The sequence below is a fragment of the Hermetia illucens genome, chromosome 1, assembly GCF_905115235.1.
Source record: "Hermetia illucens chromosome 1, iHerIll2.2.curated.20191125, whole genome shotgun sequence".
NCBI classification, from domain to species: Eukaryota; Metazoa; Arthropoda; class Insecta; order Diptera; family Stratiomyidae; genus Hermetia; species Hermetia illucens.
In genome coordinates this window covers 78,277,372-78,349,460 of record NC_051849.1, presented here as the reverse complement: position 1 = coordinate 78,349,460, position 72,089 = coordinate 78,277,372, and the positions used below count along the sequence as shown (strand labels likewise).

At 41.5% G+C, this 72,089-nt stretch overlaps 1 protein-coding gene across 1 annotated transcript; it reads left to right on the top strand.

The window, feature by feature from the left end:
• The first annotated feature begins 34,588 nt into the window (after nt 1–34,588).
• On the top strand, nt 34,589–63,048 carry LOC119646146 (nucleoporin Nup188). Its single transcript, XM_038046503.1, has 13 exons — nt 34,589–34,690; nt 34,748–34,967; nt 35,042–35,646; nt 43,947–44,181; nt 44,240–44,411; nt 44,470–44,585; nt 44,640–45,335; nt 45,401–45,657; nt 45,713–46,298; nt 50,567–52,015; nt 52,074–52,222; nt 61,774–61,990; nt 62,051–63,048. The coding sequence occupies exons 1-13, from the start codon at nt 34,665–34,667 to the stop codon at nt 62,954–62,956; spliced, it is 5,634 nt and encodes a 1,877-aa protein (XP_037902431.1). The 5' UTR covers nt 34,589–34,664; the 3' UTR covers nt 62,957–63,048.
• Nucleotides 63,049–72,089: the final 9,041 nt, after the last annotated feature.

Sequence of the window (72,089 nt, the reverse complement as noted above, 5' to 3'; positions counted from 1 at the left end):
AAATTCTCATTCAAGTTGGAGAAAGTAAACATTGTGGGGACTCGATACCGTTGTCCGTTCCAATTAAAAGACGTTGTGGATAATCAAGGGACGTAAACAAAAGTCAATTCTTAACTGGGGCGTTGTTGACGTTGTGATAGCAAGAACGCTTCGAAATTTGTAAATTGCTAGCCTATAAGGAACTATCTTTTCTAGTCCTTATACAACAAGCATTGAATACTCATCTAAATTCCCCTTTCCATTTGAAGAAACATTTGTTTATTTTTATTTTTACTTCAAATAAACTTTTGATCAAGGGTAAAATCACTATTATTTTCAGGGGCCTTTAACCATTTGGCAGACAAAAGTTTGACTTCCCTCCGAAAGTAATGAGACAACCAGTGGAAGATGTCCGCGAGTTTGTGATCAATGTTCCGATTTTTTCCTTTTTCAATACTGCGTTAATACCACCGCATAGTCAAAAAGTGGCCAGCAAAGACTACAAAAAGGAAACGGTACCGTTATTCAACCAAATTTCCTCAGAAATTACTAGTAGCACGCTATCTTTGCCGTCTGTTGTTTGACGGCGTCCAGTAGAAGAGCGATTTCTAGATATTCAAGCCGCTAATATCGGATGGTGGTGAAAGGGTAGTATAGGTCCCAGGGCGAAACGTGGATTGGTACCCACGATGGAGCATACAACCTGGAAAACGCCTGCTGAACCAACACCAACAGCTCTACTACCAAACCCTATCTCCACCTCCACGTGGTAACCGCTGGGAGCTCTTTCTTAACGAAAAGCTGCAGACGGCGAAGGATGAAGGCGAGTCTCCCGCGCCTAAAAACAGGACAAATTGTACCAACTGGTCCTCCAGGAGGGGGGTTGGTTTGGTAGGGCTGACAACCCTACACGGAAAACAATTTGTTACAAAGCCACAACAGGAGCCTCGGATTGAACGGATAACACAACGATGAACCCGGGAACGACAAAGAAATAACGATTTGCACATTTTCTCATGGAACGTATGCTCCCTGTACAGTGATGGAGCTGCCAAGCAACTAGCCGATTCCCTGTCCCAATATAGGGCTGATGTTACAGCATTGCAGGAGATGCGTTGGACAGGGACCGGTTTCCTGGAGAAGAACCGCTACACCATATATTATAGGGGCCATCCAGTAAACCATGTGCTCGGAGTAGGTTTCTTAGTCAGCCAAAAAATGAAACCTGCTGTTATCGGCTGTGAAAACATAAGCGAACGGCTATGCACTCTGCGCTTATGAGGCAAATTTAGAAATATAAGCCTCATAAACGTTCACGTCCCTACAAGGGAGACTGCAGAGTTGGAGAACAAGCATGCCTTCCACGAGGCAGTAGAACGAACCCTCGAAACCTGTCCCAGATATGATGTAAAAATCAGGATCAGGGCCTTGAAGTGTGTTAGAGCACTTCATTCAAGACCGTAACGGTACACTACAGGATAGCCTGTAGGAGGCAATGTGGTCAGCTTTGCGCTCGCCTGAGATTATTATCCTGATTTGACTCAGGTACTCATTCACAACTGTGTCGACTGATATCCGGCGTCAAGTCACGATACAATAAACTTACACCCCCGTTTTGCATGCATAAGGGTTCATAGTTCTCCACTTTCCACCAAATTTGATGTCAATCGCTATAACCGTTTCCGAGAAAAATGCATGTGGCAGGCAGACAGAGAGACTGTAAACCGATTTTAATAAAGTTTCATTTTACACAAAACCTTAAAAAGGAGGAAAAGGCGAGGATTAACCTTAATGCGATAACCATCTTGAACACGGCGAAACCTGATGCCGATCTAATGGACTTAGGTTAATGTTAGATGGATCTAGAGAAATTGAATGGTTGAGAACAAGTCTAAATCCACCCGTGATCAAATAAAATCTTTTGGGAGGGGGGAGGGAAAACACCGTTAATGCAACGAGGTCGGTTTGGGACAAAAATATGCACTGTCTTTGGGAGGCTGTTTAAACTGCAGTATTTTATTTAGGAAGCATCTATTGGGAGCCTGTGGAAGACGCGGCGATTATACGGCTATCACAATAGGGATCCTACCAGCTTCTAGCGATGGAAAAAGTCCGCGTTGGATGACTTCTGTTTATTTTAAAGGCTAAAGCTCTTTGAAAAACTATGTTAAGTGTCCCATGTGCGGGAATTTTGGGAGGCCATGAACAATTGCCATTGATCAGTCTGGGCGTTGAAGGTGTGTATGATAAGGATCACATTGATAGGGAGTGTGGCAAGGATCTAAAATCTATAACGTATAATGGTATGGTCTGATTTCAGAAATATTTTAACCATAATAGGGGTGCTAGCATTTTGCTCACGCCGACTACTTACGAATAATGTGTAGGTGCCACATTGAACAGGTGATGTAGCACCTTACGGTATGATGTGCAGACCATACAAAGATGTATGAGCCAGTCCGCAACTGACTTTTTATAGCCAGAACTATAATAAGCATATGCGGCAAAATGCTTGAAATCCCTCAATTGGAATTGAATGTGACTGTCTATATTGGACGTAGGTATAGAGAATTTTGATAAATCTCTAATTTACTTTCATTAAAATTTTAACCTTATGATAAGCATTATAGTTCCGGTTTACGCGCTAAAATAGGTGATGTGTACGTTTATAGTTGCTTCAAATCTAATATTAGCGGCGTTTGATGCAGGATAGCCTGGCCAAGGATGAAAGAGGATTAGCCTACGAATGTAAGAGTTGTTTTTGGAACCTTTCTCACAGTTGGATATCATATTGGTTAAAGAAAATTAACTAACTATCTCCAGTAAACTGATGCGCAAGGTGGGGGACAGTGAATCAATGCCTGACGACTGGGAACGAGGCATTATATATCCCATACATAAAAATTGGGATATCACGCAGTGCAGCAATTATAGAGGCATCACGTTCCTGAGTACGATCTATAGGATGTTCTTCGCTATCTTGCTAAGCCTGATAGCCTGATACGCCCAGAACATCATTGGCCCATACCAAAGAGGCTTCACTTCAGGCAAATCAGCAACAGATCAGATTTTCTCTCTGCGGCAAGCAATGGAGAAACTGTTGGAATATGGACATCAGTTGCACCATCTCTTCATCGACTTTAAAGCGACCTATGATAGCATAGCCAGAGTAAGCACCAGGCGCGGAAGTTTTACCAACAAGTCAGAAGGATGAAGCCTTATACACCTCGATGCTCATCCTGCCGAGACAAAGAGGGAAATCTGATTTCCGACAGAATGGGCATATTGAAGTGATGGGTTGAGTACTTTGATGAGCTACTGAACAACCAGAACATCAGCGAGTTGGATTTCCCGCCAACTGAAGACGACGGACAAATACTGCCACCACCAAGTTTAGGAGAAATAGTCCGTGCAATTCATCGGCTAAACCGCAGTCAACAGAGGACCTGGAGATGAAGCATCAACTGATGATCTTCACAACCGCCTGAAGAACGTTATCATGGATACGGCCACAAACATACTTGGCCCCAGCCGCAAAAGGAGTCGGAACGACTGGTTTGACGATGAATGTAAGCTAGCAACGGAACGGAAGAATGCCGCATACCGAGTAATGTTGCATTCTCAAAGAACGCGGGCACGCGCAGAGACTTATCACGAACTCCGTCGAACGGAGAAGCGACGTCACCGACGCAAAAAGGAAGCCTGGGAGAACCAACAAGTCTGTGAACTAGAAAAGTACAGGGAGCAACCGCACCAGGCGCGGAAGTTTTACCAACAAGTCAGGAGGATGAAGCCTTATACACCTCGATGCTCATCCTGCCGAGACAAAGAGGGAAATCTGATTTCCGACGGAATGGGCATATTGGAGTGATGGGTTGAGTACTTTGATGAACTACTGAACAACCAGAACATCGGTGAGTTGGAGGTCCCGCCAATTGAAGACGACGGACAAATACTGTAACCACCAAGTATAGAAGAAACAGTCCATGCAATTCATCGGCTAAAAAATCATAAGTCGCCAGGAACCGATGGAATTACAGCCGAATTGGTTAAATATGGAGGCGACCAGTTACACCAAGTGGTTCATCAACTTGTCGTCAAGGTGTGGGACAGCGAATCAACGACTGCCAAAGAGGCATTATCTGTCTCATACATAAAAAGGGATATCACACAGTGCAGCAATTATAGAGGTATCACGTTGCTGAGTACCATCTATAAGATATTCTCCGCTATCTTGTTAGTCCGGATAGCCCCATACGCCCAGAACATCATTGGCCAACACCAAAGAGGCTTCACTCCAGGCAAATCAGCAACAGATCAGATTTTCTCTCTGCGGCAAGCGATGGAAAAACTGTTGGAATATGGACAACAGTTGCACCATCTATGATAGCATAGCGTAGCCAGGGTAAAACTGTACACGGCCATAAGAGAATTCGGTATTCTGACGAAATTGATAAGACTGACTAGGCTGACCCTGACCAATGTGCGAGGCCAGATAAAAGCAGCAGGATCACTCTTAAGACCATTAAACATCAACAACGGTCTTCGACAAGGGGATGCCCTATCATGCGTTCTCTTTAACCTGGCCCTCGAGAAAGTGATCCATGATACTGAGGTAAATGCAAGAGGTACGATCCTCTTTAAGTCCACTGACTACTGGCCTATGCTGACGATATCTACATCATAGGAAGAACGACCAGAGACGTACAAACTGCCTTTATCCAGATCGAGCAGGCGGCTCGAGACCTTGAGCTGCATATCAATGAAGGCAAGACAAAGTATATGGTGGCAACGTCAGCACTAAAAACCAACCAACAACATCAAACCGCATTGGTCAAACGGGAAGAATAAAGATAGGATACTACAATTTTGAGACCATTGATCATTTCTTCTATCTGGGGTCGAAAATCCCAACCGATAACAGCGACGATGATGTAGAAGAATTTTTTGCCTCATACATGAGGATGGACGATTCCGTAGTCCACATAACGACGAAATTTATGAGCGATACCATGACCGTCCGGTTGTAGATAAAATCCGGCTCAATAGGTTACGGTGGGCGGGTCACTTAAGCCGTATGGATGAGGGTGATCCAGCCCGGAAAGTCTATAAGGGCAATATCTATGGTAGAAAAAGAAGACGAGGCAGACCCTGCCTAAGATGGAGCGATGGCGTAGGTCAGGGCGCCAGATAGCTTTTAGGGACATTGAATTAGTAAACCTCGGTGCAAAAGCGGGATGTCTGGAGTTCCTTATTAAGGCAGGCCTAGACCGGATAGCGGTTGTTGCACCCTTGATGATGATAATATCGGAAAACTTCCGTCAGCTTCTTTATGGAATGGGAATATAACATTCCTTCCGAATTCCAAAATAAAATAGAAAAAAAAATATTCAAATACTCAATGCGGAGCGCTTTTCCTTGGACATCTTGCCATGCGAACACTGTAGAAGGTTTTTAAGCGAACTCTAACATGGTTTAGTTTTATATAGTATCATTCGAAAGAACCAATAATAAAAAAACGAAAATCAAAACTACCACCTTCGTTCCATACGACACTTTATGCGAAAGAAGCATGAATTTAATGTCAATATTACATCACATCTGCAAGTCGGACCGAAGGCAGATCCTTTGATACATTCGACATTTTCGTACAAAAAAACTCTCCTTTCCTTTAAAAGCATCATGCGATCGGCAACAGCAACCGCAAGTATCATTAACAGAAATCTTGTAAATGTCCAGCATGTCAATCATTCAATCTCTGCTTGCTCGGATTCATTTAATGGAATTAGAGCAGGCAGACGAAGGAAAGATCTACCTGTTGTTTATTTCGGCTTGCCTTTGTACACCCTCTTGTCCCTCTAATGATCCGACTTTGAGATTTGCAAGTTAAGTTCATCAATTGGAGGACAGGAAGAGAAATGGAACTAGAGCAAATCGTCTAAGAATACCGAAAAGGATTTGAACATTACCTTCGATAAGGCCAACAAGGCTTTGTACATGATCCTTTCTTGAAAATTAATCTTACGGCTCTTTTCAGCTACTCTATGTATAGTCGGGAATCATACAAGCAAAAAACAAAGAAGCTACTACTGATAAAACAAGGAAAATGTCGTACACCGTAATTGCAATCCGCACTTCTATTTAAATTGAAAAGATGGCAGAAAGGGGAAGTCAAGAAGTCTTAGCAATCCTTAAATAATCAACACATGTGTATAGTATGTAAATAGAAAAGTCTAGAAAACAACAAATGACTATGAAATTGACACAGTTTTGTAAACCTAAAAGAAATAAACTTGATTATTTGCAAATACTAATTCAAACTGAATTCAAAATTTGAGGGCTTCACTCTCTTTCAGACGCAAAAAAGTAAATCCCGATTGCAACCGAACCTGCCCCCTCGAAACAGGTAAACTCGAAATATGAAAGAGCGGTCATACACTTTACGATTCGTTTCCTATTTGGGAAAATTATGATAGCCATAACGAATTTTATTATTACCGACAAACCTTCCTTTTTGAATGGCGTGTGAAATTCGGGATGATTTAAAGGATATCGCCCAGAGATTTTCACTTTCCCTTTGTAGGTGGACAGTTTTATGATGTATTCTATTGTTCAATCTGACTCTTGTGGTTTTTGTCGGTGTTCAGGTTGGCGCACATGTGCTTATGTCCTTTTCAGGTGAGTTTTATGAGTTTACAAAAAGCTGCTATTTATTAGTGAAAATATTTATGAAGGGAGAAAGTATTAATTGGTTTGCGTAGTTTATGGGTTGCGTTACGGCATGTTTGGGTCTGATGAGGAATTAATAAAGTTTATGTTCACCAGGGTAGTAATGAAAAAAATTATTACTGGTAGTACCTTATATTAGAAGTGTAAGAGAGAAAGAAATATCAAAATAAACCAGTTCAGTCTCATGTTAGATCATAAACTCAATTTATTTGAACCCTTTAGGAGAAATCCATTGCGACAAACATGCTTGTCGAACACTATTCGTCGTATAATGAGTATTGGGCATACACTTAAACTCTACCCAAGACTTGTCAAGAAGTGAATGAGAATTCAAAATGTCTGCACGAATGACTCCAGTCAATTTTTAGTGATTTCTTGAAGTACCGGTAGTTAAATCACGTATTTTTTCTACTTAACAGATAATTATTGTGGCACACTTGCCTTCACTTGACTCAAACAACAAAGATGCATCCCGAACATATCTCTGCCACAAAAATTACTTCAATGGATTCCAGTGCGCAGTGCATATGGTTAATAATGTCCCAGAAATAGAGATAGCGTGTGAATCCTACACTCCATTGTTGTCGGTCTCCGCAAATGTGATCCAGCTTTCTCCAGAATCTCCTAAAAATCCTTCGGGGAGTTTGGAGTTTCCTAGCAGAAAACGAATGCATCAATAATAGTTTTACTGCGCGGGATTAAAAAACTATACTTGGCTTATTTGGTTTAAAAATGCAGTGGGAGGCATGTGGATTTCTGCAACTTCCACCGACTCGTCATTCATGGTGCTTTGTTCGAGCACAGAGTCTAGCATTAGGTCAGTTAGGTTCCAACTGACCGACACAGAACTATCAGATTGACCATTTCACAATCAGCAGTAGGTTTAGGAACTGTCTCCTGGATGTGCGTAACAAGAGAGGCGCTAACATCAGCTACGAAAGAGATCAACATCTGATGGTCGCTTAGGTTCGCTTGCGTATTGCGTCCACCACTTCTCACAAGGTTAGGTAACTGTGACCCTCTAAATTCAACATCGACCGCTTGCATGACCCAGCTGTCACTCTACAGTGGTAGAGCATTTTTTTTTTTTTGGGGTAGGGTAGGTGAATGCATTTACGCACAATAGTGTTGAACTCCCGGTTCGGTACGTCGTCGGACTACCAACTAAACACCTCCCCATCGTCAGAGAGCTAGCCTAGAACCGTTTGTCACATTACTTCAGGCTAATCCCCGAATTCGCCCGCCTTGCGGAGCCTTCAAATCAGGGAATTCCTTTCACCAACAGGAGGAGACAGGAGGAAGGGAACTATCAGTTCAAAGAACCCCCTGCCATCTGGCACCTCCACCGGTCGAGTTCTATCTTCTTAGCAACGAGAAGAGCCTGAACGTAATGTGCAACACGGTTCCACCTGTCAACATTCCTCAGCATCTCTTGGACAATGTTGTCTGGAGAGAGATCCCCTGTGTTTAAATAGAATCCCACCTTCTACAAGAAAAAAAAGTGTGGTGGGCGTCGTCCACAACTCCATTGCAAAACACACAATCCGGAGAACGTGCCTTTCCAATCCTTTGCAGGAAATATTGAAAACTTCCATGCGCACTTAAAAATTGGGTAAGGAAATAGTCAGTTTCACCATGCTTCCGATTCAGCCACGCACCTAAGCTGCCGATGAGCCGCGCAGTCCATCTGCCTCTAGTTTGATTTTGCCACGTGAGTTGCCACTCGTCTAGAGTGCGTTGCCGTTCTTTGCGAGCAACCACTTCCCTTAGCTCATCTCCCTTGCGCTTGTATATGGCCTGACGCTCCTTAGCAAGAAGAGCAACGGGGATCACTCCCGCGATCACCATCACGACCGGTTCAGAGACAGTGCGGTACGCAGACACCACCCGTAAAGCTCCCCGTCTCTGTACTTGCGCGAGGCGTTTACGATATACCTCCTTGTTAAGAGCGCCAGCCCATATCTCTGCGCCGTAGAGCAGGACAGACTGCGTTGAACTCATCAGGAGACGTCTACTAGACGTAGAACCCCCAATGTTTGCCGTTAGCATACTTACCGCCGAAACTCCAGCTGCACCCTTGTTCGTTGCTGCTTTGATTTGCTCAGAAAAGCTCATCTTTGAGTCAAGAGTCAACCCGAGGTACTTTACCGCTGATTTTGACTCGATTATCGACTCGCCGAACGATATGGCACGCAGGGTCGGAATTCTCTTTTTAGTCGGGATGACTACTTCGGTTTTTTCCAGTGCAAGGTTGGAACCATGAGTAGTCATCAATCCGCTTACCCGTCGCATCAATATGCCTGGTTTGCTTTGCGCCTGTTCGACAGTGCGTCCAGCAACAAGCGCTGCGACATCATCTGCATAGCCGACCAGGCGCAACTTTTCTGGCATGTCGAGTTTAAGTAGACTGTCATAGGTAGCGTTCCAGAGGTCCGGCCCTAGAATGGATCCCTGTGCTACCCCCGACGTGACCTCCATCCACCTTTGACCCTTTAGTGTTTCATAGAGCAGGGAGCGGTTCCTCAGATAGTCCCTCAATATCCGTAAGAGATAGTTCGGTACGTTGAAAGTATTGTCTAGTGTGCCTAGAATGTCTTTCCATCTTACGGAATTGAAGGCGTTTCTGACGTCAAGTGTTACGAGAGGCACCATCCGTCGAGTTCGGCGGCTATGTGCCTCTGCTCGTCGAACGGCGTCCACGACTTGCATGACAGCATCAACGCGCATCGTTTCAGCGAGTCTACTTCTAATGAGCTTTTCGAGCACTTTCCTAGCAGTGTCAAGCATACATAGTGGGCGAAGGCGGCAATTCGGGGTCGCCTTTCCCTTTATGGATCAGCGCAAGCCTCGCAACCTTTCAACGAGCAGGGAAAATGCCCTCTTTCAGGCAAGCGTTGAATGCGCCGAGCAGTAGGCCTGGCCGGTATTGGAATACCAGTTTGTATACCTCTGTGTGTGCGTATGTGTGTATGGTGGGGGAGAAGCCACACCTTCCGAGCACTCAGGCCGTGTTGGCCCATTGTACTCGCCTCCCCCGTCTAACGGAATATTCCGGATTCGTTAACGTATCGCAGGATTTCCGGTAGTGGATGTGATGCTACCCGTCGCAATTGGAGGACATCGACACCAAAGGGGTTGTATACCTCTGCTGGAATACCATCGGGTCCTGGCGCCTTCTTGTTTTTCATAGAGAGGACTGCCTGTTCCAACCCTTTTATAGAGAAAAGTGGACAGTCCTCTGCGCACTCCGCGACGTCATCATCCCACACGGGGGTGCGCAGGGAAGAGTGCCCTTACAATGCGGTCCATCTGCTCGACCTTAAGTGAACAGGGTTTCCGCAGAGCCCCGATTTTTCGGATTACCAGTTTGTAACCGAGTCCCCACGGATCCCCATTCACCTCATCGACCAGATCTTGCCAGCAGCGAGCTTTGCTCTTGTTTATTACCCTGCCTGCGACGAAATTCCGGCATCGTCTCATACGGCGTAAGATAGATACTAAAAAACGTTATCCCTGAACACCGAATCCAGACAAAGCCGTCCCCTCGGCCTTGGGCAAGAACCCTAAGGAGGTTGCCGTCCCGAACCCAAATGGCAGCGGTACCTGATATGTCTGGGTGCCATGAAACTGGGCCCTTATTGTGGTACTGCTCACTGATGAGTATGAGTGGTAGAGCATTGGACCGCCATCAAAGAAGCTCTTTTCTCTGCTGCTACATGGCTCGGCGGTGACATCCCAAAGGAGCGTTATAGGGTTTGGCGGACTGCAGAATCGTGCAAGTGGATCTATGAACGGAAGGGGTTGAAGGCTCCACTGACAGCTATGAGTGATGCCGGGCGTGACGCGCTCGAACTCCAATACCGAGCGAAACTCCGAAAAGTTCAGCGTAAGATACATACTGACAAAATAGAATTTGTTATTGCGCTGATCAGGAAAGCAGAAAATGCCGCAGAATGCAATAATTTTAATTATATATAAACACAATATGCAGTTTACATGCACATATAAAAGCTAAATATACACGAGGCGAAGCAGCTACTGCGCAAACCACTCTCAACGCCCCCAAAACTAGTTCTAAGATACGGCCATAATTGTAGCTGTAACTTTTTTTATTTATGGAATTTCTTAAAACGGTTTTGGGGATGTATTTCTGTAACGTTTAAGAAGACATTTATGAAATAAAAAAATTGACTTTCTTTTCATTTAGAAAATGATTGTCCCCTTAAAGGCAAAAGTACAATGCGCACAAATTAAGAGAGAAATTAAATAGATTCGAGTAATATATAATAGTCTATTCATTTTAATCTAATAAATGCATTCGCCAAACTGTTTTCAATAAAGTATTCGCCAGAGTGAACTTGGCATGTAAACAATTAAGATACTTAGATAAGCAAATTTTTTACACTTGAAGCGTCCAGATTCTGATTTCTTACAATGATTTGATGCTGTATCGACTTATACCTGAGAGTTTTCACAAACAGGAAGAAAATTCCGTAGTCATACCTACAAGTGTCATTCTGCAATCTAAGTATCCAAACCATATTATTTATCAAAATTTTCATTCATAGTACATACTCTTACATTGCACCAACGGTTTCTACCCCCAAAATAACCATAAAAAGCGCTATTCGTTGTCAAATTCAGAGAGACATTTTTTTTCTGCCGTACTACAATATTCTGCACTTTGTGGATTTCTTCTATACTTTCTTCTATATTTCACTATTTGTTGCAAATTTTCATTTTTTCTTAACAAACAATGAACAATAGACCAGAAATGATATAAATTCAAATTTAACGGAAAAATTAGACATCAAACTAACCGAGCCCATAATTGTTAATTTTTAAAAGTTTCGGTATGATCGCGGTTTAATCGGAATAACGAATTTTCATTAATGGCAACTGAAAACGTCACTCTATAGTGGTGTCATCTTGTAGCTTCTAGCTGTACTCTTGCGGTAATGCCGATAAAGTAGATCTGAAAGGAAAGGTCGCGTCGCCGACTGGGGTTATAAATCATCATCCACCAATCAGAAAAATGTAATGGCGGTAATCGAAGCTAACAGAAAAAAAAATGGAGGATTTGTACTTGCCTTCGTTTGAGTAATTCATATATTCTGGTTTACGTGAAGTTATTTTATGCCAAGTTTTCCTGATCAAAATTATCTAATGTAGATCTAATGTATACAATGTAGTTGGGATTGCATATTGGCGCTTGATGCCTTCGTTGTAATTAGATTGAAAAGAAAGCCGAAAAAATCAAAATGTTCGTATTCGAAGTTAAAAGTCTCTTTCCGATATTTTTATAAACATATAAAAAAATAGTTACCTCGAATTTTGAAAGGAAAATGGTTTGCTATAAACTCGACATTTTCTTTTGGGTTCCAATTCCGATTTCTGAGAAATATTTGACGATTCTTGCAAGTCCCATAATATTAGATATTAACAAGTGAGCAGAAAATGACATATTTGTTTGTGTCTTAAAAAATATGGCAAAGATCTATTCCCTCAGGGGTCGTCAACGATCCTTAACGGGTCCCTTACGATACGGGGAGTAGCGTCCCCGAGGTGGCCGAGGAAGTATTATAGTTCTGACCCCCTAGCTGGCATAATACCTGCATCCTAGGTAGTAGTAGCCTCGAGATAGTTTCTCGGTGAAGAGCGAAATGCTAATGATCGATACACGCCGGGACACACTGGGAGTCCCCGGAGCCGATGGGGTGATGTAAGCCTAGCTCTGCCAAGGTGGCAGTAGTGGGGTATATCAGGTCCCAGCCCCTGCGGGACCCTGGTCAAGTAGTGTGCATTGAGCCAGTATTAGTAGACCACATTGCCCTGAGCGAGCGCTGATCCGTCCGTGAGTTCCAGGATCAGCTAATCGTAGGTCAGGCCTCAAGGAACTGAGGTGGGGGCTTTGTCCCCGAGGGTATACCCGTTACTTACTATTTATTTATTTATTTAATTTAACCGACAACAAACAGAGAAAATTCCAATTAATTATTGTCCTCAGGAGGAGGAGAAAGCAAAAAACTTATCCTACCTTTAAAACTACTTAAAGTAGGGAAGTTAAAAGGACCAAGCTGTTTTGCATTATAATTTCGGCAAAGCCTAGGAATCGGGGAATGAAAGTAGACTTCGAGCTCTGCGAAGGGCACGTTGAAAATGTCTGCGATACGTGTGTTATAAGACGCAGGACGGCAGGTGATCTCGTCAGCGGCGGAGCAATCCATCAGCCCCGAGGAAAGTTTAAAGAATGTGCATAGATGCAGATAGGATCTACGCTGTTGTAGGAAGGGAAGGTTCAGAAAGCGGAGGCGGGAGGGGTAATCCACACGAGCGAAGCTTTTCTTAAAGAAGAGGGAACGGGTGAATTTACGTTGCACATTTTCAAGGGCAAGACAATCACAGTTACAGGAGGCTGATCAGATCACGGAGCAATACTCGAATCCTCACGAGGGAATTGAAGAGAGCTAAGGAGGGTTGGATGGAGTCAAAATCAGAGGAGGAGCAAAGTATAAAGCCTGACAATTTTGCTGCTCGATTGATGACATCGAGGCAATGGGTGTCAAAGCGGAGCTTATTGTCGAAAGTGACTCCGGCAGGATAAGCAATGTCCGTTAAGAGAGTAGGAGAAAGAAGTGGGTGAGGATTTTAGGGAGTAGCACATAGAGTGACACTTTCTGACGTTTAGCGCTAAACCATTAGTCGAGCACCAACGAACCAGAGTGTCCAGGTTATATTGAAGGGAAACTCAGTCCATAGGCGAAGATATAGCGGAAAACAGCTTAAGGTCGTCTGCATAGAGCAAACAGGGACAAGTAAGGAGGGGAAGAAGGTCGCTAATAAAAAATAAAAATAACAAAGGACTCAGAATAGATCCCTGTGGGACGCCAGAAGAGGGGGAGAAAGAGCGGGAAGTACATCCGTCAAAAGAGACGCGGCAGGATCGGTTGAAAAGGTTAGAGTCAAGCCATAAAACAAGTGGTATGGGAAAGTTTAGGGAGGAGAGTTTGGATAGAAGTATATTGTGATTTACAGTGTCGAAGGCTTTCGCGAAGTCAGTGTAAATGTTATGCACTTCTTGCCGTGAATTTAGACATCTGGCGACAAAGTTGGTAAAGTCAAGCAGGTTGGAGGCAGTGGACCTACGTATAACGAAGCCGTGTTGCTCTTTCACTATGTGTTGGCCAAAGTGGGCGGACAACCAGTCGCTGACATATCTTTCTAGGATTTTGGAACAGGAGGAGAGGAGGGAAATGGGAGGTAATTCTCGGCCAACGAACGATCACCACTTTCGTGAATGGGGATAATGAGAACCTGTTGAAAATAAGAGATAGGGGAAGGGAGATGGACTTACCAGTTTTGAGCAAAACGAGGTTTGAAAGACCATCGTAGCCAGGTCCGACATTGGCATCAAGTTTGCCAATGAGGTATTCGACAAGGATAGGGGTAAGAAGGGGAATGGTAGGCGATGCCGGGCAGGCTACATCCACTATCGGGAGGGATTCGGAGGAAGGAGCGGGAACATAGACTGACGAAAATTAGCGGCAGAGTAAATCACAAGAAAGTTGGGGGGAGTTAGCTGAGAAGCCAGAAAATTTAATGGATGGAGGGGATAATTGGGCAGGGCAGCGGGAGTTGCGAATGTGGAACCAGAAAGGTTTCAGGTTTCCGCGCTTTAGTGAGTCTTCCACGCTGGACAAATATTCGTTTTTGGACTTACGTATTGCGGTCTAGTCGTACACGATGCGTTGGCAAAAAACTAAAATGGCAAACAAAAACAAAACGAACGAGAAGATAGTGGAAACAGAGAATGAGCTGGCTGCGTTTACACGCAGCATGAAAATGCGTCGCTCGCCCAGCGAAGGAAGCAGGAAGAGCTGAAATACTCGACGAGACATCGGGATGCACAGACGGACAGGAGGACTCGCAAAGTGATGCAGCACCTGCAACGGGGATGGGAACCCAGACAGTACCATGCAGTGCTATAGTTGCGAAAAGAGGCACAGTGGAAACTAACCAAATGGTTTCGAATGTAAGCCGAGTGGGAGGGCTATCGACTACTCTGGCGCAAGCTGAAGAGAAAAAGGATTGTTGTGGGATGCATGCGATCTGCGACGTTCCCCCAGAAAAACGTCAACAAAGGGGCTAATGGAATTGGAGGGGCTCCTGGACAGAATTTCATATTATAGGCGGACATGAAGAGTAAGAGAAAATCCGCGGGAAGCAAAAACAACCGCGCCTCCCGATGAGAACTCTACGAGTAACAAACGGATCGCAGACAGCCCATTGCAGAGCGAACTGGGGAAAAAAGAAAAGAGGAAAAGGCGTCTGAAGGCGATTTCACTCAGATACTCTCCATGGCTCAAAAGAAGAAGGCAAAGAGGGACAAGAGACAACAACACCTAGCGTCATCAGGAAAACATCTGTTTAATATTAAGGCGGACACGAAAGACGGAGCACCAAAAGAAAAGGAGGGGAGACGAAAGAGAACTAGACCGCCAGCTCTGCTTATTTAGCCGACGGAAGGCAAGATTTTTGCCGAAATCTTCAGTGAAATCCGTTACAAGATCAAATCCGAAGATAGCAGAGCAGAAATCTCTTTCATTCGTAAAACGAAGAGTGGTGGAGTCCTAGTCAAACTAACCCCGAGCACAGCAAATGAAGTTGCATTCTGTGAAGCAGTTAAGGAACTTCTGGTAGAGAAAGCTTTGGTTTCCTGACTGGAACGTGTTCTCTGGAAATCCGAGACCTTGTCTGCCTCACAGAAAAGAACAAGGTAGGAGAAGTTGCCGAGCAATACGCGAGGGAGCTTCTAAACAGGAAAGTAAGAATTGTTTGGGTAATGAGTAGGATATGAATCTGGACCGGCCCAACCAAATATTACAGATGTTTGGATTATGGGCACATGTCCGCAAACTGTCGGGGACGTAAAAGAAGGGCCACAAATGTGGTCAGTCAGGCCACAAAGCGGACACCTGCAATGAAAAGGAAAGCTGCGTCCTATGCGGGGACCATGGCGCGTCTGATGAAAACGTTGCGCACACTGCGGGGCGGAGTCCAGCCTTCAGAACAGAACTGGAAAGAGCCAGGGCGCGGTCAACATGGTTTCCTTCGGTTAGCTCCTTATCCTATATATAAGTAACCTGGAACCGTGACTCTCCCACGTTCGGCATCTCCTTGCCAGGGCCATACTTGCAATCCATACTTTGTCGGAAATATACTGCAGGTGTTGCTTATAACTGGGTTTCGCATCTATCATCACTCCCAAGTATTTTATACAGGCTTGAAAGTGATGATATGATTCCCAATTTGAATGCGGGCATAACTTCTTTTACGGCTCTTGTTAATGAGTAGGTTGGCTTACCTGCAGGTTTACCAGCCATAGGCACTTTTACTGACTTCTGCCGCTCCCATACGGCAGGAAATATCCGCGCAGACATGCATACTTTGAACAACTCAGCAAACATGCCCGGCATACATTTCACGGCAAGCTTAAGTGCCCTATTCGTTATGCCATCCAGACTGTGAGCTTCATTATCCCCTATTCTACCACCAGCAGGTCTCTTCTAGTGACTAGCAGTATTGGCGTTACATTCAGAGGTCGTTAGAAGTTATCAGTGTCGCCCTCTATCTGAAGCAATAACCCCTGGATAATTTTTAACAAGAGGATAGAGCAGATGAATCGCTCCATCACGATTCTACAAGCACCCACCCATGGGTTTAAAGCATTCCCGTTTGTTCCCTTGGAAGGCGAGCTTGAGAATTTTGCGGGCTTTACTCGTCTGCTCGATTGCAGTTTATTTGAATAAACTTCATTTTCTCATTGAAGTTAGTGCCTTCCTAAATTCCGGGTATTTAGCACTTCCAACAATATGCTAATTATCCCGTCCCTCCTCTCCTTTGCCAATAAGGAAGTAGGGTTTCGTCTTCGACTTTTTCTTAACTACTTTGATCCATTCACCATTTTCTTTCCCCTTAGATTTTGCTGACTCGATTGCCAGAGCTTGCACTTGAGGTTCTGCTTTCTCATTTCCGTACCTTTATTTTCGTTTTTCGAAACTATTAGTATGCCTTTTTCCTTCTTAGGCGGCTAATGATTTTCTAGTGAATCCACATCTTTTTCCCGCACTCTCTTGTTTGGTAGCAGGTTGATTGCGATATGATTCGGTGTCACTTGAGTCGCCTGTGACACTGTTAGAGCAGTTAGCTTCGACCTAGCCTTGGAATTTCGTTCTGCCTGCTGCGATTTGTTAAAAGGACTCTAATAGCTCAACAGTATTTCTTATGGTACTTTGTGCTTGTCCTTGATTAACTCGGACAGCTAAACTATTTTTGAGCCAAGCTGTGCAAAGGGCAATTCCTCTGGATCAGTACTCTGTTCTCCATGAGTCCCAACCGGATTACAGTTTTTAAATAATCCTTCAACTTTGGTGTTCATTGACCTTCCCTCCGCTTTATATTCCACGATCTTTGGCATTAGCAGAGTTTACGACCTTCTCTTGAATAGGTCCTTTTCTGGTACTTGAGGACTTCCTGCTGCCGCTCTTCTTGAACACGTGCGATGGATGTTGTTACCGTTTTTATCGCGCAGCAATCTGCTTTCAACTCATCTTTCTTCGATTTTGTCACTGCTGTTCTCGATAAAATGGTAGTTTGCTAAAACACCTCCTTCTCTAAATGTAAAACCCTTGTAGCATTATATGTAGATACCACGGTAGCCATATTACCCACTTGTCCAATTTACTGCGAGCGCCCCTTAAGTTCATCCGTACAATTATGCAATAAGAAAGGGTTGGAAACCACTATACTGAAAATTCTGGTGAACATTGTACTATTATTAATAAAGTTATAGTAGATCTAAGTTTCCTATCGTAAAATTACTACTCCTCGATAAAATATCAGTACCACGTCGAATTGAATTTTGGGTATATTGAACGTATATTTCCCACGGGCTATGCATAACCATTATCCATTATGTAACCAAATATTGTTACATCAAAAATCAACAAAACCGTTGATACCTGAGACACCGGGCATCCGGGTATAGACTTGTTTAATTCAAAAAAGGGTTGCAAAATTGACAAAAAATAATTATTCTTTTTTAAGTGTGGTCAGTGAAATAACTAAATAGTTTGTAAGCATATGGGAAAAAAAAGGTACTTCTTAGATATACAAATTAATGCCTTCGATGATCTACCAATTATTGCGCATATGAATAGAGTGTGATGACTTAGTTTTTTCTTGGAATTTATCTTCAGTCCGACTCTACTTGCCTTTGTTTCCAAATCCCAAGCCATTTACGTAAGGCCCATGACTTGGAGAGAGAGCAAGCGGATATCATCAGCATACCCAAGGTGTATGAAGAAAGCTCTCTTCGACGTTCACTGGATAAGGCAGTATGAAGAAAGTCACCGATAACAAGAATAAATAATATCGGTGACAAGAAGCAACCTTGGCGGACTCCGTTTTGGACGCAAATTCCTGTGAGATATTACCACAACGCAGCATGTGATATTTTGCATGATCGTTCTGATAATAGCTATTAGTGTCTCCGGAATGCCCTCCTTTGTCGAGCAGGCCAGATATACTCCCTGTTCACGCTGTCGAAAGCTTTCCCAAAATCAATGAAGAGCATGTGAAGCAAAGATCTAAATTCGACGCACTGTTCGAAGATGATATAGTCAATGCAGGAGAAGAGGGCGGAAACCAGCGCATAAATATCCCTCAAATTGTATCACTCAAGACGGGGAAAGCCCCGGACTCCCAGAGTCTCCGTACAAATATATGTAACCGATCTGCAGAAACTGCAGGTGCAACAATCAATAACTCTTTGGGGGACCTTCGAGTCCAGTGGCTTTACTCCGTTTAAGTGCATTGATGGCCGAGATGATTTCTTTTCTATTTCGAGGAGTCGTCCGTATCCACATATTACGATGATTAGCCATTTCATCCACAAGAGGTGGAACTTCACCGAATGTGATTGTGACCAGCACAATAACAAATTCGCTTTTGTCACGGCGTCTACTACGTTGAACTTCAAGGGATTATGGACTTTATCGAAACTAGATCATTGCTCGTCAGAAAATGATTTGACCCTATGGTGACGCGTTTCGAACAGAACAATTTTTATAAGCTGAACTAGGCTCTGTTGACAGCCAATAACCGCGCGCGGACTTCATCCTCGTAGCTGTTATTGGTTGTGATGTCAATATCGTCAGCAGACCACAAGTTGGGTGGACTTGAGGAGGATGGTGCCTCTTGCATTAACATCTGCGTCGTGGAAAACTTTTTTCAGTACCCCCTTGGCTTAGACAGTTGTTTATGTTGATTGGTTTCGAGAATAATCCTGCTGGTCAGGTTCAGTGTATACGCAGGTGTCAAAAGAGCTTTCGGCGATCGTCATCATCAACGGCGCAATAACCGGTATCCGGTCTAGGCCTGCCTTAATAAGGAACTCCAGACATCCCGGTTTTACGCCGAGGTCCACAAATTCGATATCCCTAAAAGCCGTCTGGCCATCGCCATCGCTCCATCTTAGGCAGAGTCTGCCTCGTCTTCTTTTTCTACCATAGATATTTCCCTTATAGACTTTCCGGGCTGGATCATCCTCATCCAAACGGATTAAGTGACCCCTTCACCGTAACCTATTGAGCCGGATTTTATCCACAACCATGGTCATGGTATCGCTCATAGATTTCGTCATTGTGTAGGCTACAGAATCGTCATCCTCATGTAGGGGGCCAAAAATTCTTCGGAGGATTCTTCTCTCGCAATTCTTCTTGCTAGGAACCCAAGTTTCCGAGGAATACATGAGGACTGGCAAGATCATTGTCTTGTAAAGTAGAAGCTTTGACCCTATAGTGAGACATTGCGAGCGGAACAGTTTTTGTAAGCTGAAATAGGCTCTGTTGGCTGACAACAACCGTGCGCGGATTTCATCATCGTAGCTGTTATTGGTTGTGATTTTCGACCTTACATAGGAGAAATTATCAACGGTTTCAAAGTTGTATTCTCCTATCTTTATTCTTCCCGTTTGACCAGTGCGGTTTGATGTTGTTGGTTGGTTGGTTTTTGGTGCTGACGTTGCCACCATATATTTTGTCTTGCCTCCATTGATGTGCAGCCCAAGATCTCGCGCCGCCTGCTCGATCTGGATGAAGGCTGTTTGTAAGTCTCGGGTCGTTCTTCCCATGATTTCGATATCGTCAGCATAGACCAGTAGTTGGGTGGACTTAAAGAGGATCGTACCTCTTGCATTTACCTCAGCATCACGGATCACTTTCTCGAGGGCCAGGTTAAAGACGACGCATGATAGGGCATCCCCTTGTCGTAAACCGTAGTTGATGTTGAATGGTCTCAAGAGTGATCCTGCTGCTTTTATCTGGCCTCGCACATTGGTCAGGATCAGCCTAGTCAATCTTATTAATTTCGTCGGAATACCGAATTCTCTCATGGCCGTGTACAGTTTTAGTCTGGCTATGCTATCATAGGCAGCTTTAAAGCCGATGAATAGATAGTGCAACTGATGTCCATATTCCAACAGTTTTTCCATCGCTTGCCACAGAGAGAAAATCTGATCTGTTGCTGATTTGCCTGATTGTCAGAGGGATTCTAGGGGGTGTTGTTATTCGAGCTCGGAGCACCATGCCAACGAGATAGTGATCCGAGTCAATTTTGGCCCCCTATATGTTCTGACATTCATCAAGGCAGAGAGGTGGCGGCGTTCAATCAACACGTGGTTAATTTGGTTGAAAATGGTCCCGTCTGCAGAGGCCTGTGTATGTTTTTTGACCGCTTTCCGCGCAAACCAGGTACTTCCAACAACCATTTCGTGTGACACTGCAAATTGAATAATCTGCAGTCCGTTATCATTTGTATTTTGGTGTAAGCTATGGGAGCCAACGTATCGCCTGAATACGGGCTCCTTCCCTACTTGGCTGTTAGAATCCCCAAGTATGATTTTGATATCATATATGGGAAGCTTCGAGGGTTCGTTCTACTACCTCGTAGAAGGTATCCTTCTCCGACTCTGCAGTCTCCTCTGTAAGGGCGTGAACATTAATGAGGCTTATGTTTCCAAACTTGCCTCGCAAGCGCAGAGTGCATAGCCGTTCGCTTATGTTTACAAAGCCGATAACAGCAGGTTTCATTTTTTGGCTGACTAAGAAACCTACTCCGAGCACATGGTTTAATATATGGTGTAGCAGCTCTTCTCCAGGATACCGGTCTCTGTGCAACGCATCTCCTGTAGCGCTGTTACATCAGCCCTATATTGCTCCCAGCGGTCACCACGTGGAAGTGGAAATAGGGTTTGGTAGTAGAGCTGTTGCTGTTGGTTCAGCAGGCATTTCCCAAGTTTTATGCTCCATCGTGGGTACCAACCCACGTTTCGCCCTGGGACCTATACTACCCTTTGACCACCTTCAGTGATGGCTTAAAATAATGTTTGTCTTTGTCCTGCTTGTTCATAGTTGCAGTCTACTGGCTAAAGCGTGGATAAATTGCCAGACACACGCCTAACCATATAAGTACATACGCTATATATGGCTTCTAAATTTTTCGTCGAGCGAACTTTCAAAGTAACGACACTATGAATTATGTCAATTAGAGCAGCTCCCACCCCGAATACCTCTACATTGATCTAGTGCTTTTTTATTCGAAGTTTCTATACAAAGTCCTCAGAAATGTAGGAACTTTGAGAACGCTGATCCAAGAGGACCCTGCAGCTGTAGCGCTTGCCATTGTTTTTAGCATAAGCAACACCCGGCTAAGTCTACGGAATTGTTTTGAATGCTCTGTTTACCAACAATTCAAAAGGTTGGCCTCAAAATGCAATTCAGTCATATGATTGGCCGTGCATATTTTACATTTTATTTTATCGTCTGAGTAGCAAGACGAACATTTCCCACACTGCTTGCTTTTATATAAGTGTCTAATGCACATCACACAGATATTATGACTCTCTAAAATGACTGTTTTCTTTTTATCTTCTAAGAACTTGACATACGTTATGACCTACCGACTTACAAACAATACAAGCTCCTTTTACTTTGCTACCAATTTGACTAATATTAGTCAGCACGTTCCCAGGTTTTCACAATTAGTTGCTTGAGCTAATATTGCTATTTGCTAACTTGTAACTCTCGAATTTTAAGATTCTTGGCTCCATAAAATTTTCAATTTTAATTATCTTTGGCAACTTTTTCATATCACTAAGGCAATCTTGAAAGTCAAGCTGGCAAGCTATGTCAAGTTTCAGATATATTATAAGAAACAATATAGGATCCAATCTCGAGATGTAACACGCGAGAACAAATCCAACAACTGAAACACTTAAGTTTCAACCAACAGCCGATAATTCTCATACCTCTTATTTAAGAGTTTTCAAGAAAGGATGTAATTTGCTGTCTCTAAGGACAAATGAGACACCAAATATGTTGGCTCCCCTTCTAAATAGGATTGAAGGTGAACCAATCAGAAATTTTCTGGCCTTCCGGCACCTGTTTCACCAGATTTCTAAAGCAGACTTGTTACCCAACATCCCCCTTATTTTTTTTTCAATTTCAATCGATTTTATACGTATTTTCTCTGCATAGCTTCCTCAAAGGTCGACACTGCACTATTTCCCGAAGGCACTGTCCCAAAACTGTATACTTTTTATTTGGCACTGCTTTTCGAACGCAAGTCTTTTCTTTTGATTCACTTTACTAATGCATGGCTTTTCCTAGGAACTCGGGAAGTATAACCAACTCTATGCAGCATATTCCAGATTGTTCTAGGACGCACTTGTTTACCTAATTCTGTTTTCACGCATTCTTGTAATTTTGTTGATGTATCGTTGGCTCTATTTTAACATATTTTATCAATTTTCGTTCTTCGCGGGGAGTTAAACTGCATGGACGTGCACTCCGCGAACCACTTTCCAAGTTTTGGGCATCATGAAACTTACTTCACCTTGAACAAAATTACAAATTACACAACTTCGGTAAAATGGACCCAGAACAAAATAATAACACTGGATACAACTTTTCTCGCCGTTAATTTAACTTTTATTAAAATAGATTCGACGGGACCAACTCTAACTAAGTTAAAAACAATTTTTACATTGGACAAAATTACAATTGTTTACTCATCATTTATAACTTTAAATCTAGGTTACATTAGCCCTTAACTGTGCCGATATTTTTAGCTACGTGATTGGTTTCGTGTGTCCAAAATGACCCCAATTGAAAACAAGTCGGGAAACCGGAAGCTGGGCGCTTTAGGTACGAAAGGTTTTGTGTATTTCTTAGTATGTAGCACGTAATAAATGCATATACATGTATATACATGTATTATGTGAGAATATCCACTTTCGGATGATATTGACATTCATAGTCTTGAATTTGCAAGGAAGCGGCAACTTTGACGTATTATAACTTTGTTAGTAATAGTGCTATTTCGACCAAACTTGGTGAGATCATGCTCTATGTTATACCCTATATTCATGGTGCTAACATGAACTTTTGGTTTTGCAGCCAACTATTAAAAATTATGGTAATATACTATTATTAACTTTATTTGTACAGATATCAGTATGGAAGGTATTTCGGAACCCAGGCACCGTATAGTGGCAGCCTCCTGATTTTTTTCAGATTTTTCGGTTTGGTAGTTTCTGAGAATGGCCTCCTTAAGGGAATGGTCACTTTCAACCCCCCGCACTCCCCACCATTCCAACAAATGTCAAAACTAAGACCGGCTTCGAAAAGTACTAACCGAGGCCTTTAATTTGATACCACACATGAGTATATCTGATGCAAAAAAAATTTACACCCCCCTTTTGCATGTATGGGCCCCCCCCCTTAAATTCGACGTAAAAGGATGTAACTCACTGTATGCTTGAGCTTTCATAGTTCCCATCTTTCTACCAAATTTGGTGTCAATCGCTATAACCATTTCCGAGAAAAATGCGTGTGACGGACAGACAGACAGACAAACAGAGAGACAGACAGACAGACGGACAGACAAACGATAAACCGATTTTAATAAGGTTTTGTGTTTACACAAAACCTTAAAAAGCAAACAAATAGTATTATACATAAAAATTGGCGATCAATGGAGCATAAAACCTGGGAAACGCCTGCTGAACCAACACCAAAAGCTCTACCACCAAACCCTATCTCCACCTCCGCACGGTGATCGCTGGGAGTTCCTTCTTAATGAAAAACTTCAGACGGAGAAGGGTGAAGGCGAGTCTAAAAACGGGCCAAATTGTACGAAATAGTCCTCCAGGTTGGGGTTGGGTAGAGCGAAAAACCGATGTTACGAAACCACAGAAGGAGTCTCGGACATGATGGGCTATTTTCACATAGAACGTGCGCTCCCTGTACAGTGATGGAGCTGCCAAGCAACTAGCCGATACCCTGTCCCAATATAGGGCTGATGTAACAGCATTGCAGGAGATGCGCTAGACAGGAGCCGGTTTCCTGGAGAAGAGTCACTACACCATTTATTATAGCAGCCATCCAGTAACCATATGTTCGGAGTAGGTTTCTTAGTCAGCCAAAAAATGAAACCTGCTGTTATCGGCTTTGAAAATATAAGCGAAAGGCTATGCATTCTGCGCTTGCGAGTCAAGTTTAAATATAAGCCTCATAAACGTTCACACCCCTACAGAGGAGACTGCGGAGTCGGAGAAGGACACCTTCTAAGAGGTAGTTGAGCGGACCCTCGAAGGGTGTCCCAAGTATGATTTCAAAATCATACTTGGAGATTTCAACAGTCAAGTAGAGACGGAGACCGTATTCAGGCGAAATGTCGGCTCCCATAGCTTAAATAGGGATACCAGTGATAACGGACTGCGGATTATTCAGTTAGCAGTATCGCACGAAATGGTTGTTGGTTGATTTTTACTGAAAGCGGTCCGCAAACATATGTAGGCCTCTCTAAACGAGACCACTTTCAACCAAATTAAGCACGTGCTGATCAAACGCCACCACCTCTTAGCTTTAATGAATGTCAGAACATATAAGGGAGTCAATATAGACTCGGATCACTATCCCGTTAGCATAGTGCTCCGGGCTCCAATTATAACACCATCTACAATCCCCTCTGACAATTAGGTGAGAGTGAATACTGAAGCTTTTCACAACACAGCCCTCCGTAACACCTATAAGAGGGAAATAGATACTGCATTAACCACAACTACACGACGATGAATGAAAGCTAGCAACCGAACAGAAGAATGCTGCATACTGAGTAATGTTGCATTCTCAAAGAACGTGGGCACGCGAAGAGACTTATCACGAACTCCGGCGAGCGGAGAAGCAACTTCACAGACGGAAAAAGGAAACCTTGGAGAACCAACAGGTCTGTGAACTCGAAAAGTAGAAGGAGCAACCGGGCAGGCCCGCAAGTTTTACCAGTGGGTCAGCAGGATTAAACCTTATACACCTCGATGCTCACCCTGCTGAGACAAAGAGGGAAATCTGATTTCCAACAGAATGGGCATATGGTGGAGTGATGGGTTGAGTATTTTGATGAACCGTCAACTGAAGACGACAGATGAATACTGCCATCACCAAGCATACAAGGAACAGTCCGTGCGATCCACCGGCTTAAAAACCATAAATCGGCAGGTGCCGATGAAATTACAGCCGAACTAGTTTAATATGAGGCGACCAATTACACCAAGTGGTTCATCAACTGGCATTATCTGTCCCATACATAAAAAGGGAGACATCACACAATGCAACTATTATAGAGGTATCACGTTGCTAAGTACCATCTATAAGATATTCTCCTCTATCTTGCTAGTTCGGATAGCCCCATATGGCCAGAACATCATTGGCTCATACCAAAGAGGCTTCACTCCAGGCAAATCAGCAGCAGATCAGATTTTCTCACTGCGGCAAGCGATGGAAAAACTGTCGGAATACGGACATCATCGACTTTAAAGCCGCCTATGACAGGATAGCCAGGATAAAACTGTGCACGACCATGAGAGAATTCGGTATCCCTACGAAATTGATAAGACTGACTAGGTTGACCCTGTCCAATGTGCGGGGCCTGATAAAAGCAGGATGCGTCTTCTTTAATCTAGCCCTGGAGAAAGTGATTCGCAATGCAGATGTTAATGTGAGAGGCACCATCTTCTTCAAGTCCACCCAACTACTGGCCTATGCTGACGATATTGAGATCATGGGAAGAACAACCCGAGATGTACAGTCTACCTTCATTCACATCGAGCAGGCGGCGAAAAATCTCGGGCTGCACATAAATGAAGGCAAGGCGAAGTACATGGTGGCAAGGTCAGCGCCAAAAATGAAAGAACGATCAACATCGGATCGCACTAGTCAAACGAACACAATGAAGATAGGAGACTACAACTTTGAGACGTTAACAATTTCTCCTATCTAAGGTCGAAAATCACACCAGTAACAGTTATGACGGTGAAATCCACACAGGATTGTTGGCAGCGAACGGAGCCTATTTCAGCTTACAAAAACTGTTTCGTTCGAAGCGTCTCACCATAGAGTTAAAGCTTACTGTACAAGACTATGATCTTGCCAGTCCTTTCTTGGGAGACCTGGATTCTTAGAAAAAAATTGCGAACTCTTGGCCGCGTTCGAGAGAAGAATCCTTCGAAGAATTTTTGGCCACCTACATGAGGATGGACGATTCCGTAGCCTACATAACGACGAAATCTACGATACCACGGTTGTGGATAAAATCCGGCTCAACAGGTTGCTGGCGGTTCACTTAATCCGTATGGATGAGAATACCCGGAAAATCTATAAGGGCAAAATCTATCGTAGAAAAAGAAGATGAAGCAGACCCTGCCTGAGATGGAGCGATGGTGTAGGTAATGACGCCAGACAGCTTTTAGGGATATCGAATTGCTGGACCTTGGCGCAAACCCGGGATGTCTGAAGTTTTTTAGTGAAGCAGCACTAGACCGGATACCGATTGTTGCGCCTTAATGATGATGATGATTTATAACACATTACCGTCTTTACTAAATCACTTTTACAAATACATTTGCAACATTTTAAACCTTATTAAAATTGTTTTTGGTTCTTTTTTCGGTCACATAATACCGTTCAGATTTGTCCATGACGCCCACACTTAGATTTTCACTGCTGTAATGGTGTCGACATGTTTCGTGTGCTCTAAAAAAATCTATTCTTTTTTTTTTTAAATCAATGAAACGTGAGCATGCTTTCAATAACATCGTACTGTTAAAAAACGAACACAAAATAAAATCTATCCAGATTTCATTGAATGCATTTATGACTTACTTAAAATACTATCTGCAGGCACAATTCCATTAATTTAACTTTAACAGTCCTTGAGAAATCACAACAAATATGGGAAATTAGGGCGGAAGAAGTCTACTTACACATTCAATAATAGTTTTACAATTACTAGTAATTAGAAATATACTGTCGATTAATAACTTGTAGAATATTCTCGGTTCTTATAAACTTGTTGTAGACGGTTAGGCATTGAAATGATAAGTTTTGCTGCCTCCCCAGATGAAGTTTTCTCCCACTCTTCTCTGAGAATATTTTTCAATATTTCTTTGATGGTTATATTGTGTTGACGAATCCTTCTCTCAAGTGAGTCCAATAAATGTTAAATGGGATTAAGGTTTGAAGATTGTGGAGGTATATGAAGCTGTTTTGGGGCATTATACAATAACCAGAGCCTCACAACTTGGGCTGTATGCTTGGGATCTTTATCATGTTGAAAATAATAATCTTTACCCGAGCCGAAACCTCGCGTACTTTGCTTCAAATTATTCCTCAAAATATTAAGATAAGCTAGTTTGTCCATTGTTGACTCAATAAACTCAAAGATACCCGCGCCGTTAGTTGAAATACACCCCCAAACCATTATTGCACCACCACCGTGTTTCACTGTTGGAAGTAAATTTTCTTTTTGGAATGCTGTCCTTAATTTCCATCATACTATTTTTCGTCCTTTTATTCCGAAAATGTAAAATTTGCCTGAGCTCCTGAGATGCCGCTAACTGGCTCTGCTTATATCCTGCCGACGATTGCGGCCAACAATACTGGCGCCATATCTCAGTCGCCCTAGTCAACTAATTCTCTGCATCTATCTGCCACGCACTGTTCCACTGCGTCTATAAAAGATCGTAACAGCCCGACGACGTCCGCTAACCAACTTAAAAATCGTCCTCCATCCAAAGAACATATTCCCTACTCAACATCGACTGCGCTACGCACTACTGACGATTGATGACACGCTTCCCCTTGCGCATCATCGACGTCCGCTGGCGCTGAACGGCAGACCTTTCCGGCCTCATGCCAATCGAGTGGGCCCCAACTAAACGTCACCTCGCCGCCGTACTCCACCACGTCTGACGAAATTTTGGCCTATATCAAACTCAACTCAATTCTGCCACCTCTCTCATGTGTGAAGCTGACGAAGGATGCCTCTCCTGACTGAGTGATAGCTTCCTTCAAAGTGACGTATTCACATGACTTTGATGCTATCGCCCAATCTTCCTTTTGGCTACAGGGGGTCTTCGTCAAGCCTTATCAGAGGTCTAATCTTTCTGAAAATTTCCGGCACGCCCACTACCTCGCCAAACTTAAATGATTCTGACAACTTTACACTATTTTATCAAAATATAAGGACCAAGCTGTCAGATTTCAAACTGTCTGCTTTACCATTCCAACATTACGTCATCTGCATTTCTGAAACCTGGTTGGATGACAGGATTTTAAATTCTGAGCTCCTCGAAGGTTACTCTGTCTTTTTTTGTGACCGAGATTGCGCTGTGCTGGGCAAGAAAACCGGCGAGGATGCCCTAATAGCTGTTAAGCCCTCTCTCCGTGCCGAAATAATCTTTTCCTCTTCCGCCTCCACCTATGATTCTGTCACCATACGAGTCATTCCGTTAGACATATCCCCATTTACCATATCGTGTGTATATTTTCCCTGCCTCAGCCCGCCTTCTCTGTACGAGGATTTCTTCGATATTTTATCACAGGTCCGAATCGTTTTGTTTCCCTAACTTTCATCCTCTGTGGCGTCTTTAATCTTCCCATGCTCTCCACTAACGACGTCACCTGCCGTCCTGGATTTTATAACACACTTAACGCAAACATTCTCAATGTGCCGTTCGCAGTGCTCGAAGTCTACTTCCATTCCCCGATTCATAGGCTTTGCCGAAATTACAACGCACAACAGCTTGGTCCTTTTAGCTTCTCTATTATAAATAGTTTTAAGCGTTGAATAAGATAGTTGCTTTCCTTTCCTCCTGAGGACAATAAGTAATTGGATAAGTAATTTGTTGTCCGTTAAATAAATAAATACTGCGCCTCCCCCCAGGACAACATTGATGGATGACCAGAACGGTTTTTCGAAGAGAACTCAACTGTTGGTTTGAAGTTGTTAACAACCCGCTGGATGGATAAATGTTGTCTTCCGACGACTCCAAAAATTTCTCTGTAACTTGTTCCCTCCTTCCATAATTGAATAATTATTTCCCTCTCGCTAACGGAAATTTCTTTTTTTTATTTACCATTACAATAAAAACACTTATTCCACAATATAAACTTTATACAAACTTTCTAACCACGTTCATAAATAAAAACCAAATAATAATAGATGCAGGACAATTTCAGGATGTGCATTTGAGACGTCATATTCCGGGGAATTCCTTGATTCGATGACTATACGCAGACTTTTCTGCTTTAGTTTTGTGTGGTGCCGAATGATTAGCAAGTACTTAATCGATAACCAAAACAAAATCTGGAAAATGTTTCATTCGTTTCGCTTTTTAAGGTTTTGTGTGAAAGAAAACCTGATTAGATTCGATTCGATGTCTAGCTATCCGTCTGTCACACCCGATTTATTCGGAAACGGCTAGACCGATTGGGGAGTGAGGGCTCGAAATGTGAGCACCAAAAAGTGTAACAGGTCTCGTTCTCAAAACCTATCCAACTGAAAAATCTGAACAAAATACATCCGTTCCGATATCTGCATGAATAAAGTTAATAATAGTATATTAGCATATTTTAAAAATTTTGCTGGAAACCCCCTCAAATTCACGCTAGAACTACAATTTGTGTAAAGGAATGTATAAGACACAGTTTTGTCAAGTTTGAAGAAAATCCAACTATTATTAACAAAGTTATAGAGGGTGAAACTGCTATTTGTTGTGAATTTCGTACATTCTACAACGTGTATGACGTCATCATCCCATGTCAATTCGTCAATTCCACAACAAAGCGAACTTGCGGCGCAGCGAGCGGCACACGACAATCGCCCGCAACTGCCTGCGCGCCCAAGGAGCTGAACACGTCCACGCATATCCTGGTCAGGACGGATGCTGTCCGGAAGCCTCCCTACGAAGGCCCGTACCGTGTTCTCGAGCGGGGAGAGCATTTCTTCCAGCTCTAGATCGGGGGACAGAAACAGGCTGTCTCCTTATCCAGGCTGAAGCCCGTTTGCGCCTCAAATTAACGTCAACGCTCCGCCATATGATGGGGAACGCGGTTCCGAGTTCAGTCGTTAAAACCCCTAGGTTTCATCTGGGGGCGGAGTGACGTGGCGCTGCGGGGTTAACAACGATTGACAGTGGCCACCATCGGTGTTCTCCGTGGCGGAGCGGGCCGTGATTTGTGAATGAATTAATGTAATGACAACTTTTAAGAAAGAGAGTTTACGAAAAGTTTAGTTCCTCTTATATAATAAACTTATTTATATTTAAAAAAACAGATTAAAGTTTTATGTCTGTTTAGCATTATTCGGAAACCTCTGCATGACATTTTAATTTTATAAAACTAAATAGAAATATAATATGAGGTGATTTAATTAACAATCAATAAATAAATGAAACAGGCAATCTTTCATTAATAACAAGGTCGCCAAGAACATGCTCTTATCGCATATGCAGAGCTGGACTATTTGTTGGAGCTGAGGTTCCTGTGTTTGATTTGAAGACATATTTGTAGCCCGACAGTTCAAAGTCCGTAGAAGAATTGGTCAAGAGTCGATGTTCTTCTGAACTCCGTCCCAGCTTGCACCTTATTCGGAATTTGTAAACATTTTCTCAAAAAGCTCACATGAATGGAAGGTCTCAAAGAAACAATTTATTTTAAGTTTTTGGGTCATTTGTATAGCAATATCAATTACTCTGGATAGACATATGTGTGTATGTAGGTAGTTATACATGCTAATGAAGTTTGCCGGTAGTGAATCCAGATGGATATATGTATCATACATATGTATACTTTTGTGCATGAAGGATATCGGAAATATAAGTACCATCAATTTATATATGCATGGATGTGTATAGTATTTGGTAATAGGCAGTTTGTTTGTTTAGGATGAGAATAATATCTATGTCTGTAATATGTACGCATATCTTGTAGTTTAGAAAAATATGAAGGAATATGTTGGATTTGTAACTATATACGGATGAAAAAATGTGCGTAGAAGTTTCTCATATAAGATAAACTCAAAACCTTTATGCCCGAAGCGCCCAGCTTCCGGTATTCCGACTTGTTTAATATTGAAAACTAAATGACATGAGGTGTACGCAGGGTTTTTCTGTTAAGTGTGTATATTAATTATGATGTAATGATTGCATTTCATAGGTTTTTCCAAATTAGAAGCTTTTTACAAAACTAACTATTTGCATCAATTTTCATTTTCAAAATTATTTTTATTTAAACCAAATGTTGAAAATCAATAATATAGATCGAGAAAAATGAATGAAAAAATAATCTTATAATCTAACAAGGAAAAATGGAATAAACATTATGGCCACTGTGGGCACTCAATTTTGTTTTAATAAATAACAAACTATAATTATTATAACAGAATACATTATATTGAAAAATAATATGTAAGTTATCCGGAAATGGTCAAAAACCCGACAAGGTTAGCTTTGTCTTATTAACGAATAAAAAAAATTAAAAGAAATTCGCTAACCTAGTTTTGCACTTTTCATCTTAAAAAACTACTTCTGAAATTTTTTTCTTAAGGCTAGTACGAAAATATGTACAATTTATTTATCTTAAAGCTAATAAAAATGAATGATATATGTAGTTAAAGATATTTTTATATTGCACATTTTTTACAATTTAATAAAATATATAATTCATAACGACCGGAGGTGAAAGTAACACCCGTGTAATATTTATATTATTTACATAATCCCACCAAGAAACAAATGGCAGAACTGAGCACGGTCACCACTAACCGGAATCCCGCAGCCACCAGTACCAGGATTTCTCTTTTTCATCCCGCTTAATATCAATTACTCTCGCTCTGGAGTATCTCCAGTCGAATCCCGGAGCCCCCACTGTTAAGTTCGGAGGGTATTCTACCCTTTTGTCCGTGGCCCGTCTATGTATATGATACATAATCGAATCACCGGTAGAATCAAGAATTAGACCATTCCTGTCAAGATACACGAACGTTTTGGGAGGAATGAAGCCTGAGTTGAGTTGAGTTCCCTCAAAATACCCATCATTTGGGTAGAACGGCTGCGAAACCCGAGGGTTCTCGCCATGCGAAGCAGATCGCACTATATGATTCCGAATCAATCGACGATAACTGTGTCGATTCTCGACACAGCAGCAGCTGCATACATCACTTCATTAGTTACATAGTGCTCATAGTTTGGCAAAGCAGTCCTATTAAACCCCGTGCAAGCACGCAGTCATTTCCTTTCCAAGATCCTTATTTTCTCCGTAGGTGAGCACCGGTCTAACCAAAGTAAGATAGCAAATACTTAACCTTCCGGCTAAGATGTGGAGCATAAAAGAGTCTTCGGGAGACATGAATGCCTTGTGAGCGCTTTCTAGCGCGACTTTAACATGCTCGTTAAATTGGAGACGCTCGTCAAGATGCACACCCAGCTATCTAACGCACTTCTTATGAGAAATGCGCTCAGAACTATCCTCGTTCGCAACAATGTGGAAATCTCTCCAATTCCTTTTCAAGTTCCTACTGGCATACGCCAAGGAATTTCGAAACAGAATCGTTTCACACTTTTGCGCATTGATTTTTATCGTGAAGAACTTAATATCATTGAACATCTTCTGAAGTTCAACTTGCACCTCAGTTACCTTCTTGTGTGCCGTGTAGGCTATCAGATCGTCAGCAAAGGCAACCAACGACCTTTTAGGAGATTTATAAAAATCGAAAGAGTTGAGTAATTCGTCGGCAAATACCGCAAAAAGTGTAGGCGCAGTCACTGTCCTTTGCTGTAATCCATTCAGAACATGAAATTCTCTGCTAGTAGTGAGACTTCCGTCCGTAATGACAAAGCACTTGCCATACAGCATACTGCACATCATCGCAACGAGGTGGCTGGGAAACTCATTCTTCAGGAGCCTGAAAATCAGTCCATCCAACTAGGCGGTATCAAAGGCTTTCTCCATGTCTATAAGGCAAGCGCCTACGCACTCACCATTATTAATCCGTCAGCAAATATCAAACGTTACCTTCGTTATTGCATGTATTGTAGAATGTCCAGATTGAAATCCGAATTGCGCATTCGACAATAATTCCTTCTTCTTGATATGCCCGTTCAAGGCTTTCAATACCAAAACCTCAAACACCTTACTGATGTTAGGCAGCAAAATGATTGGGCGGTAGCTCCTAGGGCTGGATGAATTCTTCCCTCTCTTTAAAATCGGGAAAACTCGGGCTTTCTTCCATTGTCCTGGAAAGAAGGAATTGTTCAATAAATTATTGAACAAAATGCAATAATTACGAATGGCAATGTCTGTACCCTTTAACTTCTCCCGCCATTGGGAATTCACTTGATTGCCGTAATATTGACGGATAAAATCCCGTCGATCTTTAAAAGTGATTTGAACTCAACCAATATGGGATGATGATACATTTGCATTGATTCTTGCCTCAAAAACACCCTAAACCAACTGCACGTGTTATTTCCATTTTCCCCAGAACTAATTGTACTGTAAAATCTATCCACATGGATAATTACACCGACTTCCGAGCAACTCACATTCCCACTTTTTCTCTAACACTAATAAGTTCATCGTCACATAGTCCTTCTACCAAGGACATTACCGCTCTCAAAATTAAACTTATCTTCCAGAAATACGCATTTAGATTTCGACAATTTTTATCTGAGTGTAATTACGCGATGTGGAAGACCAATAAATAACACTAGCGAATAGAAAAAATAAGTTTTAATTATTTCAAATAGTGACATTTTTGTTTCAAATTATTTTTTAATTAAAAAAAATAACATTATTAAATTCAAATTAAAAAAAAAACATACATAACTGGTGTCGTGGGTCCATTTAGACCCCAAGCCATTTGTATTTCTTCTTCTAGCAAAGACGAACCCCCCTACGTTCGGCAACAACCGCAGCACGTGACGTAATGAGATTACTTAGATGAGCGTTCCAAGTTAAAAACTTGGAGCAAAAATACAGACGGTGGGGTCCATTTTGCCCCATGACTTCAGTTAAGAGTTAACAAACAACATTTTGCTTACAGCTAACTGATAATTGCTTATTTTAAAATATTTTCTTTCTTCACCTAATGAATCCCACTACGCTGCCTAAGGAGGACCTACTTATTGCATTATTTACCGTAAAAGTCAACACTTAATTTTGAAGGAAATCCATGTTGGCCGAAAGATTTCGCAGGTGATTTTCAGCTTCATGAGCTGGATTAAGAACAAAAAAATATGTTTTTTAATTCAGATCTCTACAAAAGACGGTGTTTCCCCTAGATAATAGCCTTGGCAGTTAATGTACTAGATTCGGACGAGAACTTTAGACAGCCAGCGAAATAGGGGTCTAGTACTATCGGGCTAGGGCGAAAGCAAACTTTTCGCCCAAAAATAAACAACTGATTGTCAGTTTGACTTTTATGACAATTTCAATAATCGCGCGCTGGCTTCTGGTGTGTTTACGCCGGTGTTATTATTATTGTTCAAAATATACGAAATGGCTGCAACGGACGATGGAGTTTTGTAAGTAATATCATTAGTTAAAACAACATGGTATCTGTAATTATAACACATACATAGATCTGACTGGAAAAAGCTGTGGCAACTGGTGTCAGGAATTCACTATGCCACCCCCAACGAAACGGTTAAAGAAAAGCTCATGGGAGTCTCTAAGGAACTCCAGGACGGAATCCTCCAATTCAAGAAATGCACGACATCAAGCAGTGACCTGGAAGCCTTCATGAAGAAAAAGAAGCAGGAGAAGCTGTTCTCTTTCACAAACAAACTGCAACAGTTTTTGGTTAGTACATCGTGCCGTGGCCTAACATATTAAGTTCTTGCGGTATTGTTGCATTGTTCCCTTTGTCTTTCAAGGACATCGAATCAGAAATGTGCTGGGAGTTGCTCTGCTTTTATCTCGTCAACGAGTACCGAGGATCAGTCCACTCTCTCACCAACTTCATATCAACGGAATCCAATATGACGAAACTTTTGGACGATATCTGGGGCTACTACTCCCTGGAGCGAATGATAGTTCTGAAAGTGGTTAAGAACCTTCTGGAGTTCTATAAAGTCACTGGCCACCCGTATAATGCTCAGTACAAATCTGTCGTGGAGAGCATCACGTTGAAGAAACTGCGGGCGTCCTATATTGAGCAACTGGAGTACCTCATCAAGGAGAACCCTCCCAACAAATTGGCTGCTGGAGAGTTTTTCAACTTCCAGCTGAAGTTGATGACTTGGGCGGAAAGAAAGGCGCGCGAAACAATAGAAATATTGAATATTTTAATCCTTATTGCCCAGCACGGCGGGATTGAACCAAACGAAGTGAAAAAGCTGCTCGAGTGCTTCAAAATGCATGCATTCGGGAGGGAGCAAAGATACTTCGAAGCTTCGAATGATTATCACAAGGAGTTAGTGACGAAAATCACCTACTGCGAAGTGATACTGTTTCTCAAATGCATCGATCAATATGGCAGGTAAGCGTTTGGCATAGGTTTCCGTGTAAATCGTGCTAACGATTGCTCTCTATCGATTTTATTCGAAATATTTAAATACCACGTAGTTTATCTTAAATACCACTATTAGAATCCCAATTTAGTATAGCCTGCGGAGTTTTAAGAAAACTATCCCCAACTTAACTTAGTTTCTTTAAATATTTAGGGAACGAGATATTTGTGCAGCCTTTACTATAAGCGATTGGGAGTCTAAGGATTAAGGGGGGTAACGTCAAATCGTCTAAAAAGAACACCGCGTGATTTACCTGACCATACCGTCGAAGACGCTTCTCTCGCAGTTTTTCCACGATCAGTGCAACCCCATTTCGATCGCGGATATCCTCATTTCGGATGTGATCAAAACAACACCTTCTTCTCCATTACCACAAGACGCCGTTCATTGTCTTTGATAGTCGACCAACACTCAAAACCATAGAGAGCGAAAGGATGAACGACATTGCAGTAAATTTTAGATTTGAGACTTCGTTGATACGTCGATCACAAATAACACCAGTTGTGAAACGCCACTTCATCCAGGTTGCGTTAATGCGTGGGGCAATTTCATAACGCAGTTCTCCATTGGCTGATAGCATTGACCCGAGATATTTAAATCGCTGTTCTGGGCAGGTCATTGACAATGATAGTGCTTGTTCCAAAAGGAACGGTTGTCAAAAATTTTATTCAAATTCAACCTGGAACCTGGTCCACGAGGCGATTATTCCACTTTAAAGCTTGTGTAAAACTACCGATTTGTGGATCGTGTTTTTAATTTGTTTCCATGATTCTTCCACATTCATAATGGTTGGTAATCGCGTAACTGAGATCATTTCTTCTTTCTTCTCACGAAATCGTCACCATTTAATGTACTGCGGGCCAGTGCGTTCCTCACACTATTTTATCGATGGCTTGATTCGCAGGACGGCAATGAACGGCTTTGCAATCAGTGACGGTGGTAAAATGTCGGCGTCTTATGAGAATATAGTCGATTTGCATATTACTGTTCCCACTCTAAAATGTAGGAAGATGAGACAATTGTTAGATGAATCATGTATTCATAAGTGCGAGGTCATGGGTGTCTGCAAAATCGATTATACGCTCGCCACCCTCATTACGCGCTCAGAACCCCTTTTCCCATGGCACCTGTCTGTCTGCCTTTTCACCCTCATGGCCATTAAGGTCACCGCCAATGATGATATAATCGTCAGCAGATACGTTGCAGGTCTTTTTATCGAGAAGCTTCCAGAAGGCATCTTTTTCGGCATCAGGTCAACCTATCTATGCTACTTGACTTGTGCGATCAGCTGATATAATGGTAAGCTTCATCAACAGTTCGACTTCTTTAATGGCATCGCGAAAACCCTCTGAGATGACAAAGCCAACATCGTATTAAGTGTGTCAGCTACCAAAATAGAGAAGTTTATAGCTATTTTTATCGCGTTCGGGTTCTATGTCCAACATTTAGCGTGCAGACACGGTCCTGGATCATCTGAAATCAAAAAATCAGAGTGCTTTCATTAGATCGTCGCTTTCCCCAAATAAGGGGATGGGAGGGCTTTTCGAAATTTCAATTTTTCACTTTTAGTAAACAGTTTGAATTGAAAAAGCGATTTTTGCGGAAAAAAATCGACTAATTTATTATTGGAAAATATAAAATATTGGAAAAGCCCTGCAAATTATGTACGAAACTAATGTTCAACCGAACCGATTTTGGAAACGTGAATTTTAGTTTAGAGTTTTGAACACACTGCCACTGAATCATCGATGTTGGGTGCATAAAGGATGTTGCTATCATCCATGATATCTAAAGCACCTTTTTGTTCCTATCTACGATGAATCCTGCCTTCTTTAGTCAGTTTTTCGGCTTCCAGCTGCGCTCGGCTTATCGCGACCATTCATGGGCGCTTGGTCCACTACTGATTCTAATGGCTTGCATGAAGTTTAGTAAAGCAAAAGAACCTTCATTGAAGACACAGGCTGCCATATGAGCTGCAACCTCAACGATGACAGAGTGTAATGATAATTAGTGGAGATAAGAGATCAAGTCGATCCCTTGAGTGGCCGATAACGACCTAGAGGGCAGAGCTATCCCAAAAAGCTAAACAATTTGGCAAAATTTGACCGTGAAGGTCCGCCCACGAAGATTGCAGCTCTATCAAAGCTCTCGGTCGACACGTTCTTGCACGCCTCTGTGCTAGCCAGGCTCGGGAATGTGGGGGGGTCCTTTGAGCGCTTTGATCCCTCACGCTTCATTACTAAAAACAACGTGTCTTTACCGGTGAGTGGGTCCGCACCGGATTTTAAAATCGAATTTTACGTAGGAATTCGCGACGGCCTATCGAATAAAACCAGAACGCGAGCTAAATTGGAAAATAAAGATAATAAAAAAAACGGCTCGACCGCGCGCGTGGAGCCGTTTGTCTCCGGACCCGAGTGCCGCGATCAAGTAGTGGAAAATCCACGACGGATCACCTTCCCGATTGCCGTCCCTTCCGCCTCAGATCTTGAACGAGGCGCGGCCGGTGAGGTTCCCACCCTTCCTCGACATCCTCCGGCCAGTTATTCTTTTAGAGGATGTCCCTTTTGTAAGAATCCCGCGGGAGTAAGGAGGAACTAAGGGGAGGAAGTCCTCAAACCACCTTTGATTATTCACACATTAATGTACTTTTCCAAGCTTCAGAACATAATACAAAAAAAAATTATTACAACCAAAAAGAAATTAAAATAAAGTTAACTAAAATGTAAGTTTAAGAAAAAGAAAATGAAAATAAAATAAGAGAAAAAAAACAATAAATAACCAAAATGTAAAATTTACCAACGCGAATGGAAATAAACTAAAAATCATAAAAAGAAAGAAAAGAAAAGAAAATAAACAAACCACTTACCCAAATGTCACTCCGAGCTCGGACCGATCCTTCGGGTACCTATTTCTTTTTTTCTTTAAATTCAAACTATTTATAACTAACAAATATATAGTCCTACAAAAAAAAAACTAACGTTAGTTCACTTCTTCTCTATAATTTCGTTCCTCATGCTTTTATGAGGTTGTTTTGTTTATACACAGCGCGGAAATTTCGACACTAAACTTCAGCAATTAAATATTAATTTCTTTCCGTTGCTATTTCGCCTATTTCAATTGTTTTTCTCCTTTTTGTTTTAAAACTCTCTACATTGATCATTTGTTAACGATTAAACGATTTTAACTTATTCTCGGAATCTTCGTTTAAAATACACTTCAGTTAGCACGATGTGGTGTTAGTTTTCTTGGTCGAATTCTTTTATTTTGCTCGCGAAAACCTTCCCACCTTCGGATGAATGATCCTCTTCTTCTTTCTCCGTCCTCACTCTTCTCCCCGTCTTTTCCAATTCACTTTTCTCAAAATTCAAACCCGTTCTCCTCCTCGATTCTTTCTTGCGTCCTCCGCCAAGAAGCTCTCCGAACCGCTGTCCTCCAGCTCTCAAACCAAACTCCTCCGTTTTTCCTTCCCGCCAAAAACCTTCTCCCAGCAACATTCTCGCTGCCTTTGTTCGTGCACCGCTTCTATTCCCGCTACATAGCCTTTCTCACTCGCTAGGCAATGTTGCGGCAACATGCGCATGCGCCTGCGGATGCGGCAAATCATTCCCCTCCTGTCAAGATCAATTCGCTTGAATACATTGAATAATGTGCAATCTGCGGCGAACTTTAAGGCAATTGCACACTATTAAATGCATTGTTTAAGCAAATTGATTAAGAAAGAGCCGAATGAAATTCCGCTCCCGTCGCGCAGCCGCGGTCACTACAAGAGATTCCACTAAAGTGATTTGGTAAAATTTTCCAAATCAGTCGGCTCAAACTCTCATTGTTGTTCTGTGTAAAACCTCCGACATATTACTCCAGGAGAGTATCTTTGCTCAGAACTTCATAGATACGCTTGATGGCATCCAAAACAACATCTTTGGGAAGACCACTATACGTGTGCTTGGACGAATTCAATGCATTAGCAGCTGTAGCTTTTCGCCATTCGAACCATGAGTCCACGCTGAGTCAGTTAATTAGACATGCTTGCTTAAACCGCTGTATCTTCCTTAGTTTTGCTCCGATTCATTCAAAATTTCTCACAATATTCTAGAAAGCTTCTCCATTCAGAAAATCAAATAAAAAATCAAAAAAGTGTAAAAACCTTTATTGCAATTTGGCAAATGTGTTCCAGAATTTGAGGTTCAGCAACAATATCAGCTATCAGGAACACAGTACAATACCGTTGATAGTCAATGCCGACATTTGGACCAGTTCCACCTGTCAGCGCAACTGAAGTCGAGGAGGCAATAAAACGAATGAAATCGGGGAAAGCCACAGGACCTGACGGCATCGCATCTGAGCTCTGGAAACCAAAGAGCTGGGACCCATGAAAGTACCACTGTTCCAATATGGAAAAAGAAAGGTAGTCCAGCAGAATGTTCAAATTATCGCCCGATCCGATTACTTTCCCATACCATGAAAATTTTTGAACGCATTCTTGACAACCGTATTCGCGAAATCGTTGAAATAACCGTGAATCAAGCCGGATTTGTCATAAACTGCGGAACTACTGACGCACCACACGCTGCGCGGTTACTCATTTGGTATGCTTTACGACAACACTTAGTACCAGAAGAACTCGTGCGCTGGGTTCAATTGCTCTACCACGATCCGAAAAGTAAAGTTCGAAGTATGGCGGGCGTATCAAAACCGCTTCGTGTCTCTGTTGGTGTTCATCAAGGAAGCGCCCTCTCACCATTCCTCTTTGTTCTTGTTATGGACACCGTCACACGGGATATTCAACGTCCAGCGCCCTACACACTGCTTTACGCAGATGATGTTTTCCTAGCATCTGATAGCAAAAATAATCTCGAGCAACTTGCCCAAAAGTCGAATGATCGCCTCATGCAACACGGCCTCAGATTGAATCTAAACAAAACTGAATTTTTGATGACCGATCCCCATGATCTGCCCAGAACTGAGCGATTTAAATACCTCATGTCAACGCTATCAGCCAATGAAGAACTGCGCTATGAAATTGCTTCACGCATTAACGCAACCTGGTTGAAGTGGCTTCCCATACATGCGAAAGATGGTAAAATTTTTTTTTTACAGAATATGGTCATGTGGGTATCAATCTTCTTCTTCTTTATAATACCGAATGGAACATAGAGGAGTGAGGGATAAAAATGTTTGGCCCAAAAAGTGAAACAGGTCTCGTTCTCAGAACCTATACAATGGAAATATCATCATATAAAATTAATTTATATGAACGCGTCCGCCGTTAGTTTAGTTGCCTTTATAGTTTTTTTAGTTAATTTTATTTATTATTATTTTGTATTCTTAGCTAGGCACGAGTAGAAAAACATGCATAGAGAGTTTCTCATATAAGATGAACACAAAACCACAAAACCGGATCTTGGAACAAATTATGCTCGGTAATTGTATTTTTTCTTCTTTCTTTTCTTCTATGTGTGAATCAGACATTATCGCACATTATACATTCAATTATCTGAGAAAACAAAAACAAAATTTTATACGAAAATATATCCGTGTGGATTCTAAAGTTAGAAGATTGTCACATTGGGTGCTGTCTATGAAAATGTCGGGATGCGAGTTAATGCGTTCAGGTTTTTGCGCCGAGGAAGTTAGTTCTTATTATAGAATCCCGGGTCATGGACGGAGGAGCTCGCAAGATCCTTTCGGAAAAGGCGCATTGATATTTGCGCTCTACAGAAATTCGATGTTATGGTGCCAAAAGCTGCGGCATAGAACGCTGACGCAATAGAAATGGCTATAAACTTCTCTATTTTGGTAACCGACCGATTCAATATGTTGTTGGCATTGCCATCTCAGAGAGTTTCCGTGATGCCGGCTGATGAAGTTCATCATTATATCAACGGATGGCACGATTCACTGCTTCACCGCCTACGCACGACAAACAAGTCAATCCGATGCCAAGAAAGATGCCTTCTGGCAATTTATCGATTGAAAGACCTGTAAGATGCCTGCTGATGAATATATCGTTATTGCGAGCTACGTTAATGGTCATATGGGTGAAAAGGTGAACGGCAATATGTGGCCTGGGGGGAAAAGAGTTTAGAGTACGTAATAAGTGTGGCGATCGTATAGTCGAATTTGCGAACACTGATGGCCTTGTACTTGCGAATACATGGTTTATCAAATGACGGTCTCATCTTCCTACATTTTATAGTGAGAACAGTAAAACACAAATCGGCTATATCATCATAATACGTCGACATTTTATCACCGTTACTGACTGCAAAAGATCTTGGCTTTGGTATGACGATGTCCAAATGACGATCCATGAAAAGAAACGTCTCCACTATAATGCTCACTAACTGGCAAATTGACAAGAATGTCAATCGGTAAGTAAAGAAAGATGTCGCTATTTCCCGCGCGGCCCAGACTAAAGATCTTTACGTTAAATGGGGCACTCAGTAGGGTGGGAAAGATCGACTTGTCAAAAGCAGATGACAACGCACACAGGATATCGGACAGTCCTGTTGCGTTAATGGTAAGAACGGTACTTTGCTCACCGATCGACGTGCCGCGATAGATAGATGGTGATTATATATCTATATTATCAGATTTCAACGGAAAAATCTGTACATCCTCCACGTCCACAAGCGCTGCAGATATTTGAAACAATTCCACCAGTTGCCGCTGAAATCGAGGAAGCAATAAAACGAATGAAATCGCCGGAAGCAACAGGACCTGATATCGCATCTGAGCTCTGGAAAGCTAAGAACTGGGACCCAATTCTGTGGTTTAATGAATTCTTCAATCGAGCTATTGAAGAAGGTAAAACACCATCTGACTGGCAAGAAAGCACAACCGTTCCAATATGAAAAAAGAAAAGTAATCCAGGAAGGTGTTCAAATTACCGTAACCGGATCGCTGTCCCATACCATGAAAACATTCTTGACAACTCTATTCGCAACATCGCTCAAATAACCGTGAATGAAGCCAGGTTTGTCAAAAACTGGGGAACTACTGATGCAATACATGCAGCGTGCTTACGCATGGAGAAATACCGCGTGAAGCATTGCCCTCTTTACATTATATTTCTGGATCTAGAGAAGGTGTTTGACGGTGTGTTATACGAACTCATCTGATATGCTCTGAGGCAACATTTAGTACCAAAAGAACTCGTCCGCTGAGTTAAATTCATCTACCACGATCTGGAAATTAAAGTGCGAAGCAGGGCGGAAGCGTTCTCTCACTACTCCTCTTTGTTCTTATTATGAACTCTGTCACACTGATTTATGCAGATAATCTTTTCCTAGCCTCTCATAGCAAAGCTGATCTCGAACAACTTATTCAAAAATGGGTTAATCGCCTCGTGCAACACAGTTTTGAATAAAACAGATTTTTTGACAACCGCTCCTATTGGAGCAGACACTATGACTTTCAGTGGCAGTAACTTACCCAGAACTGAGCGATTTAAATATCTCGGATCAATGCTATCAGCCGAACGTCGCTGGCCGTAAATTCACTGCAGTGTCGTCAGCCCTGTAGCCCTCCATGATTCTGAATGTTGGCCCACTATAGAAGACAATGAACGGCGTCTGGCGTTAATGGAGACGAAAATGCGTAGACGCCATGATCACGTCTGAAATGAGGATATTCGTGATCGATTTAGGGTTGCACCGGCTGTAGGAAAATTTCGAGAGAGGCGTCTTCGATGGTATGGTCACATAATTCGCGCTAACAGGAATTCACTAGCGATTAGCTTTCGAATCACATGCAAAAAATTTGGGCGCAATTATTGGAAATTTACTAATATTACATAATAAAAGGGGTGGAAACGTAGTGTTGATGTAGAATAAATCAAAGGTCTTCCCGACGCTTTTTATTTGAGATAATCAAATGAATTGATAGAACTTTCACATCTATAGTAAGCGAGACGTTTTCTCCCATTTAATTCGCAATATTAGTAAATTTCCCAGTGAATGGAAAATTGTGAGTTGGACAGGTCAAGCTTTTTGGTACTATTCTCGAAAAATGCTATAATTCTGTAACAGAAAAAGATAGGGGCCATTTCATGAAACTATTTCCCTCGAATGAGTGGTGCTATCTACCATTGGCATTTCTACCACCGTCAGCGGGACACCCTGCATTAGTGGCCTTTCGGGAATGCTAAGCTATTGGATCCATGCCCGGGCTATTTTCAGTCATTGTCTGATTTTATTGTTACACTTGAAATTGACTTTTGAAACATCTTTAAAACTCCCGTATTTAATGACATATTTATGTGCAGCCCAAATCCATCATGGATACAAGACGTGACCAAACTTCTAGACAAACAAATTGTCCAGCTGCATCACAACCCAGAACACGGCCCTCTCCTGCTTGGATGGATGCTTCTGAATTTTCATATTTTATCTCAAGACGACGATGATGCCTTGAATAAATATCGTCAATTTGGTTCAAAAGCTGTACAACTCGGTGTTTTTGGTTATCTATTTGAGCTATTGACACATCAAATGTTTAAGGTAAGAGCACTCAATCCTCAATTCTCTTGGAGAAATAGCTCTTATTTCGAATCCATAGGATGAGAGTTTGGTATCCAGAATATCGCGACGAACAATCTACAATTTCTTATCGCACTTATGTGATTTATTCGACGGCGATGGTTCAGTAGCACGACATAGTAATGTTTATGATCTTCTGTGTGAACTGATTTCTTGGACATCAATTGCGGCTGACTTCCATAGAACTGAGGGTAAGAATTTTATTTCCTTTTCAATTGAACATAGCAACATTTTTAAATGTTTTAACAGATTCCGGATGCCGTTCTCTACTCAACACTGCCATGGAAAGATTTCCAGCTGATTTTATTCCATTGTCAATGATTGCCTCTGGTTTATCTTCTGTTAAAATTTCAGAAAACAAATGGGTAAGCTTATAAATCATAGATCAACCAAAGGAATGAGTTTGGATTTAAATTTAGGTACAAACCCTCCTCGAAGAGCTTCCAATTTGTACAGAAATTTATGATAGCAACAAATACAGCCTTAAATCATCTCAAGATGTCGACGATGAATATGTTCTACAAAACGACTATGTTCCATTTCGCCGTGTCGACTATAAAATTCCCGCTGGAACAACCGCCATCCTTACCGATGAATTACATGGAACATACATTCATTTTCGTCATCCATTGAATTATTTCGATGCTTTGCATAATGAGATAAATGTTCTGTTCGCGGAAGCTCTACAATTCAGTGAATTTAGTGGTCCAAGACTAGCGCGAGTGAATTCTGGAATCAAGTACTTGTCATTAGCAATTCAGAAAATCAAAACGCCAACTGATATATCAGCCGAGATGGTTCATCCCACAGAAATGGTCATAGATTTGTTGGATCGATTAAAAATCTTGCAAAATCCACCCATCGAATTGCTCGCCAATTGCCTAAATGTCTGTGCCGCTTTGCTTCCACTTTTTGACAAAGAAATTTCCATGCGAGTTATCAACTTGAATATTCTGCCGTGCATGAAAAGCGACAACCTAGATTATAAAAAATATGCCCACGGAGTTGGTTTCGATTCGAGCTTGGTAGGATTTTTCCTAGTCAACTTCGAGAAGAACATCGAAAAATATGACTTCTTGTCTGCCTACCTAAACTTCTTGGTTAATTACACAAAGGTAATTTCATTGATGTTCCACCTATTATAGAGGATAGTTTTGACTTTATTTTTCTTGTATTTTAGTTGTACAAAAACAATCTTTTCGCTGTGGAAATTCCAGGGCTAATATTTCTTCTACGGGAAGTTTTCCCCCATATTCACAGTTGGAGGTTTCAGGAAAGCAGCTCAAAAAATATCTTATACAAGCAGGTGTTGCAATACCTCTTCGATATTCTGCAAATGACAAAGGACCAACTGGATGAAAACGAAGATCGACGACTTTTACGCGACATTTGTGTCTACAGTATGCTCAATTTCGAGAACGGAATCATCCTATTAAAGTGAGTGATTATTTTTTTTCTGCTTTTCAATTTCACTCTTAGAAAATTTGAATAGGTTTGTAGCAATCGGCAATCCATATCTTCAATCCGTTATGGAAAATGAAACGAATTGGATGTCATCACCATTTTGCCCTAATCATCTTGTTCAGCTGTCGATGACAATTCTGATGCAGCTATTACGATTGAAGACGACAATATTCGATGGTTCTACGCTTTCGCCTCTTGAGTCGCTAATCTACACACAGCCGAAGCAAAGAGATACGCTACGGATAATTCCTGTGGTCACCAGCTACATGAGCAATATTTTCAATCGTTCATTGCCTATTCTATCTTGTCGATTGTTAAGGCGGATCGCAATTGAGTTTAAAATGTCTCTGTTGGCGTGTCTTGATATGGAACCTGATCAGATCCGGTTAACATTTTTACAAAAGCTTCCAGAGGAATTGGAGAGCGATAACTTGAAAATTGCGGTACTGGAATTTGTTGAAGCTTGCATTGAACGGCAACCTGGCCTTACAGAAGCATTTTTCAAGATTAATTACGACAAGGAGAAAAGTTTCCTCATTAAGGAGAAGAAAACTCCTAATATTGGGGACAGTATTTTAACTTACATGAAGGAATTTCTGGAAGCAATCTTAAAGGTAAGTAATATATTATTTTATTTAACAATCAATATGCAAGATACTCTACCAATATGAACTAGTTGACAAGGAGCGATCAGTAATTAATCATTAGGCAAGAGGAAATTATTTTCATATTATTATCCTCCTAAAAACGGACAATGAAAAACAAAGAGCTAAAACACTCAAAATTTGCAACAATCTCGACACGGTTTTCACTCCCTCAATAGAAAGCATAATAGCATAAGTGATTATCTTTACAATTCTTTGGCCGAATGGCGAATTGCGCTTTATAATCCAACTTCTCACTCTTATAGTACTTCATGCACAATCCAATCGAAGCTAACCTTTTTTAAGGATTTCTTAAAACAATAAAGCGTCAATAAGGATTACTAAAAAGCTTTCCAAGATACTATTAGCGATTTTGCTGAAAAAGTAGTCTCAAAACAAACTATGATATGTCCATTGTCTTGCTTATGTTTTGAGCAATTCACCTACTGATGTCTTCGTCGTTTTTCTGCACCAGAACTCAACAATAGAACTTTTGTAAAAACGTGATGGATTTGCCGACAGCCAAGGATTCATTTCTACTCCGATGTTAGACGATAGTATAGCTGAAGAACTTCATACCTTCCCTTTTTTCTCCACATAAAAAATCATATGATCAAAGCCAATTAATCTGAGAAAATGAGAGCAGGTGTTTTTTGCAAAATTAAAACGTTTGAAAGAAGATTCCATTATACTACAATGTATTGAGCTCCATAGGACTCGGGTGGGATAATCAAATCGAGAGACCGTTTGAGCCTGGAATTATTCACTTTTACTAAGAAAGTATATTTCCTATCTAATGCCCGAATGGAGTGCTAGGCGCTGTCGCAGGAAATCACGGTTCGAACCTCAACAGTGACAGAGGGATTCATATCGTGATTGTATGTCAAACACCAAGCAACTTCCAGGCGAACTCACCAAACTGCTCACTAGTGTACCATTACGATCCTGAAATCACGTCTTCTAATACACGTCAAGGTCTAGATATAAATTAAATTGCCGCGAAATAGATTATTACATTTTCTATCTCCCCGTTTCGTTGCCTACTCAGAGTAGCGTTATATTCATCGTAACTAGCTTTTGGGATCATCAGAGAGAAGTAATAAAGAATAGGTTTAGGATTGGAGGGTTGAGAGAATTATGAGTGCAAGCACTCAGGCTAGAAGCCCCCCTAGGGTTTTCATATCTCCCTTCAAGGTCAATAAATCTAGCGCTCTAACGGCCTGATGTTTTTTTTTGCAGCTTCGTGAATCCTTAAAAGACCTAACGACGGCTTGACGTCACTGGTGATGAAAAGTGCAATTCACATAGACATATTATTAAATTCAATTCGAATGCTTGATTCTGGCTAAAGCGAAACATTGTGCATTCATTGACGTGTTTGGTGCCGATAAGATTGGAGATTATACAATAATAATAATAATCTTTGGCGTAACAATCCATATTGGATCAGGGACTTGAAGTGTATTAGAGCACTTCATTCAAGACCGAAACGGTACACTACAGTATACTGTAGGAGGCAATATAGTCATCATTACGCTCGCCCGAGATTATGACCCTGATTTGACTCAGGTACTCATTCACAGCTGAGTCGACTGGTATCCGACGTGAAATCACGATTCAAAATCCCACTGCCACCAGCAAGATTTGAACCGCGACCTTCCGTACGACAGCCTTGTGCTCTAACCACTCAGCTATCCGGACAGATTGGAGATTAGCTATCCTAAAAAAGTGACAAAATAACTGCACAGAAATCACGATTTGGGTTTCAAATATTTTTGCTGTGAAAGAACGGCTCATTTTCAGGGGCGTGATGTGTTAATGCGTCGAGCAACTTCTAGTTCAGTGCCACCGTCGGCAGAAACCACGCTTTCTAGATATACAAATTGATCGACGCTTTCGATGCTCTGCCCGTTAATGCAGATAAGGCCTTGGTTTTATTGGTGTTTATCTTCAGTCCGACTCTTCTTGCCTTTTTTCCAAATCTAGGGCCATTTTTTGCCAGGGTCCATGACCCGCTAAGAGAGCAAACAGATGTCATCTGCGTAGTCGAGGTGTTAGAGGGCATCTTTCCATCGTCCATTGAACTCCTCCACGTCCTCCGGACGTTGCTAAGCTGTGAGAGCTCATTCCATATTTATCTCTACATGTTTGTTCAAAAAAAGCTTCTTCTTTAGAATAACTCTTCTTCGGTTGTACTCCTTATACCCCTCCTTACTCTGGTAGGCAAAAACCATTCAGTTTCCTCCTTTTTGTAAATAATACCATTGTGGTTTTATTTGCATTTATTGAAAGTCCATGCCTGAGCCCCCAACTGACAATCAAATCAACGGCGCATTGTGTATTTCTGCACATCATTCCGCGATCTCGACTAGCAGCCAGCACAGCCACGTTATCCACATAAGCTTAAGCGTGATTTTGCATATCGCATAGTAGTGAGTTGATCAGCATACTCCCCAGAAGTAGCGATAGCACACCTTCTTGAGGCCTTTGGTCGCTTCCATTATTAGGTAGCGATCAACACCCACTTCAGCACACAGCAATCTCTGGGTTAGCATAGCGTAGATCCACTTCACGTCAACTTCATGCTCTTTGGCGGCATCACAGAGCTTACTTACCGTACAGACGTAGTTATCCTTCAAAATTGCATCCTCTATTTTGAAACCAAAGAATAAAGAGCAAATTCACAGAACTTTCCGCGTTGGTAAGCATGTTGGTTTTAATTTAGTGGATGCCACCTTAGCGCCTTCTCGCGAATGTGACGCTCAACCAGTCTCTCCAGACATTTCAGCGAAAATGATGTTAAGCTGATTTGCCTGAAGTTCTTTGGATTTGAATAGTCATTTTTCCCAGGCTTTGGTATGAAGACTATCTTCACCTTCTGCCAAGAGGAAAGCACATAGCCCAGAGCGCGTAAAATATTTATTAGAAGCTGCTCTAAGTGCTACATACCATCCTTTCCATCGCTGGGTAGATGCCATCCATGCCAGGTGCTTTGAAGTGTTCAAATGATAGTGTAGCAGCTCTCGCTTTTTCATTGTTAACAACCGCTCTCGCAGTGTCCCAATTCCCCTTGCAACACCTTCATGTTGTATGGTTTGAAAAAAACCGGCAATTCTCTTCTTCCCACTTCTGAGACCTATTCTCCCGGGTGGTTTACTTCCAAGGGAGTATGCATAGACTCAACTCTAGAGTTCGTGCAAGTACCATCCGGTTTTCTAAGAGAATCTAACTTGGCCGACTCATCCTTATTAAGAACTATGCACAGTCTGAAGTCTGAAGTCTCCCTTTCACCTTCCAGTTCCTCACAGTATGCTCTAAATCTCGTTTCGTTTTGCGAGCCTCTTATATTCACGCTGTGTTTTGCGGAAGTGTTGCAAGTCTTCATCTTTATTGCTTTTGCAAGCACAATTTAGAAGTCGTCTGGTTGATTTGCTGAGTCTCTGCAACTCTCGGTTCCACCATGGAACCGTTTTACCACGTTGACCTCGGGAAATAGATCAGGTCTCTTCAAAGCATTCTAAAAGTGCGCGATTCAGAATTTTCAATTGATCTTCTATCGCCAAGGAGTTAGGTCAATTACTTCACCTCTTCTTGGCCTCACGAACGTAGGGGCGCAGCCTACATTCGCGGTCATCAAACCAGCTGAAGTGATAAAATCAAACAGCTTCTCTCCTTTAGGATTGCATCGCTGGGGTGCTAAGGATCAACACAAATAACAGCAACAGTATGAGACAGAAACAGAAGAATGCTGCAAAAGAGAGAGAAAGATAAAAGTGTTCTCCAAAATTACATCAATACCGAGCTTAGATCCCGAATATTCTGACGATATCAATGCAATTTTCACTCGATAACAATCTTTGCAACTTCGAAAGAGAAAATGGTGTATTTAACAAAGCTTGTAGTGGACGTTTAAGTGAAATGAATACGCTTATATTGCGACGACTAGTAGTTGTCTTCTTGAGTGCTAAAATTCGAATTCTAGCGAAAAAATACAAATGCTGATAAGATTAAAGGCACAAATTCGCATTTTAATTTAATAATAAAATAAACGACAATAAAAGAAAATGAACTGTGTTATCTAAGAGAAAATACTTCATCCCAATCTCACCACCTTCTCAAATGAACCTTAGAAAATACCACCTGCTTTTCAGTTTTTAGTTGAAAATAAGTTCCATAATGAGTCAGTTCATAGTAGATAATACCAGGGCAACTTCCTAATTAATTTTTTTTATTTGCAGAACCCAAAAACCGTCGAAAGTCCTCTACTAAGCCGAATTTTAGCTTTATTTCATGCTCTTTGGAAGAACAACATGCAGACACTAGTCAAAGAGTTGATGGAAAAGCCGACATTCTGGAAATCGCTGTGCAACCCATTATTAAGCAACATCAATGGATACGCCAAAGCCTACAGCCAACTTTTAAATATTTTAGGAATTGAAATATTCTGTTGCAGCACAACAAATAAGATCAATCCAGAGTTAAAAAAGGTTCTCGAACAATTTCTGGATCCGAACCACTTCGAAACTTGGATAAAGCAAATTTTTGAATTACCTAAAGAACAGTATGATGCTCACGTAGAAGATGAAACACCCGATTGGCTTTGTAAACTGCAATCATTCAAGGACTTCGTCGTTATTTTATTAAGGAAGAAAACTATTGGTGTAGAATTTCCAACAAAATCTCTCAAAGTACTTGCTTATAACTGCTTGAATGCCTTAGTTGATCGAGCAGGATACACAGAAGACTTCCGGCCGTTTATCGTCTTATCCGAACTGTTTCTTGTGCTCAGTCTCAATTTCAAGCATAAATATACAGACAGTGGGAAAGAAGATCGTGAAGTACTAGACAATATTGTAGAGCTTTTATCGACGATATCATCAAACTATGAAAATATCCACCCACGAGCCAAGGAATCCTGTCTTTCGATCGCCATTAAAACTGTCAGTTTCATGCCTAAAGAATGGGCTAACGATTCATCGCTATCACTTCGATTTTTGCAACCAATTATTGACATGGTATCTCTTGAGCTTGATATTTTAGAGAACCAGCTGAAAAGAGATACCAAAACTCAACTAGATGATAAACGAGCGGAAGAAGTAACTGTCTTAAGTTTGAGCCTTTTGAAAAACACATCGGTGATTTTTTCCAGAGAAGGTCCCGCCAATTGGGATGCTCCATTGAAAGCGGCCAAAATATTCCCACGACTCCTAGCTTGCACAAGTATGGTCTTACAGAACTCTAGAAAACACAAGTTGTCGGTAGAATTACTAGATGTCTTAATAGTATTTGCCAAAAGCAATTGCTCGGATGAATTTCTCTACTGTGACATAGGCGACTATTTGTGGTTAAAATTATTACCTCCGAAAGAATTAGTTCAAGTGTCATATGTTCTCCAACCAGCAAAAGAAAATGCATGGACATGCCAGAACTGGTGGCCTATATATTCGCGAGGAATTGATCTAGTAACGACACTGTTTCGAAAACATCACTATCGCCTTTTGAAAGAAGTTTTAATTTTCGTCGGGGTTCACGAAGAGTATCTTGTCGATTCAATATTGCTTGCCAAACAGTCGCTAGAACCAAATGCTATGATTTTAGTTAAGAATGCTGCTCTTTTGGCATCAGAACTTGTCGCTTATGAGAAAGAATGGCGACTGGAACATTCGCAAAGCATGTTTAACTTAGTGGTAAGTACAATTTAAACTCTTGCGCATATTTGGTAATACAGCTAATTATATTCCTCAGAGAGGTATTCAAACCCTAATGGATCATTCGATTTCATTATTATACCGTCCAAAAATTTTAAGGAGATTAATAGATGGCCAAAATCAACCTGACCCTGCGGTAGAGTCTACAAACGATCCAAGTGATGTCGTCGTTGAAGCTATGAATGAGTAAGTTATAATATGATATGTCTTTAATTTGGCAAGCATTCTTTGCAGTTTTCCTTACTACGTATGTATAAGATTGAGTAAAATAAACTTAAACTTAAAGTTTATTCTGTTTAGTGGAAAGATCAGACAAAGGGATAATGTATTCTTACATTTTCTCTTTCTCCACTTTACCTTCATATTAAATACGCTCTATCGTGCGACGCTGAGAGACTCCGTGAGTCTGTAAACTGGACAGCGAAACGAAATACTAGCCTCAGGCTTCCCGTGCGACTGCCCAGCTTTAGCTACAGCCAGGCAGCAGCAAACAATCATTTGGGGACCTCAAAGAAAATCTGGGTCGGTTAGATTCTGTTCCTCATATCCTTCCCATAGCAGTCACGGCCTTAAAAATTTGTGGCATCAAATCGGGGCACCAGGGACATAAGCGTTGGGTTCCACTTATAACTATTATATTGGCAACTAACTTGATGGTAACTGTGCTCTTTGCAATTTTAAAAGTCATTTGAAGATCTTCCCTTTTGTTCAGATGTCATTTCAAATACATCTACATCTTGCAAAAAGTAGGAAAAAGCAATCGAACTATATTCGAAGGGCGGAGTGCGCACTTTTACTTACTGAATTATTTTCAGACTTAAAAATTAAAATGCAGGGTGTGGACAAAATGGTTTTCCAATATTCTGGGAACGTTCCTACACCCGACAATTCGATTTCCGGAACCGGGGCGAGTCGCCCATTATCTCCTCTGGTCACGCTTGTTTCTACTTTTGTTGTGAAAATTGTGATATTAAGCCTCTAGTCTACTTGCATTCTTAAGATAAAAAAACTGAACCGTCTTCAGGAGGAAAAAGTGATAAGAAAATCGAGTAACCCATCAAAAACAAAAATTGAAATTGAAAAGATTCTTTGAAAGCAGATGGTCCCTCGCGGACGGGAACGTTCTCGGGAGCTGGGAGAGAAAGTCTAACAAAATTAAATTGTTGGTTTAGTTTCAGGAAACGCATAATTTTCACTCCGGATCCTGGTTTTCTCATTATGACTCTACCCATTCCAGACAAGTGATTAAATTTGAAGTGCAGAGTGCGGGTCCTTGTTAGAAGACATTTCAAAAAATGAGATCTAAAACAATGCATGCCTCAACCCAACTGTCGTGACAATCAAATATGTCCCGAATCTCAGTACCATTCCAACATTTCCATGATCTGATTACGGGGAAACTACTTCTGAGCTGATTCTGGTATCAGAGTGTGTATGTGTAACTAAGTCAATCACATGGCAATTTTTTTTAGCAGAATAACCAGTTACCATTGGCCTAATGATTTCCGTGGTAACTAAAATCTATTCCCAGCGTACTAACGTGTGGAGTGTATCTAAAATATTGGGAAGGGCAACAGAGGCAAGTTTTTTGAAGCTTTTCTTAAGACTCGAACGCAGATATATGTAGGATTGGTCGCAAAACGTCTATGATTTTCAAACACTTTTGCTCAATTATCAGTACGTGAAATTCTTGGCAGACTTGTCGAGAGAGACGAAAGAAGGGAGTGAATATCCCCAGATCTGGAGTTTCTTCCGAAGCCTGAGAATAGAGGCTTTAATAAAATAGGTTGATTTTCAAAAAATCACAAAATAAAATTAACGTTTTTCGGTTAGAGGAATATGAATCTATACATTATAATCAATCAATATAGACAAGTCTATTGACGTGAGCTAATTATTCAATTGAAATAACAAAAACATTCGTCCTGTCACGCGAAGCACCTAGAATATTGTCGGATCTTTGTCGAAAACGGATGAAGTGGAGAGCACTTATCCAAGAAACGCCAAAAACGTCCCACCAATTCCTAAGCATGTTACTGAAGCTGAATTTACTTCTCATACTCAGCGCACCCATAGTAATGGATGTCTTCCCTTCGGACTAGAAGAACGCAAGGCATGTCATCATGATTCAATTAGAAAGTTACACAAATTCCTCATGATAAGCTGCCACGTAGTATCTAGTGCTGTCTTCTAGTATTGTACCAATTTCCAACCAAGACCAACAGATATCAAGTTGGTTTCCGCTCTGGATCCTCCTGCACTGACCACATCAACATCCTTCGGGTCATTTTAGAAAAATGTTCTGAGTTCAGAATTCCGCTTCACCTGCTCTCCATCGATTTCAGAAATGCTTTTTACAGGCAGGGTATTTGGAATGCTGCATGCAGGAAGGGCATTTCAGAGACAAAAATTGCTATCGTTACAGCATACGACGGCGCAAAATATCACGAATTATATCGAAGCAAAATTTCGAAGGAATTTTAAGTCCAAAACAGAATTCTTACCGGTAACGCTCTCCATGCTACCTTTTTTTTTTTTTGGGTAGGGTAGGTGAATACATTTACGCACACAGTGTTGGACTCCCGATTCGGTACATCGTCGGACTACCAACTAAACTCCTCCCCATCGTCAGAGAGCTAGTCTGGAACCGTTTGTCACATTACTTCGGGCTAATCCCCGAACTCTCCCGCCTTGCGGAGCCTTCAAATCAGGGAATTCCTTTCACCAGCGGGAGGGGAGAGGAGGAAGGGAACTGTCAGTTCAAGGAACCCCCCTGTCCTCCACCGGTCGAGTTCTATCTTCTTAGCAACGAGAAGGGCCCGAACGTAATGGGCAACACGGTTCCACCTGTCAGCACCTCTTCGACAATGTTGTCTGGAGAGAGATCCCCTGTGTTTAAATAGAGCTGCTGACGAACCCCATCCCACCTTCCACAAGAAAAAAAAGTGTGGTGGGCGTCGTCCACAACTCCATTGCAAAACACACAATCCGGAGAACGCGCCTTTCCAATCTTGTGCAGGTAAGACTGAAAACCTCCATGCCCACTTAAAAATTGAGTAAGGAAATAGTCAGTCTCACCATGCTTCCGATTCAGCCACGCACCTAAGTTGCCGATGAGCCGCGCAGTCTATCTGCCTCTAGTTTCATTTTGTCAAGAGAACTGCCACTCGTCTAGAGTGTGTTGCCGTTCTTCGCGAGCAACCACCTCCCTTGGCTCATCTCCCTTGCGCTTGTATATGGCCTGACGCTCCCTAGCAAGAAGGGCAACGGGAATAACTCCCGCGATCACCATCACGGCCGGTTCAGAGACAGTACGGTACGCAGACGCCACCCGTAAAGCTCCCCGTCTCTGTACTTGCGCGAGACGTTTACGATATACCTCCTTGTTAAGAGCGCCAGTCCATACCTCTGCGCCGTAGAGCAGGACAGACTATGTTGAGCTCATCAGGAGACGTCGCCTACTAGACGTAGGACCCCCAATGTTTGCCATTAGCCTACTTCACGCCGAAACTCCAGCCGCAGCCTTGTTCGCTGCTGCTTCGATTTGCTCAGAAAAGCTCATCTTTGAGTCAAGAGTCAACGCGAGGTACTTTATCGCTGATTTTGACTCGAACATCGACTCGCCGAACGATATGGGACGCAGGGTCGGAATTCTCTTTTTAGTCCGAGGTGATACCAATCCGGACATTGGTTACCTCCGGGCATTCGCGTTTGATAGCCTCTTCTACCTCGTTCTTTTCCGTGAGACAGTCAAGGCTTCGGATTTCTAAAGCACACGTGAGTTCCAGGTTTAGAAACCAAAGCTTTTTCTCCTAGAAGCCCCTTGACTGCTTCACAGAACGTGACTTTATTTATAGCCTTCGGGCCTAGTTCGACTAAGACTCCACCACCCTTCGTTTTACGTATGGAAGACACTTCCGCTCCGTTGTCTTCGCGTTTAATTTTGTAACGAATTTCGCTGAGGACTTCCGCAAAAGTCTTGCCTTCCGTCGGCTTAATAAGCAAAACTGGCGGTCTAGTCCTCCTTCGTCTCCCCACCTTTTCTTTTGGCACTCCGTCCTTCGTGTCCGCCTTAGTTTTAGGCAGAGGGTTTTCTGATGGCGCGACGTGTTGTTGTCTTTTGATCCTCTTCGCCTTCTTCTTTTCACCCCTGGAGAGTACCTGAGTGAAGTCTCCTTCAGATGTCCCTTCCTCCTTTCGTTTTTTACCAAGTTCGCTCTGCAATGGGCTGTCAGCGATCCGTTTGGTACTCGTGGTGTTCTCCTCGGGAAGCGCGGTTGTTTCTGCTTCCTGCGGATTTTGTCTTACTTTCCATGTTCGCCTATAGTATGAAATCCTGTCCAGGAGCTCTTCTAGTTCCATTAGCCCGTTTTTCATCCCCTTGTCGACGTTTTTCTGGAGGAACGTCGAAGATCGCATGTGCTTCACAACTGCCGTGCATTTCTTAATAAGTCTTTCTTCTTCAGCTTGCGCCAGAGTAATCGACAGTCCTCCGACTCGGCTTATATTCGAAACCATTTTATTAGTTTCGGCAGTTTCCACTGTGCCTCTTTCCCCAATTATAGCACTGTGCGGTATGGTCTGGGTTCCTATCTGTGTTGCAGGTGCCGCATCACTTTCTGAGTCTTTCTCTCCGTCTGCGCGTCCCGATGTCTCGTCGGGTATTTCAGCCCTTGTTGCGTCCTTCGCTGAGCGCTGGGACGAATAAACGCAGCCAGCTCACTCTCCATTTCCACTATCTCCTCGTTTCGTTCGTTTTTATTCTCCATTTGAGCTGTTTACCAGCGCACCGTGTGCAAGGGAACGGGCCGCAGTAGTCAGGAACGGGTATACCCTCGGGGACGCAGCCCCTACCCCAGTTCCCTGAGGCTTGACCTACGCTTAGCTGATTCCGGAATTCACGGACGGATCAGGCTCGCTCGGGGCAACGCGGTCTACTAACACCGGTTCAATGCACACTACCCGACCAGGGTCCCGAAGGGGCTGGTTCCTGATACACACCACAACTACCACCTTGGCAGAGCTAGGCTCACATCACCCCATCGACGTCGACAGGAAGTTTTCGACAACTCCGGGGACTCCCAGTATGTTCCGGCGTGTATCGGTCATTAGCAGTTCGCTCTTCATCGAGAAACTTTCTCGAGGCTACTACCTAGGACGCAAGTATTATGCCAGCTAGGGGGTCAGAACTACTTGCTCGGGCACCTTGGGGACGCCACTCCCCGTATCGTAAACGACTCGTGAAGGATCGTTGACGATCCCTGAGGGAATGCTACCTTGTATGTATGGCTAAAGTCTAAAAATTCAGGTATCGCAACACCAACATCAAGGTGAGATTGTTCTACGCAAATTTTCTCTCTGTGCCGTAATATAGGAGGAACCCATGGAAAATGATTGCCATTATTACTCGAAGATTCCAAGTCTTCGTTAGCACCACTTCGTCGAATCCTCGGTATACTCTGGCTCAAAACAATCTCGAACGAAGAAGTGCGCTGCCTAATCTGTTGTTATTTGATTTTAGGAGTTTCCTAGCATCTCTACCTATGCGTGTAACCTATTCAGCAGTCTGGATCCCCCCACTTTAACTATATAATTTCTGGCTATGTTTCCATTAAAATTCGACAGCATTGACGCGTTGACATGCATATTGTCATCATCATCATCAACGGCGCAACAACCGGTATCCGGTCTAGGCCTGCCTTAATAAGGAACTGCAGACAGCCCGGTTTTGCGCCGAGGTCCACCAATTCGATATCCCTAAAAGCTGTCTGGCGTCCTGACCTACGTCATCGCGCCATCTTAGGCAGAGTCTGCCTCGTCTTCTTTTTCTAGCATAGATATTGACCTTATGGACTTCCCGGCCTGGATCATCCTCATCCATATGGATTAAGTGACCTGCCCACCATTATTGAGCCGGATTTTATCCACAATCGGACGGTCATGGTATCACTCATAGATTTCGTCATTATGTAGGTGCCCCTTAAAGTTCATCACAAGATAACCAGCTCCGTGATGACCATCTATCGTTGATAGCTTTCTCTTCTGGCCTCTTCCGTTTTCCCCGTCGCCAATACATGAATACTTGACACAACTATTCGGTAGCATGAATGTCTGCCACAGTAATCACAGTCTGCAGTAATCAATACTGCTCACCATCGGTGAAAGACAATCGGTCAAGCTCATAAATAATTTCTTCTTAACTTAGTTCGTGATGCATTTTGCCCCAAAAAAACTGCGAACAGAACGGAAAAATAAGGAAAAGTGTTGAAAATTGCTCCATTTTGGCGACCGCTGGATGCAAAAACTTATAACAAAACGAAAACCATATTGGACAACATTTATTCACTCAATATTGGTGAACCGTTAATCAAATTTAAGGGAAAGTTGGTTGAGCTCTAGTTGTCAAATTAGGGCTAGTACATATTCCAGAAAGCAAGGAAACAGCCGTTACATCAAGTGCATGAAGACGAATATAATATCGTATGTCGTGAACGAAAATGTTAGTCTTGAATATTGGCTTATTCTCCTTCACACGTTTTGGTTTTTTTTTGTCTGGCAGCTACTTTTTCCCGGACCTCCATGTTTCCTCTTTACTAAAATCAAATTCCTTCCATAATTTCTGAAGCCATCTGCACTTGGTGAACAACTTGAGCCTATTCTTTCAACCGTCCCGGCGGCCCGTTTCCGTATTTCTTCTGCATAAATTCCGTATATTGAGGAGACGCCAGCAGACCCGTCTTTTTACTCAAAGCCTTCAACCTCGACCCCATAGTCTTCTTATCGTAGCACGTACGTTCTAGTATATGTTCTCTCTCTCTCCTTGATGAATTCGCAAAAGCTCCATCGTTTGATCATCAAATGCAATAAAAGCTGATCCCGCTCAGTAAGGGCAAAATGGCTATACATCGCCCGAGTACTTATCTTCGTAATGATGTACTTGCAGCTCTCCCCGCATGTAATATGATCACAGAAGTTTCTAACTACTGAAGTGCTATGGTCGTTGGATACTGACGACGAGGAGCCCGCTTGCACACTCTCCAAAACCGCCAGTGTTGGGTTTCCAAATCCCTGTGCGACATCAAATTTGTCTGTTCCTCCATGATGAATTTATTTTTGCCACGAGCAGTTATAAGCAGACTTATGTATGGACACCGTTTTTGACTTTGCTTTTAATTTATAGAAGGTTTTTGTAAGTTATATCTAATTACCTTGGCAAAAGCAGTTCCTTAATAATTTGTGAAAGAAAATTGATAAACATTTGGAGCTCTTCAGTTATAATATAGTAGTTTCCTTTATTCTTTGTTATTAAAGTTGAAGGAATTTGACGTTATTAGTAAACTAATTGCATACTGGTATTCTGCCTGAAGAACAAAGTGGCAATCGCCAGTGGTTCGGTCATCCACAATAATAATAATCGTTGGCGCCACAATCCGATTGGGGATTAGCAGTTTGAAGGGTGTTAAAGCATTCAGAACCGGAACGAAGGATTACAGAACTACGGTACACTATAGGCGGCGATGTAATCAACTTTGCGCTCGCCCGCGATTATAAAAAATAAACAAAATGCAGTTAGAGGCAAAACGCACCGGATTGTATTTCAAGCTTCTACATCTTTTGAATCGAACTGAGTGAGATAAGAGAATCCAGAATGGTACACAGTCTGTTCCTGATCTTACATTCGAGATACTTTTCCTCACTCACTCACTTACTCAAAGGATCGACATCCTCCACGTAGTCGATTTAAATTGAATAAAATATCGAGTTGCACATTATAATATAATTGGTCAGATACAAATCAGAATTCTACCTCAACCAAGGCTTTCCGTACCCGTTTTAAGGCTTTGTGTCTGTTTGTCTGTCCGTCACACGCACTATTCTCCAAAACGGCTAAACTGATCCGAACGAAGTTTGGTGGACATAGGGGAACTATGAAATCCCGAAGGTAAAGGGAGGATGTAAAAAAATTTTTCATCGAATATAATCATGTGGGGTATCAAATGAAAGGTCTCAATTATTACTTTCTGAATCTGATATTAGTTTTGGCGTGAATTGCAAAGTGCGCGAGTAAAGAGTCAAAATCTACACACTTAAAGTGAGACGGGCCTCATTTTCGGCAACTACCCAACCCAAAAATCCGAAAAAAAAACTAGGAAGGTGCGGTTAGATGAAATCTAGGCCTCAAAATATGTCTCATTCCGATATATGCTCAAATAAACTTACTAATAGTATATTACCAACTTTTAGAAATTGACTGAAAAACTCCCCGCATTTCAAACTTATCAATTTTGTGCGAATTAACTGCATCCTAAGTCATGCAAATAAGATGCTGACGCGATAATTAAACGAGAATAATTGACATTTGAGTGAAATATTAAAATTAAAAGTTAATAACAGTACATTACTATAATTTTTAGTAATTGGGGGGAAAACCCCCGTTAAGTTCATCCTAGAATCACGAAATTTTGCAGCAATATAGGCTACAACAAAGAGCATGATCCTAATTTGGTGAAAATCGCACTATTACTAACAAAGTTATAATAGGCCAAAGCTGTCGCTTCTGTGCAAATTCAAAACTTTAAATGTACTTGAAAGTGGATATTTTCACATAATATATGCATATAATCCGTGCTACATTCTAATGGGACGAATGCACATTCAAATCTCTTTATAAAAGAAATACACAAAACCTTTCATACCTGAAGTGTCTAGCTTCCGGTTTCCCGACTTGTTTATATCTGATATAGGTTAAATTCTTCGCATTTGCTAATAACATTAAACTCAGAGTGTGAAGCGTATGAGGTTGACTGTTATCAAAACAGGGGTTTCCATCAAACGATTTATTTAAATCGCTTTCTAAAAAATAGAGGGCAATGGAATTTTTAACTATATGACACGGAGCTGTCGTGCACTCGTCGCTCCTCACATCTTTTTCTTCAGTCCCGTTCACAAGCAGGGTCGGCACATCGTGATCGGTTTCGCCATTTTATTTTATCAAATGCCTGATCAGGTTGTAATCGCGAGGCTTTTAAATCCCCATTCAACGTATCAAGCCGCCGTTGGTTCTGCCAGCCTTTTGGTTGCTTACCATTGACTTCGATGTTAAGACCAATATTGGTAAGTGAATTCTCGATAGTGCGAATTATCTGACCACCCCATCGTAAACGCCTCACTCGCAGTTTTTCCACAATCGGTGCAATGCCATATATGCGAATTTCGGACGTGATCAAAATGTGTCACGCCACTAGTCCAATTCTGGGCAGGTTGCTGCCATTGACAGAACTGAGCGATTTAAATATCTCCAGTCAATGCTATCAGCCAATGGGGAGCTACGCTATGCTCCTCACATAGGGAAACACAAAACCTTTTATACTTGAAGCGTCAAGCTTCGGGTTCCCCGACTTGTTTGTATCTGTTGTAGGCTCAGTTCTGGAGCGTATGAAGTTGACTATTATCAATACAGGGCTATCCATCAAATTATTTATTTAAATGGCTTTCTAAAAAATAGAGGGCAATGGAATTTTTAGCTATGTACACGCGGAACTGTCATACACTCATCGCTCCTCACAGAGGGAAACACAAAACCTGTTATACCTGAAGCGTCAAGCTTCTGTTTTCCCGACTTGTATTATTTATTTTGACTTTGTCTTCATATTATCTTTTTAAGAAAATAATATTCAAATTATTGAACATGTGATCCGAAATTTAGGTTGCATCTAATTATTTCAATTATTCAAAAGCCTCATAGAAATCATCATCATCAGTTCAAAATGCTTGCTGCGCATCAGTCCACAACTGTTGAACTTAATTGCAGAACCAGAATTCCTACCAACGAAATGGTTCCCTTTGATTGAAATTCAATTTGGTGCACCCAAACTTGATGCTGGATCGTGTCCCTTATTAACTTTTGGAACAGTATTAAGTGCAGTTAGTCTATTCACTAAAGCACTGAATTTGGTAAGTTGAAGACGCTAGACAATTGCTCATGTAATAAACCGATTTGAAATTTTCTTTCAGCAAAACTACACTTTCCATGAAGAAGCGCTAAACTCATTAGAGGTTGAGGAGAAGTCGAATGGTAGTAAAGGTGGATCTAATACGGGCGCCCACAAAAATGGTTCAGGTTCCCCAACATCCAGGCAGTCATTCCTGAAATCTGTATCCGTTACATCTGTTACAAGCTTGGTCTCCTCGGGCGCTGCTCAGACCTATGAATTTCTTTCCCTTCTTGATAGCGCGCTTTGTCTTTCTTCATTGGAACATGTTTTAACTTTTCTGGCCTCACAAACCTTACTTGCTTTAAAGAATACAGATCTCTCTAATCGTGAGAAACAGTTAATTCGTCGTGAAATCAGTACGGAATTGATGACGTATCATGAATTTGTGCGAAAGAAAGTCTTAAATGACTATCGGGGTAACCCTTGGCAACGCAAAAAACATGGAATCGTACTGATGATGGACGTATCAACGGACAGCGGAATTCTTCCAACAAAGCCTTCCACATCTTCTCTAAAATCGGCGGATCTTAAACAGTCGATGCGCGTGAACGTAGTACGTCGTCAACACCTTCAACACATCCACCAGCAGCAGCATAAACAACAAACTCCCAGTGAAACATCCGGTCGAAAACCATCGTTTGAAATGTCCCGAGTGATAAGTCCAATAACATCCTCCACTACTCAATCTAAGTCTAATTTGGATGCCGCCATTGAATCATCAACACCAAGCTTAGATCGTAATGGGAAACGCATTTCACCGGCTGAGAAAGATTTTGTGAAGAAAATCTGTGTTGAGGATGAGGAAGAAATTTTCTTCGAACCTGAAGAGCCCACATATAGCCCGTTGTCATATGTGAAATTGGTGGAAGAAGATTACTTACATTTTCTATCAAATTTATTCATGGTCATTTGCCAAAGTGATTGAACAACATTTATTTTATATTTTGCTTCTCTAGAATAGAAAGATGTGTGTAATTGTTTTTCCTATGGTTATTTTTTAAAATAAACAAATGTTAATCAGACAAATGTTTCTCTTCTGTAAAATTTCAATGGAGAGCATGGAATATGATTATAAATTTCAGAAATGGAATGTCATCAGGAAGAATGATAATGGCAGTGTAGAAACAGCAAAAATTCGATACTTTTATATCGATATCAGCTTAGGAGTACCCCGGGGTCATTTATTTCAACTCCGCCGCATACTTCGCGTCCGTGGTTGAAGCACCTATCCTGCCCAGGATGGCAAGGCATGAGAGGTGACAAGACGGTTACCCAATTTGGTGGTTTCCGGAACCCCGCTGTGCGCTGGAATCCAAATTAGTTGGGCTCCCTTAAGGTCAGAATCCTCAACAAAGGCATGAATTTCTGTAGCTAAGTGAGATACCATACATGGGCACGCTCGCAAACTGATGATCGCAAATGATAATTTTTTGGAGATCTCGGTCCTGTGCTGTACGGGTTATAAATTTAATGGCGACTAACTCAGCAGTGAGGATTGAAGCTCCGAGATTGAAAAGTAAACATTCCCCAGATGTAGAAAAAAACAACAGTGCTGTCTCTGGAATCAGCCGAACGTGCTGTATCAATTTCAAGCCGATGGAAGCCACAATTTGTGAACTTATCCACGAATCGGCAACATTGTGATATAATTTGAGGCCTAGACGGATTAATTGGAGTGGTCGGTTTTTGGTGGACTTCGTGGGTGTTCGATCGGATTTGAATGAAAGATGTTTCTAAAGACTCTGAAACAGTGCGTGGGTTGGCTAGATATTCTCAAAAACTTTCCTGTTGTGGGTTTTTAATTTGATGATTTCTTTCGCAGTAAGAAAGATTCTTTGGTTTTTGGAGGGAGGTTCACCCCTAATGGCGAAGATGGCATGCGTCGGGTTGGAACTAGTCAGTCCTGCACAACGTCGCAGCTGGGGGCTGTAAAGCTTCTTGTTAATGTAACCTGGATTGTTGACAGTAGACGCAGCAGCATTTTCAAACCTGCGTCTGGCCGTAGAGCGTTAGTTGGAGCTGAAACATTTGTTAAAATATCGTCAAAATGAAGTTTAATAATGAGGGAGGTGGTTATCGTTCTGCCAAAGAATTTGATGTGGCTAGTGTGTGAGATCAGCTAATCTCCTACCCTGATAATGAGTACTTCCTTTTGATATTTCACAAATCTTATGATGCTGGACTTGTCGATGTTGATGACGAGCGCTAATCGGTTGCATAGGCTGACAAATTGATTGGCCCTTCAATTGGAGATTGCTGGCTGATAATTCTCTGGCCTTACCAGACGAGATAATGAAGAAGTCATCAGCAAATTGAAGCATTGCCGTTGAAACGTCCCCAATAGTGTGTAGACTAGAAGTATACATATTGAATACAACAGGACTAAGGCAGCTGCCTTCCGGTGAGCTGTTTCGAATGAGTGTGTGGCAGTTGCCCACTTTGAGTGTTCACTCTTGCAGGAAGTTTAGTATCCACGACCAGATCTCTGTAGGGATAGCATGAGATTCAAAGCAGCATTTCAGTTAGTTTAACTCAACCTTTTCGTAAGTATTTTGGATATCAAAGGAAATGGCAAATACATGCAATTTTTCCTGCTTCCGAAGTTATGTGTAAGATAAGTTCATTTAGACATGTACTTGTTGATTTATACTTGCTATACGCATAGCTTCGGCTTGGCAAGCATTCAAAAACTTCTAAGAAATTGTAAAGTCGATCTTTAACCGTTGCATTGAGTGTTTTGGCAAAGACGATAATTAGATATATTGGTCTGAAATTGCGGACGCTCGTGAGATTTATGTTTCTTTTCAAGATCGCACCGATTTCTGCATCCATAGAGAATTTAAGGTCTTTAATAGCTGTGCTTGAGCAAACTCATTCAGGCTATGCAGCATATGAGGAAACGTATTTGGAAAGTACTTTCATCAGATCCGCAAGTGAAAAAGGTTGGGGTACACCAGCCATAGTTGGTTTAGACGGAGGCAGCCGCGACGGTGGATGCTATTGAACCCTAAGTAGATCAAGGTATTTGCCGTTGTATTCGTCATTCCATGAGAATTTTGGTTGAGTTTCCTGCGAGCAGTTCCGGATTCGTTTGATCAAGGTGTAGAATTCTGAAAGATTTGAGGTTTGGGTTATTTTCTCAATTGACGTTCCAGAGCTGACATTTGGCCTCCCGGACTTTTTGTTCCCATTCCTATGAAACTCAAATAAACTCTCTGGATTATATGTGGCACGAAAAACTTTGTAGCAATGCTGCTTTTCGTCAAAATATGGTTTTAGAGATGGGTTCCACCAGATTTTTGGCTTCCTAAAGCTGTTTTTAATGTGAAAGGTCACTTTACACACTTCAAACTGTAGGCATGGGGTTATACTGTCCATTTCTGTAGGAAGTGCTATGTTTACTAGATTGATTTTTAGTAAACCGCGTACTAAATGGGATTCTACCTTTGGGTGGTAGAAATGGATGATAATATGATTGGGCTGTGGTGGCTGTTGCTGATTTTGATCATCAGGGTATCCCACATCCATCCTAAGCTGGGGTTGTTGATTATTGTTAGGTCCGAGACAGGCGAGTCCTTATGTTGTTGATGAGATGATGGTAGATAGGTTTCCCATTATTAAGAATTTGGAACTGTACCAGAGAGGAGTTCTGAAAGAGCTCGATCCCTGGGCGAATTGATAGTATCACCCCATGTTTGGCGACGTGCATTGAAATCGCCAGCTAAAATGTTTGGTCTGCCCTCGAAAAATTGAAGTACTTTGTTGATTTCTGCGCGAAAGGTAGATACATTAGTTGGCGGAGGAAAGTGTACAGAAAGAATTATGATATTGATGACGTACTTGAAATCCTTCAATGATAACTGAATGTGAATGGCTATAGTGGACGTACAACGTGAAATGTTTCCCTCCGATAGTTTCGTTAAGCTTCCGTTAAGCACAGAAAATTCTGTAACAACCGCATTCATCACAGAAAATATCAAACAGATGTCATTCGAAATTTGTTTCTACGAAGTGATACGTAGGATGAAGGTTTTATTTTCACTGTAAAGTAAATTATTTTATTCATACATAGTCATACACCTATACGAGCAACCGTTTGCATCCTAAAGTATCTTATCTTCTTTGAAATAAATTTAAAAAAAGAAACATAAATAGCAAACCGAACTATTCTTTGCATGTTTGCATCGATCCATTGATCTTTTGTTTTCACTATCAAAGTCGAATATGCAAAAAGTTTTCGTTGGATGGCGCCTAAGAGGGAGACTTTCCTATCAAAAAATATTCATCTAGATCTGCAATCGTAAATTTATAATAAATATGCATATATTTGACTTTTGACTTTTGACTAAATTTTAATTTCAATTTTTTTTTTTTGGGATCGTTCACATTTTGCAAGTATGATTCACATATACAGCAATGATTGTAAATGTATAATTAATTTTTCAAGTTGGTTTGCATGGTAAAAGAGAAAAATCAGAAACGAACACTTTCGGAAACTGTGGGATTCCCAAATAACTTGAGTTGTTATTATAATAGATAAACAAATTTTGTTTAAATGATCACTTTAGTAGAATCCACTAAAACTAGCTATTATAGGCGAATGAAAGTCAGTAGATTAAATTTGTATTTACATAAACAATATGTACGTAGGTAAAAATTAGCAATTTCCTGCCATTCATAAGCAAATCACATATCATCCCAAGAAATATAATAAAACAAGGACACTAACGATTGAAGTTGAACGTGGCTATAATTGACACACTCAGTCAAAGTGAATGCTAATGGGGATTCCAAGAGAGATTGATGTCATTCCTGATTTCCAATGAACTTTATCCACATTATCAAAATTGGATTTGCTTTTTTTGTTCTTAAAGCTTAAATCAAGAATATTACAAATTATATTATATATTTGTTGATGACGGCAAATTGTTCGACACCTACGTCGTCGACGAAGAACCTGTATTTATTTCCAGAGCATGTTCTCTGTTGCTCCCTTCAATAATAATAATCGTTTGCGCAACAATCCATATTTGATCAGGACCTTAAAGTGTGTTAGAGCACTTCATTCAAGACCGTTACGGTACACTACAGTACACTGTAAGAGACAATGTGGTCAGCATTGCGCTCGCCCGAGATTATTACCCTGATTTGACTCAAGTACTCATTCACAGCTGAGTCAACTGGTATTAGACATAAAATCACGATACAAATCCCACTGCCACCAGCGGGATTTGAACTGTGACCTTCCGTAGGACCGCCATGTGCTCTAACCAATCAGCTATCCGGACATACAATAAGTGGCGCCATTTTATGTTAAGTTTAAGGGAGGGCTCCCCATACATGTGAATGGAGGGCGCAATTTTTGTTTGCACAGAATGTGGTCATTTTTAAAACTGGTACCATTTTTGATATCAGGTGAAGCGTAGAAGAGTGATAGTTCAAAATATGACCCCCAAAAATGTACCAGATTTCACACCAGAAATCACAACGGTGTATCTAACTGAAATCTAGGCCTCAAAATACATCCCGTTTCGATATCTGCATAAATAAAGTTAATAATAGCATATCAGCATATTTTTGAAATTTAGCCGAAAAGCCCCCTTAAGTTCATGCTGGAACTATATTTGACACTTGCATAAGGGTTAACATAAAGCATAACTTTCGGAAGTTCGAAGAAAATCCAACTATTATTAACAAAGTTATAGAAGGTGAAACTTTTACATTTTATGTAAATTTCGTGCATTCTAAAACGTATATGACGTAATCATAACATATCAATTCAATTGCTCCAGACAGACATATGTGTGTATTTATATAAATATGTAAACGAAGCTTTGGGGTTGTACCTAATTCAGACAAATATATTTGTACATTAAACCAGCGGTATTCAATATATGTACTTCATATGTACATATGTATGCTTTTATGCACGAAGTAAATCGAAAATAGGTGTACGATCATTTTATACACATGCATTTAGAATACAGTCTTCGGTAATGGGAAATGTTTGTTTGTTTAGCGTGAAGATAATATCTACATCTGTAATATGTACGTATTTCTTGTAGTTTAAAAATATGAAAGAATATTTTGGGTTTTTAGCCATATACGAATGGAAAAATGTGCGTGGATGCTTTCTCACATAAAATGAATACAAAACCTTTATACCTGACGCGCCAGCTCCCGGTATTCCGACTTGTTTGTATTTTGTAGCCAATAATGTTTCTGATTGCAATTTCAAAAAGTTTTCAATTTATGATAATCGAAGAGAATTTTTAGTTTTTTTCTGGAATTAATCGGAAATTTAAGGGATCGAAAACATGGAACCAAATTTAATAAAGTTATATGAACAATAAATTTCAAAGTTTAGAGCATTTTTTGCTTTTAGTATATAGTAGCATAGCCTTTTGCTTGCATTTGCGGGCATCGAGTTTATAAGATTAATCAGGACAACAATTGGAGTCTTCGTTCATTCTTTCTTTGATATAAACGTTAATTCTGCCACTTCAGAATATGCCTGAATACAAACACGTCAGTTTGACATTTCCTCAGAATGCTGGCTTCTCCAACTCGAGCGGGAATTCCAACGATGTAAGCTGGACATTCTGGGGCTACGTGAAGTAAGATGAAAGGATTCCTAAGAGTACTCCTCTCCCTCTGGCCACACTTAAGGCAATATGCTTTTGTACTGTGGGAAGCCGAGTGGTAGCAGATGCTAATCGGATTGTTTCTGACGGCTATCGCAGGTCGCGCTCTCTTAATTTGAGGGTCAGTTTTTGACAGACTTCTGAATGAAAGATTCCTGTCCAGATTAAGGAGCATCAGAATTGTTCAGCGCTATGCCCAAATGGGGACTTCCGATATAATAGGGAAGGGGGCTTTCTGCGAACAATTACAGGCAGTTCATTGGGTGATGGGTGATTTGAACGGTGGACTCTAACGACACCTTGCTTCGACATGTAATGGGGAAACATGATCTTGGCGACCGTAACAATAATGGTGGGATGTTTGCAAATTTCTGAAAGTTCCACCGCCTCTTCAATGGTGGTACAATGTTCGAGCTTGCTATAAGATCAGTTGGGGTACAAGCAATCAGATTGACCACTTTGCGAACAGTAGTAGATTTAGCGGTTGTCTCCTCGAAAGGGATCACCATCTGATCGCTTACGTGTTGCTTTCGCCATTTGGAGAATTACGACCCCTCAAGTTCAATATCGACCGCTTATATGATCCAAAGGTCGCTTAATAGTAGGAGAGATATCTTGCTGACGGCAGATACTCTGACTAACTCGTCTGATGATATTGATGGACATTAAGCCGCCATTAAAGTAGCTGTTTTCTCGGGTGCTGCGCAGGTCGTCGACCACGCGATCAAAATCCGATACTGAGCGCATTCGCTGGAAGTTCAGAATAGTGTGCCCCGTGGCAAGAGGAATTTGCTATTGCGCTGATCAGGCAAGCGGAAAGTATCGCAGAAAATAATGATTTCAGAAAGATATATTGCATCACAAATGAATTTGCATGTGATCACAAATCTATCGACGGTTATGTGAAGGATATTAGCGATCAATTCTTAGCGGGCCGCTAAAGAGGTGGAGACAACGTTTCACCGTGGTTATTGGCCTTATGAAGTCATCATATGGCTGTTACCGTAACATACGGATATGGACTACTCCTCCAAGAGAGAAGAGGAATCATTTCGATCATCAATACATTCAAACGGAGTTAAGTCGATGGGTTCGACGGCCTCTCCACAGAGTTATTCATCGCTGCACCTGCAGTTTTTGGAGATTTGCTACTTCCACTCTTACGGAAATCTTGGGAATGCGAAACCTTCCCAGAAAGTAGAAGAAAGGGGTGATCGTTAGGAATCCAAAAGGGTTCCCGTTTTGACTCCCCTGATGACATCTGTTTGCTCTCACCAGGTCACAGACCTTGGCTAAATGGCTCTGGATTCAGAAAGAGAGGCAGGTCAAGTTGAACTGAAGATAAATACCAACAAAACCAAAGTTCTCAGTCTGACGGGTCATCGTACTCTCCCTGTCTGAATTAATGGACAGAACATCGAAAGCGTCAATCAATTTATATACCAAGGAATCATGGTTTCTGCGGACGATGGCACCGAACTGAATGCTGGCCGAAGCTTTAACAGCACTAGATCCGCTTTCGCTTATCTGAGTACCCTGACCTGGCAGTATCTCCAACGAAGAACTTCGTCGATGCACAAGCTTACCTCTCGTACGCACAGTGATCGGAAGGTGGATGTGGCAGTGGATAGGTCGCACATAAAAGAGGGGCGACAATTGCATTGCGGGCTATGCCATGCGGTAAAATTTACTCGCCCAAAATGCTCGGCGAATGGGTCGGGCGCCAAGGATACTTGGCGCAGAACAGTGGAGAAGGACTGCGGTTATATCGGGAAGTCGTTTGGGAGTTGAAGCACATTTCAGGTAATCGCAAGCGATTGCGCGCAGTTATAATTTATGCGCTACACCCCACCAAGATTACCTCTTGGCAAATAAATATGTATATACCGTCAGTAACAACCCTTGAAACTACTCCCATGTTCACAAAGTTTGATTGTATGAGGTTTGATCCGATTTAGGGTTGGTCTCTTACTAAGAAAATGAAGACGATCAACTGATAAGACTGGTGATGTCCAAGGTCTTGTAGATGGATTAAGATCATTAACCTCTTCACAGTCGTTTCAAGAGTTTTTATGTATATAATAACCGGTTCATTGTCAATGAGGAAGGCATAGCAAGGACAAACTTTCTTGAAGAGAGTCGACGTTATACTAATTTTAGCAGGGTGAAAATCCCTACTTTATCTGGTAAATAAATCCAGAACATTGTTAAATTGTCATCTCCACTTAATGATTCTTATTATTGAATGTTGTTTTGAATCCTATCTTATCCTAATCCTGCCATTTACAAGATAATTTCAACTTCATAGTTAACTTGGCAAGATTTCTAGATTTACAAATCCACTTTGTCATACCTAGTACCCTTCGCTAGATGAACCTCATTTCCATTTCTCTTCACTTCTTTACAATACGTCCAAATTTATAAATAATCATACATAATTATATACAACGGATAAGTCGACTATTCAGATTTTTTCCGGTCACCTTCATCTATTTATGGTTTCGACCCCACCGGAGCATTTCTCCGTGTATCAACAAGTTCATCAGCGATTGAACCTGAAGCCGCACATCAACAAGTCGGAAACTGAGTCAACGAACGCCGCAAAAAATGCCAGCTTGTAACTCATAAATTATAGATTTTAGCGCCTTTTATACAATCAAAATTTCTTGAACAAATAAAGCGGATACTACACTGTAAAAAATAGTGATACAAACTACCAGCTTTGGTTTATTGTCTGTAGCTTTTTATTTTCCAAAAATTTAAGTCAATTATACTATTATATGTACATTTATAATGTTATTTCTGAGGAACGAAATTGTTCTGAGTGCTTACCAACTTGATGGATCACATCAATTGAGGAGAAACCCCAATCCTCTAAAGCACGGACGCACTCTTTTGGACAAATCCATTTGTTACAAAAATGGTGTTTGATTTCTTCCGTCATAGCTCCTTAAAAATAAAATTAATCTGCTTCGGCTAACTTGGGGTTTCGTTATAGTTCGGCCTCATTCCGTGTTAAGGTGGTCATGCCGTGTTTCGGTTCCGAGGAACTGATTTTCTTTGGCATCAATTGTATCTAGATATAGTGTTCACCAACATTTACAAAAAAAGTTTAATAGGGCACCGAAAATTTACCTTTCAATATTTTTCAATAATCTTAGCTTGCGCTCCGTAGCATAATCCACACGTTAAAATGCCGTTTTTTCCCTTTAAGATAATTCTAGCGTGCCACCATTATACCCAGTGCTTGTGGGATTATCATTCAGCTCGCAAAATACAAATACATATATGCGTACCTACAAATATAATGTTTGCCTTTTAACTTGGAAAACAAGGTTTATGTTTAAATAAAATATTTTACACTTTGTGACAAATTGTGTGTATTCCCAGATATTAAATTTAGCAGGCTGTTAA

Excerpts from the sequence above, each read along its gene's own strand:
- LOC119646146 (XM_038046503.1), top strand. The coding sequence starts at position 34,665 with ATGGCTGCAACGGACGATGGAGTTTT. Across the intron at positions 45,336-45,400 it reads TCTTGGTTAATTACACAAAG|TTGTACAAAAACAATCTTTT; the intron begins GTAATTTCATTG and ends CTTGTATTTTAG. Across the intron at positions 52,223-61,773 it reads GTCGTTGAAGCTATGAATGA|CCTCATAGAAATCATCATCA; the intron begins GTAAGTTATAAT and ends ATTATTCAAAAG.